General features: G+C 44.9%; 3 protein-coding genes across 3 annotated transcripts; 2 read left to right on the top strand and 1 right to left on the bottom strand.

Moving 5' to 3' along the window:
* Window positions 1-21,772: 21,772 nt before the first annotated feature.
* On the bottom strand, window positions 21,773-24,450 carry LOC131260163 (protein vreteno-like). Its single transcript, XM_058261840.1, has 3 exons — window positions 24,218-24,450; window positions 22,904-24,140; window positions 21,773-22,841 (listed from the first exon to the last, which is right to left on the bottom strand). The coding sequence occupies exons 1-3, from the start codon at window positions 24,448-24,450 to the stop codon at window positions 22,233-22,235; spliced, it is 2,079 nt and encodes a 692-aa protein (XP_058117823.1). The 3' UTR covers window positions 21,773-22,232.
* A 4,768-nt stretch (window positions 24,451-29,218) lies between these two features.
* On the top strand, window positions 29,219-31,087 carry LOC131272556 (uncharacterized). Its single transcript, XM_058274320.1, has 2 exons — window positions 29,219-29,546; window positions 29,629-31,087. Exons 1-2 carry the CDS (start codon window positions 29,371-29,373, stop codon window positions 30,770-30,772), a joined length of 1,320 nt encoding a protein of 439 aa, XP_058130303.1. The 5' UTR covers window positions 29,219-29,370; the 3' UTR covers window positions 30,773-31,087.
* Window positions 31,088-33,543: 2,456 nt separating this feature from the next.
* Window positions 33,544-36,044, top strand: LOC131260152 (probable cytochrome P450 313a4). Its single transcript, XM_058261829.1, has 3 exons — window positions 33,544-34,157; window positions 34,225-34,351; window positions 35,226-36,044. The coding sequence occupies exons 1-3, from the start codon at window positions 33,544-33,546 to the stop codon at window positions 36,042-36,044; spliced, it is 1,560 nt and encodes a 519-aa protein (XP_058117812.1).
* Window positions 36,045-72,089: the final 36,045 nt, after the last annotated feature.

The raw sequence follows: 72,089 nt of genomic DNA, 5'->3' as shown, positions 1-72,089 counted from the left end.
TCCAACACATTAAAGTCAATTAACCGTAAAGAATAGGATTTCACAGCTGTTCAGTCCGCATTTGTCTGAAGTCTCCCTAATTTCAATGAAATTTACTCAATTTCACTAAAAGTCAAGTCTTATTCGTGGAATGGAAGCACTTTAAATGTGGCAATGGTGTTATTATAATTTAACGTAGGAAGTTTAATTCGCTGGAATACCAACTGGCAAGTTTTTCTTCTATAGCGTCTTCGTCCATGCGTCCCCTAAGGCTTACTAGGTATTTGCTCTTTGGTTTAAATACCCAGCCGGTTAAAAGAAACAACATCTGATGCTGATGGTTTTTTCTTTCGAAATGATGTTTGCTCTACATCAATCCCATCATCACAAATATATAATATTTAAACATTATATAAGTTGTTTAAGGTTGACGTAAAATACTACCCTACTGCTAAAATTCGGTGAAACAAGTTTAGACCAGTCATAAAGCAAAGCTTCACAACGGAATAGCTTCAGTGAAGCTCCTTAAAGACTGGCCACATTCAATTAAAAGAGATGCAATATGTCCCACTGGGTGATAGCTTTAGTGTAAACATTATCAATCAATTCATGCAAGCTAAGTAAGAGCTACATTCCTTCAGCATCAATAGGAACAATCCAACAAATTAATGAATTGTATTATGACAGCATGAAGCGACCCAGTTGTCACTTTAACGGCAACCTGCATCCTTCCTTCCCGTGGTCTTCCCAAAAGACCACATCTCTAATGGAGAGCTTAAGATTTGAAAACAAGCTATTAACGCATCGAGTTGTACCGTCCGCCACACCCTTCCTTAAAGCCGTACCCAATTAAGCTCCGCGTGGCTCATTTGATCGCTGCAGGATATCTGATTCCTTCTGCTTGCATCGAACGCACCGCACCAAAACCGAACGAAACATCAAACCGCATCGCCGTGCAATTTCAATTACTTCCTCCCCCCAGCCACTCGCGGCCGCCCAGTAGACATCTGTTTTTCCTAACACCGGTGACGCCGGCATGTTAATCCTGACCGAATGTCTTTCAATTGATCCACCCTCCCCGAGAGGCGATCAGGCCGGTGGTAAGCATTAGCTGTCACTATCCTTCCGCTGGATCGGAAAAGGATCGCCGGGTCGCCGGGATTTTCCCGCACAGGTGTCACACAAGTGGGCCAGCCGAGCCGTAAGCCACACTGCTGGTGGTTCAAATGATAAATGACCACAATCACCACCAGCAGCAGCACGACACACACACACACACGCCGGGTCGGTCGAAAGTCTGTCTTCCGGTAAACCGCAATCGTGCACTTCTTATCGAAACTCGCGAACCGACTGCACGAGCCTGGTCGGCGTGAATGCCCATGTGTGTGTGTGTGTGTGAGTGCTCAAGGAGTGACTCCAACGCGGACGGCCACAACCGAACCGAGCCACAGCCGACAGCAAAGCCTTGAGCTGTCCGTCTGCCAATTGCACGGTTGCCGGGATCAAGTTGCCGCTAAACCACGTGGTAAGAATTGATGACACGCCGGGATCAGCGATAGGATTGCAATTTGCCACACGGCGCTCGTCGGCGTCCACCAGGCCTTTCCTCCGCTTCCTCCGGAAGGAGGTTCATATCGGTTTGCAAATCCTCGGCGCCGGCTGCAGCGAAACGACGCAATCGTCATCGAGATTGTGCAACATAAATTAATTTATTTCTTTAATGGACCATGGATTAAATTATGGCCTCTTTTGTGCGCCAAGCATACATCCGACCCTTCCCGAACCCCCTTTGATGCAAACGGCCGGCACAACAAGCATCTATATATTTATTAGCGTCCCGGACTAGGCCGGCTATAGTTTTGCAGTACGGTGTCATCGCTCTCCCGGGATACAGGTGTAAAAGTTTTGCTCCAGCTGGCGTACTCCATTCTCCACCCGGGGGGGTGGTGGTTCGCTGAATATCGGAAAATGCGGGGTAACAGCTGCCAAGGTGAAGCACTCATGACTAACGCGATTCGCACACAAAATGGTTAACAGGCGGCCATTTTCCAAAGCCGGCATCGACACACACACACACACACACAAGCCCACATACCACGTCCACTGGCCCACCTCAAAACCATATGGCACTCGCATCAACACCATTGTACCAATTATGGGAATATAAAATGATTTACATTTGTCAAGTGGCACAACGCAAACCACAACCGGAGTTTGCCTTATGCCGTTCCGGTTTCGCTCAATCAAGATAGACGGGGTTAGCGGCCAATGGTGGCTGAGAATAATGTTGAGGCATGTACGGCGACTGAGAGCTCCTGTGCAATAATCAATCGATAAAATGTCAACGAAATTGTATAAAATTGGGATTTCAATTGAAATGAGTGTTGTCATTTGTAATTTAAAATTAATTTTTAATTATTTTTGTATTTTTCAAAACCACTATCGCTATGTTTTAATAATTTTGCAAAATCTAAATGAAAAACACTTTTATTCAAAACATAAAAGAATGTTTTTGGCTTTAAGGGCATTAAGTGATGCATCTTATTGCATTGCAGGTGGTTTGGTCGGTTTACTTATACACACTTGGATACTTCTATCCTTTATCTCTAGAATATCTCTGTATTATAATCTTCAAGCATCAATGTTTGGAACAATCAGTTTTTCACTAAATGTCTAAAAAATCGATTTACGAATGCAGTGATATGCTATTTTATGTGTATTTGTGTTTGACTACAATGAACTATTAAAACGGTATATTCAATTAAACTTGAATGTACATCGATAGGACTCCGATTGGACGAACTCTTAAGAAATCAATGTATTTTATCAATGAATTTTATCAGGGAGTACAAAAGTTAACCATCATAATAAACTGGCATAATCATTCTTTAACTAAGTAAAAATTCGTAAATGCCTTCCCAACCAACATCGTTTGTCATAATTGCATAATATAGCTCATTCAACTGCGAACAACTCTCACACCTTTTTCTTCCCGTGGTCTGTAAATACTTCTCCTCCTTTTTCCTTCGGTCATAGGACACCCGAGAATTTCGGTGATAAAGCCGAACCGAAGCTATCGTCCAGAGTAAGTTGTAGGGCGCCAAGCGCGGATTGAGCTTGACACGGGAGCAGCTGAAAATGAGGCAATAAAAACGTCAAAAATACATTTATCATTCCCGTTCGGGCCGACCGTAAATTAATGGAAATTTTGAAATGAAATCGACGACGCACCTTCCGCTCCCCGCGAGCGAGTCCCGTTCGTTAAACGTGAGACTGTCCAGTTTTCCCCACTGCTGGAAAAAAAAATGGGCAAAAGAATATAATCTCACACGGACCAAAACGCGTTGACAAATGGCGTTCGCTTATTTGAGCGAAATAAAGTAAAAATGAAACATCATCAAGCTCAGTTTTGAATAAGAAAACGTCCAACAAAATGGGATTAATCAAATGGAGAATTGTGTCTCTCCAACTTTAACACGGCAGTTTCCAAGATCAACAGTATTTTTGGAAATATGTCGTAAAAATAAGGGGATGCATAATGAACCATGATACGCCTCAATACTCGTATCCAGCGGACATCCGATCGTCCAGAAAGCTGATTTTCAGCAAACGGAAAAGATGCTTTGATGATCAAATAATTTTACTATTATTTGTTGACCTCATTTGGATAGGTTTGTGTCGAAATTTTGAACGTAATTCTGCGGACACGATGCCTAGAGAACAGCCCTAACATTCCAGAAGCTATACTAATTTTAGACCCTACCCATTCCATCGCGTGCGGAGAAGGAAATTTCCAGCACGTACTTTAAATTTTTGACGCGAACTTTTAACTAATTTCCGACACCACGCTGCTCCCCAGAGGACCATGTAAGTATGCTGTCCCCTCCCGAGGTGCCGGACGGATGCTTACAATACATACACAAGAGCAGCATAGACTACCATCGTTATCAGCATCGGCAGCGCCTATCTTCCGGCCGGTCAGTTTTGGTGACTGTATCCGAACTCTTTCCAAGGCCGGCCCGGCCGAAGGAAAAGCAAAGCAGCGTAATGAGCCGCCATTGTGCTTTTAGTGGAAGGATCATAGGTAAGTGCCATCGCCATCGGTCGGTCCTTCTCGCGGGCGGTTCTCGGGCCGGTGAGGAAAAGTTTTAGGAAATATTTCCACGCTCCTGCCAGCGCGGAGGGCGAAACAGCCGAGGATCGGGGCGGATCGCCGAAACGGGGGAGACTAGCACAAATTCCGGACAGGATACTTAATAAGGCCGCTTCATTATCCGGGCACGCTTGCCTGCCGCTAGCCTCGGCCGGGCCGCGTGTGCAAGGGAACCGTCAATTATTTTACGTCGAGAGCCACTCGTACCATTCTCCACTTACCAGGATCGGTTGGCCGCGGTTGGGGAAAAGGGCGAGAACCAAAAGCAAAACCCATAGTCCGTTTAAGAAGAGGGTTACTTAAAAACCCTTATCGTGCCCACAAGGCCAATGGTTAGGAAGGGTTTTTTTTCGAAATAAATTGCTGTAATAAGACGTTCTTTATGTAAGGATTGTATCTGGCAAAAAATGCATAGATTAGTTAAGCTTCATGCAATTGTTTTCCAAATGAAGGTTAATTAGGAACAATCGACCGTGAATGGAAGTAGAAAAAAAAAGTTATAGAACAATAAACGTAATAAATATCATTAACTTTCTTACACAACGCAAACAATTAAGAGAATGCAATAATATCAAATTAAAAATAATGTTATTCACTAAGCAAAAATGTAGACGTCCTTTGCGAATTTGGATTTCCGAAATAAGTTAAGAATAGTGTATTCACATATACAGCAAATTTACAAGTAAAGGAAAAATTCAACAAAGATCAATAGGAAATTATATTTAATTTTACTTTATTCAATATTAATTTACTCACTAGTTGTGTATTTCGGTCACGCTGATATACCATGATGATAATATCAACTGGTACGATTCTGATTTCAATTTCTGATGTTGATTGCCTAGCCGAGTATTAACAGTTCACATAACGACGCAAATACTTGTAGGTCGAAATTAACGAATGGATGTATCCCAAGAAGTGTAGCCCCGACCGAAAAAACGGAGGCCGGGGCCTCATTTACTCTTTTACCGAAAATACTATTTATGCTCTAATTGGTGTCATTTAATCGAATCGATGCATTTTAAAAACAAATTATATCAAGTTGATTATTATCAACTTAAAAGTATTTTTTATTTATTTCATTTGTGTGGCCACGTCTTTATCGCTCCGCGTTTTCTCGACACTTATTTTCTAAACATCAGTTGGATGACCTGGCATAAAAAAAACATCACATGAAAAGCAAAAAGCCAATACATAAAGCCGCAAAAAATAATAGTAGAGTCACACGATAGCTGTTGTCATTTTGAGTGTCGAAAAATGTAGATTTTTTTTTATTATACAATACAATATCGGTACAAGATTTAACGCAGGCTTGAAATGTTTATGCTTTACGGAAACTCAAACCAAGCTATCCAAATACCCTCCAATAATCATAGAACAAATATTTTTTATAAGTTTAATAGTTCGGATGTAAGTTTCTAATACATTTTATTTTAAGGTTTAAGGTTTCACATTTAAGGTTGAATATACAAACTTTTTCACTTCTATTGGTACATTTCTGTAAAGCTTCTAATTCTATGCTTCCATTTATATGTTAAAATGAACCCTTTGCATACAACTTTCATATCGCATTGATTTTCACTTTGTACTCACTCCTAAAACGACATTTAAATCAAGAACAACTTAATATCTAAACATTGCATTGAATCAATCTCATGGATCAGATAAAGGAATTTGTCTTTTTTTGTTTTAGGTATGCTATTTTTGGGGAAATGCAAATTTTGGAGAGAGCCGAATATGTTAACGCCATAAAGTCGATAGAAAAAAATACACAAAAAGAAGCAACAAATCGTTCGTTAAAACTAGTTTTACCAACAGGCATTCTACTTCGATTAGCTAGCTGGCAAGGGTGGTGGGTTCCTTAACCGCTCAAGGTCAAGGCAGCATTAGTTGTGTGTTTGATTTCAACTTGTGCAGATCTGTTCTTGGTGCTAGTGAAGAGTGCGGACGTTGGAACAAAATGTCACGTTTTAAAATACCATCGTGGAGAAATTGTGAAATTCGAAGGACGGCTGTTTCTTTGAGCCATGTTTTATTTCTCGTCCTGTTACTATGTGAGTGTATTGATATTGTTCAAATTCATGACGGTATTGCTTCGCTCATTCATAACGGTGTCGAAGCCCAACCAGGGAAATGGCATGCCTTGATGCTCATCGGAACTGGTCTTTGTGGGGACTTTCGTTGACAACAACACAATCCTCCCTAGTGATCATATTTTTAAAATTTTCAGGAACACACAAATTTGTCATCTCATAGCTGTTTCAGGTGCTCATTGTGTTGTTAACGGTGATAGTGTTAGAAGTGAAAATGATTTACCTGTGTTCGGTGACCGTAAATAAAGAGATGCACAACACTAAGGGCCAACAAGAGTTTAATTTGGCGAAAATGATTGTCCATCCACAATATAACTACTCGACTTTCGCAAACGATATTGCAATTCTAAAGTTACAATCTGATTTAAACATAACAAACTTCGTACGACCAGTAACTATTAGGAATGCGGATATTGATGAAAGTCAAATTATTGGATCACAAGGAACCGTGATTGGATTTGGTTTGGAACGTATAGTCTAACGTAGGGAAACTACTAAAGCAGCAACTAAAATGTACTGTGCTGGTGGAAAAGACAATGTCAGTGCTTGCAACGGAGACAGCGAAGGTGGGATGTTTTTCAAGCGTGGACAAGTGTCATTCAGTCCAACAAGACCGATCGTGATGCCGTAGTTCACACGAGGAGCAAGTCACTGACAATACCGACGAAAATATCAGTCTTTGCGACAGTTCCAAACCGACGGTATCTACGGATACCAGTATTGCAAAGTACCAAGTACCAAGTATTGCAAATGGATTTTGCGCTACACTAGCACGACAAAGTGGCTGAAGGAACTAAAGCCATGCAAAGACGGTGCGATTGAAATAGACACTGAATGCAACGATGCGAACCGTCTTGACTCTGGAATGTCAAAAAAAAGTGAGGTTCAAGCGTTTTTCCGTAAAAGGTGATCAAGCGTTCAACGGTCATGAAGTCCTGGCCACAAATGGAATATACATTATTGATAAAGATGGTGTTGATGGTCGGTTTTATTGGACTGAAAGTATTACGAAATCGATTTCCAGTGCCAAGTACGATCAGATGGCAAGCGTATCTCGCGTAGGGACTGAATGCAGCAGCAGTTGCCGTGGACTGGATCTTTCGTCGTATATATTTGGGTTGCTGTAGACAAGGAAACTATTGAAGAGTGTGGTGACCACCAGCACCATCTGGGTGTCAACGGGAGCATCGTGGAAATCATCATAACCATCATTCAAGCGTGAGCGTAAATTGAGCGTAATTGCTTTATATTTGGCTGGAAAACCAGTTAGAGCTCTCCAGCATTTAAATGTTAATTAATCTTTTGTGTCTCGTACCATTGCTCGTTACCGTGATACTGGCAGCGTAGCCTGGCGTCAAGGAAGTGGACGAAAAAAAACAGCAACAAAACATCGCCAGATATGGTTCGAAAAGTGATGAAGTGGCTTGAACGAAATCCGCGTTGCAGTGGCCGATAAGTGGTTCGTGAGCTTAACATATCGCAATATGCCGTTCAGCAAATATTGAAAAATGAGCTTGGACTAGAGGCTTTAAAATTTGAAAAGTACAAGATCTTACCGATGCAAAAAAAAAAGTTAATCACAAAAGCCAAAGAGTTGCTACGCTTAGCCGAAAGTGGGGAATTACCGAATTTGGTTATCTCTGATGAGAAACCATTTGTTATCCAGCAGTTTGTGAACAAACAAAACGATCGTGTTTACTTGCCAGAGAGGTCAGCTGAAAATTTGCAACTTCGGTTGGCCACTAGAACTCAAAAGCCGACCATGGTGATGGTGTGGGCCGTTATAACCGGCGATGGTCGCTCACCGCTCGTATTCATCGACAGTCGGGTCAAAATAAATGCGCAAATCTATCGTGAAAATATTTTGGAGCGAACCACCCAAGAATGGTTACGAAATGAGGTTCCTCGCTTCATTTCTACCGCACAATGGCCACCAACCAAGATGCCAATCCCTTGGACTGTTGAGCCTGGGGTATTTTGGAAAGTAAGATTGGAACTAAAAAACACCAAAGTGTCGAACAGCTCAATGGCCCAAACTAACGCTTAAGATCTGCGACGCAATATCGCCAATAACCCAGCTGCTCAACGAGTTTCCACAACTAGCAATGGTAAGTGACCCCAGAACATCTCTCCCGTCTGAAGTGACGCACCACCAAACCAACCCAGAAAAATACGCCAGCTCGGGCCGACTACAAATCGCTGGTAGGAGTGTACCGATTGTCCAACAGCAGCTGGTCCAGCCCACTTCACATGAAGAGGAAAACGGACGTCACTTGGCTCCCTTGTGGAGACTACAGGGCACTAAACGCGAAAACCGTCCCAGACCTATATCCGTTGCCATACCCAATGCAGCTACGGGGAAAAAACATCTTCTCAAAGGCAGATCTCCACAAGGCGTACCATGTCGTTCGAACTCCGAAACGCTGCCCAAACCTTTCAACGGCTGATCCACGATGCGCTACGGGGGCTGGATTTCGTGTTCCCGTACATAGATGATCACTCACGGCGCACAAATTGACCATCAACGTGGTCAAGTGCGATTTCTCCAAACCGGAAATTTCCTTCCTGAGGCACCGCGTCACAACCTATGGGATCCAGCGACTCCCGGAAATAGTTGAGGCCATCCAAACGTCTCCGAGACCAAACACCGTCATGAACCTTAAGAAATTCCTGGCGATGATCAACTTCTACAGGCGTTTCATCCCGCACACCCTAGAGGAACAAGGCCCTCTCAAACTGGCCGAAGATCGGTCCCGCGATCCTGAACTCGCCGATATCATCAGCGTAAAATTCAGGACGGACCTGACTCTTCAGAAAGTAATAATTCTTGGCAGCATCATAGCACTCTACTGCGATTGCCCAACCGGTGTCATACGACCGTATGTGACAAAGACTTTCCGGCAACAACTGCTTCACGCTGTCCACGACATGTGCCACCCCGGCACAAGGACCACTGTGAAACTAATGAGAGAACAGGACATACACCGAAATACCATGGACTTCGTGCAAAGCTGCTTGACCTGCAAAACAGTAATAGTGCATCGGCATACACACAGCCCACTCATACGCTACCCGTCCCCGGAAGCCACGTTCGCGCACATTAACGTCGACATCGTTGGCCCACTGCCAGTAAGCAACGGGTCTCGCTACAGTATCACCGTTATCGACCACTTCACCCGTCACCAGCCATACAGATACCGTACTAGACCTTACTCAGGGGATGGATAGCCCACTTCGGAGTGCCGGCATTCATCACCACGGACCAGGGAGAGTCGACACTGTTCGTGGAGCTCACCCAGATACTCGGCATCAAACACCTCCGCAGAACGGCATACCACCCGCAAGCCAACGGGCTAATCGAACGGTGGCATCGAACGCTAAAGGCAGCCATCTGCTCCAAGGACGCCACCTACTGGACGGATCATCTTCCCATCATCCTGCTGGCATACACTACGAAAGGCATACAAAGCCAACATAAAGGCCTTGCAAGCGGAGCTTGTGTATGGCACCACACTCCGTATACCTGCAGAATTCTTCCACGGCAACCGACAAATTACACCAAGGGACACCACGGAATTCACCGTAGAACTGAGGAAGGCAATGGCAAACATCAGGCCACCAACAACTGCATGGCACACCAACAAAGCCACCTTCGTCCACGCAGACTTACGGACATGCTGTTAGACCAGTCCACAACGCGCAACAGTCGAATAGAACAGGAGCTGTCAGACTTGAGAGCTCACAATATGAATTGCTGGCAACACTGATGAAGTGTCAAATAAATCTCTCTTCTTGCCTAGAACGTCCAAGCGTAAGCACGTGTGTTTTTCATTGAGTTCAACAGGTTATGTGCCCAGCGCTTTTGCGAAAGTATGAATTCGTGGATATCTAAAAAAAAATGAATTTTGCCAAGATCAGCATGATGCGGCTAAACGGTAAAAACTACCGTGCGTGGGCGTTTAAGGTGCAGATGCTGCTGATGAGAGAAGGTACGTGGTGTTTTGTGGAGGGTAGTGCCCCTAACCCGGTGACTCCGGCTTGGACGGAAGGGGATTCAAAAGCACGTGCCACGATTGCGCTGTTGGTGGAGGATAGCCAACATAACCTCATCATCACCAAGGCTACAGCGAAAGAAACTTGGGATGCGCTAAAAGCGCGTCACTCAAAGGCAACCCTGACCGGTAAGGTTTCGCTGCTTAAAGAAATTTGCAGCACAAACTACCGGGAAGGTGAAAGCATGAAGGCGTTTCTGTACGCCATGGAGGAGCTGTATTCTCGGCTAGAAGATGCCGGTGAGAGGCTGTCGGAATACATGCAAGTGGCGATGATCCTGAGGAGCCTACCGAAAGCGTTTGACTCTCTAACAACTGCTCTGGAAAGCCGATCTGACACGGAGCTGACGATCGCTTTAGTTCGAGCAAAATTGATCGATGAAAGTGAAAAGCTGTACGGCAACAATGCTCAGGAAGAGCGTGTCCTAAAAAGCGAGGCCAGTCACATGGTATGTTTCTTTTGCCATTAGCACGGGCATAAGAAGCAACATTGTAAGGAATTCTTGGCTCGCAAGAATGGAGGAGGAATGCCGGAAAATCAGCGGAAACCAAACGGTAATCATCGAGTAAAGCTAGTTCGTGAAAAGATCGTTCACGTTTATGGTGCGTACGTGTGGAACAGCAAATATTGCCCAACCGAAAATATGGAAGCGGATTTGGTTACAAAACCACTGCAAGCCGTAAGACTGCAACAACTGAGGGAAACGATCGGCATCCGACCATTCCGCGTTGAGGAGGAGTGTTAGACCAGTCCACAACGCGCAACAGTCGAATAGAACAGGAACTGTCAGACTTGAGAGCTCACAATATGAATTGCTGGCAACACTGATGAAGTGTCAAATAAATCTCTCTTCTTGCCTAGAACGTCCAAGCGTAAGCACGTGTGTTTTTCATTGAGTTCAACAGGTTATGTGCCCAGCGCTTTTGCGAAAGTATGAATTCGTGGATATCTAAAAAAAAATGGATTTGACCAAGATTAGCATGATGCGGCTAAACGGTAAAAACTACCGTGCGTGGGCGTTTAAGGTGCAGATGCTGCTGATGAGAGAAGGTACGTGGTGTTTTGTGGAGGGTAGTGCCCCTAACCCGGTGACTCCGGCTTGGACGGAAGGGGATTCAAAAGCACGTGCCACGATTGCGCTGTTGGTGGAGGATAGCCAACATAACCTCATCATCACCAAGGCTACAGCGAAAGAAACTTGGGATGCGCTAAAAGCGCGTCACTCAAAGGCAACCCTGACCGGTAAGGTTTCGCTGCTTAAAGAAATTTGCAGCACAACTTACCGGGAAGGTGAAAGCATGGAGGAGTTTCTCTACGCCATGGAGGAGCTGTATTCTCGGCTAGAAGATGCCGGTGAGAGGCTATCGGAATACATGCAAGTGGCGATGATCCTGAGGAGCCTACATAAAGCGTTTGACTCTCTAACAACTGCTCTGGAATGCCGATCTGACACGGAGCTGACGATCGCTTTAGTTCGAGCAAAATTGATCGATGAAAGTGAAAAGCTGTACGGCAACATTGCTCAGGAAGAGCGTGTCCTAAAAGGCGAGGCCAGACACATGGTATGTTTCTTTTGCCATCAACCCGGGCATAAGAAGCAACATTGTAAAGAATTCTTGGCTCGCAAGAATGGAGGAGGAATGCCGAAAAATCAGCGGAAACCAAACGGTATTCATCGAGTAAAGCTAGTTCATGAAAATGATGCAAGATCGTTCACGTTTATGGTGCGTACGTGTGGAACAGCAAATATTGCCCAACCGAAAAAATGGAAGCGGATTTGCTTACAAAACCACTGCAAGCCGTAAGACTGCAACAACTGAGGGAAACGATCGGCATCCGACCATTCCGCGTTGAGGAGGAGTGTTAGACCAGTCCACAACGCGCAACAGTCGAATAGAACAGGAACTGTCAGACTTGAGAGCTCACAATATGACTTACTGGCAACACTGATGAAGTGTCAAATAAATCTCTCTTCTTGCCTAGAACGTCCAAGCGTAAGCACGTGTGTTTTTCATTGAGTTCAACACATGCACCCATGTTTTCGTCCGTAACGACACCGTGGGACCATCTATTACTCACCGTACGACCATACCAAGAACCCTACGCAGTCTTAGGGGGTAGCGAAAAAAGGACTTAGGTACAGATCAACGGGAAATCGGTAAATATCTTCATCGATAGCTTGAAGCCCTACTACACGCCGAACCAACCTGAACAATGTCAGCATCAGTGGCACCGTCGCTTAGGCCACAGAGATTATGCTGCTAATCAGCGTTCGATCCAGGAGGAGATGGCTACAGGAATCCAAATAGTCGATTTTGGTCAGCGTTTGATTTCTGAGTGTTGTATGAAAGGAAAGTCGGCTCGATTGCCGTTTCCACCTGTTATCAAACGAAAGTCGGCATCGATCACACAGACATTTGTGGACCCATGAAGAACACCACACCAAGTGGTAACAAATATTTTATGGTCATCATAAACGATTTCACGCGGTTCACAACAACTTATCTGCTGAAACAGAAATCAGAAGCTGAAGGACTTGTGCGGTGGGTGGAAAACATATTCGGTCGCAAGCCACAGGTAGTGAGATCCATTGGAGGGGGAGAATTCAACAATAATGAACTGCTAGACTTTTATAAGAAGCAAGGAATATCTTCATCGATAGCTTGAAGCCCTACTACACGCCGAACCAACCTGAGTCTATGACACAGCCAACACCGACACCACAGCCTACATCGACACCACCCGTACCATTTTCAACCCAGCGTAGACAGCTCGACCGGTGTTACTCGATCACAACGTCGGGTATTTAGCCCACTTCGGTGCCGGTAACACCAGTCTGGTGGCGACCACCACACAAGTGGCAATGGGAATAACGCGGGAACCATCATACCGAGGAACGGAACCACGGAGACGAGCGAGTTCAAAACTCGCTATCGTCCTTATAAGCCCGGTCGAGTAGGACATCTTTCTGCTTTTGTGGCTGACAGGGCTAGTGCACACGTTCGCGTACTTATCTCGCTTGCCGTCACATCGCGTATTGAATCGTGCAAACTAATGTGAAAACCCGGCATTTACGTGATCAATAAGCAAATTAGCTACTTTTCCCCGAAGCAGCTAAAAGTTGTTAGCTTGGACGATCCGGCCTTGCGGACAACGGTGATGATCGATATCGGTGGTTATAGTAGCATCGCTGTTGATCCGCTGCAAGGTAAACCGTACACAACGGTTGCAGAAATACCCAAGTCTAATATTTATATTGTGGTTTCATTTTCAGCTGCTCCTACCCAAGTGTTGGATATGGCTCAAATTTTAATCCATCCACAATATAACTACTCGATTTTCGCAAACGATATTGCAATTCTGAAGTTATCCACTGACATGAATATTACGAACTTACGTAATATTACGTTACCGACCTGGTACAACCTGCAACTATTTGGAATGCAACCAGTAGACAAAATCAACTTGTTGATATAAATGGAACCGTGATTGGATTCCGTTTGGACGAAGAGGGTGAGCCATCTGGTAAACTTCGAGATGCCAACTTTAATGTAATTGATACAAAAACATCGTAATATCGGGTAATGCAACGTACGCGAACAAGTCAGATGTACTGTGCGGATAGAAGTAAAGATAAACATGTTTGCATCGGAGATGTTGAAGGAGGCATGTACGTCAACATAAATGGAACATGGTACTTGCGAGGAATTGTGTCAATCAGCCCAATGAGACCCAATTTCCATTCATCTGCATGCGATAGTATAAAACCTAAAGTGTTTACAGATGTTACTAAATACAACAACTGGAGCCACAACAAAGTGGCTAAAAACACTAGAACCTTGCAAGGATGGTACGCTTGAAAAAGACACTGAATGCAACGCTGCGAGTCGTTTTGAGCATGAATTTCTACTGACTTTACAAGACGGCAAAATGGTTCGAGTACCGATGAATGGTGAACCATCCTTCAATATTAGTGATGTAAACTGTGGAAAAAAAAAACTCCTATAACACTTTAAGCGCTACGTCGGTCCCGTGGAGCCGTGTTTTTTCCCGGTGTTCGGACCGACAAAGCCCGTTAGGTAGGCCGGCGTTCCTACAAAGTGCTGGCAGAACGGAAATCAGTGCAATTTGCACATAGCGCATAACGTGATAAGGCTACATTGGGTGCACACAATGAACAATGTCAGCATCAGTGGCACCGTCGCTTAGGCCACAGAGATTATGCTGCTATTCAGCGTTTGATCCAGGAGGAGATGGCTAGAGGAATCAAAATAGTCGATTGTGGTCAGCGTTGGATTTCTGAGTGTTGAGTCATGAAGAACACCACACCAAGTGGTAACAAATATCTTATGGTCATCATAGACGATTTCACGCGGTTCACAACAACTTATCTGCTGAAACAGAAATCAGAAGCGTGCGGTGGGTCGAAAACATATTCGGTCGCAAGCCACACTACCTGTAGATCCGATGGACGGGGAGAATTCAACAATAATGAACTGCTAGACTTTTACAAGAAGCAAGGAATACAACCACAGTTCACTAACCCTTACTCTCCTCAGCAGAATAGCGTGACCGAACGCAAAAATCGGTCACTGAGAGAAATGGCCACATGGTTGCTGGTCGATGCGAGAATGGAGAAACGATTTTGGAGAGAGGCAATTTTGACAGCCTCTAGAAGTTTTGAAGCGCATCCAGAACTACGGTTTTACATTACGAGCGGAGAAATGTTCCTTTAAAGTATACCAATTAAATACTTGGGACACATTATAGTTAGCCATGGATTAAGTCCTGATCCGCAGAAAGTTGAAGCTATTCGCATGCTCCCTCAGCCGACAAATGTAACCGAAGTCAGGTCGTTTTTTTTTTTTTTTTGTCAGGTCGGAGCCATTAACTAATATGGTCAATTTGTGCCAAGAATGAGAGAGTTACGCTATCCGGTAGACGTGCAGGTAGAGTGCAGAAATGTTTTTGGGAGCTTCAAATCAATATTGGCATCCCATCTACTGCTAACCCATTACAATCCTCCGCAGGAGATCATCGTGTCTGCCGACGCCTCATCAGTCAGCCTCGGGGCAAAAATCAGTCATAAATATCCCGACGGCTCAATTCAAGTTGCCCAGCATGCATTAGCACGGATCGAATACATTAGCACGGATCAATTTGGGAACGCTGACATTTTTTCCAGCGTGATACACACACACGCAAAACCCGACGACGATTCAGTAATAGCATGTATTACACTAGCGGGAGAAGTGAAATCGTCAGTAACTAGCGCAATTGAACATGTTCCGGTCCACTTTAAGGATATTGTCAGAGAAAGTGCAGCCGATAAACTCTTGAAAAAAGTACTCCATTATGAACAGGATGGATGGCCAAATAATTCAACTTACGAAGGAGAACTGTCACGCTTTCATAGCCGAAAAGATTCATTAACAACAATCGACGGATGTCTTCTTTTTAGCGAGAGGGTGGTAATCCCTAAAGTACTGGAGAAGAAATGTTTAAAGCAAGTTCATCTCGGGAATCCAGGAATCAACAAAATGAAAGCAATGGCTAGAAGTTACTTCTATTGGCCATCGATGGATCGTGACATCATCGACTGGGTAAACTCGTGCCATTCATGCCAGATCGCAGCTAAATCCCCACCGATCATCAAGTCGGCTAAGTGTCCGGAAGCATCAGGTCCCTGGCGCCGCATTTATGTCGACTACGCAGGACCACTCAACGGGGAATGGTATCTGGTGATTATCGACTCGTTCTCCAAGTGGCCAGAGGTTATCCCAAGTGGCAGCACAACAGCCCCGGCGACGATAAGTATTCATCGAAACGTATTTGCCCGTTTTGGCAACCCGGAAACGCTTGTATCAGATAACGGCCCACAGTTTACTAGTTCGGAATTTGAATCTTTTTGTAGGCAAACTGGGATTGAGCACATCAGGACAGCGCCGTATCATCCAGCTCACCCAGATACTCGGCATCAAACGCCTCCGTACAACGGCATATCACCCGCAGGCCAACGGGCTAATCGAACGGTGGCATCGTAAGCTGAAGGCAGCCATCTGCTCCAAGGACGCCACCTACTAGACGGATCATCTTCCCATCATCCTGCTGGCATACACTACGAAAGGCATACAAAGCCAACATAAAGGCCTCGTAAGCGGAGCTTGTGTATAGCACCACACTCCGTATACCTGGAGAGTTCTTCCAAAGCAACCCATAAACTACACCAAGGGACACCACGGAATTCACCGTAGAACTGAGGAAGGCGATAGCAAACATCAGCCCACCAACAACTGCATGGCACACCAACAAAGCCACCTTCGTCCACGCACCTTCGCCTTCGTCCGTAACGACACCGTACGACCATACCAAGGACCCTACGCAGTCTTAAGGGGTAGCGAAAAAAGGTCTTAGGGACAGATCAACGGGAAATCGGTAAATATCTTCATCGATAGCTTGAAGCCCTACTACACGCCGAACCAACCTGAGTCTACGACACAGCCAACACCGACACCACAGCCTACATCGACACCACCCGTACCATTTTCAACCCAGCGTAGACAGCTCGACCGGTGTTACTCGATCACAACGTCGGGTATTTAGCCCACTTCGGTGCCGGTAACACCAGTCTGGTGGGGGAATACTGTGGCGACCACCACACAGGTGGCAACGGAAACAACGCGGGAACCATCATACCGAGGAACGGAACCACGGAGACGAGCGAGTTCAAAACTCGCTATCGTCCTTATAAGCCCGGTCGAGTAGGACATCTTTCTTCTTTTGTGGCTGACAGGACTAGTGCACACGTTCGCGTACATATCTCGCTTGCCGTCACAACGCGTATTGAATCGTGCAAACTAATGTGAAAACCCGGCATTTACGTGATCAATAAGCAAATTAGCTACTTTTCCCCGAAGCAGCTAAAAGTTGTTAGCTCGGACGATCCGGGCTTGCGGACAACGGTGATGATCGATATCGGTGGTTATAGTAGCATCGCTGTTGATCCGCTGCAAGGTAAACCGTACACAATGGTTGCAGAAATACCCAAGTCTAATATTTATATTGTGGTTTCATTTTCAGCTGCTCCTACCCAAGTGTTGGATATGGCTCAAATTTTAATCCATCCACAATATAACTACTCGAGTTTCGCAAACGATATTGCAATTCTGAAGTTATCCACTGACACGAACGAATATTACGAACTTACGTAATATTATGTTACCGACCAGATGTACTGTGCGGTTAGAAGTAAATATAAACATGTCTGCATCAGATGAGACGTTGAAGGAGGCATGTACTTCAGCGTAAATAGAACATGGCATGGGAATTGTGTCAATCAGCTCAATGAGACCCAATTTCAATTCACCTACATGCGATAGTTCAAAACCTGAAGTATTTACAGATGTTACTAAATACAATAATTTGATTCTGCGCTCCACAAACACAACAAAGTGGCTAAAAACACTAGAACCTTGCAAGGATAGTACGATTGAAATAGACACTGAATGCAACGCTGCGAGTCGTTTTGAGCATGAATTCTTGCTTACTTTACAAGACGGGTGGTGAACCATAGAGATATAATAGAGAGAACGCAAAATAGATCCTTCAATATTAGTGATGTAAATGACATCTACAACATGGATCTTGATTGTATTGAGGGCCGTCTCCACTGGGTCTGATGATAAAAATCAGTCGATTTTCAGCGCCAAATACGTTGGGACGAATAAGAAAGTTTTCCTCTCGGAAGATCTCGAATATCCATCGCATTTTGCAGTGGATTGGATCTCGCGCCGTCTTTATTGGTATGACGAAGATAGGGGCACCTGTAAGGTTGCCAGCTTTGAAAATCCGGACTTGCGGGCGACGTTGTCCTTTAACCCTTTAACTTTAACCGTTACGGCATCACCATTGACCCGCTGCAAAGAAAGCTGTACAGAAATTATTATAGCCAGATCAGGGTACATAATGGATCAAAAGCACGTCGATTATTTATACCAGTCCTAGTACAATGATAATAAGGCTTTTGTGGTCACTGGAGAACTGTGTATCACAATCACCTTTCGTGTGCAACAAGAGTAGAATGTCATATAAGAACAGGCCTACAGGGAAGAAGTGGAAGCCCAGGTGAGAAAACTTCTAGACGATGGCATTATTCGACCATCGAAGTCACCATGGAACTCTCCAGTGTGGATAGTACCAAAGAAAACCGATTCTTCGGGGGAAAATAAATTTAGACTTGCAATTGACTACCGTAACCTGAACAGGAAGACTATCCCAGATCGGTACCCCATGCCAGAGATCACAAATATCCTTGATCAAATAGGAGTAAACCGTTATTTTACGACACTCGATCTAGCATTTTCCATTAAAAACGTTAAATACTAGTTCGTCCGCATGCCTTTTGGGTTTAAGAACGCACCTGCCATCTTTCAAAGAGCCATGGACGACGTGCTGCGCGTACACATTGGTAAGATATGGTTTATATGGGCGACGTAATTGTCTTTGGGAAAACGCTAGCAGAAGCCGCACAGAACTTACAACGCGCAAATCTGAAAGTTCAACCAGATAAATCAGAGTTTTTCAAAAAATCGGTCGAGTTTCTTGGTTACATTATAACCGAACATGGGATAAAAGCCAACCCGGATAAAGTTGAGACTATAGAAAAATGGCACCAAAAACTATCAAGGAGCTGAGAAGATTTTTGGGGCTTATAGGTTATTTTCGTCGGTTCGTAAGGGACTTCGCGAAAATTGCCAAGCCCCAGACTCAACTCTTCGGGGGGGGAGAAGGACAGACAGTCCAACAAGAAGATCACATTGAAAGAAGAAGCAATTGACGCTTTCCAGAGTCTAAAATCAATCCTTACGCCCAGTGATATTCTGACATATCCGGACTTTAGTAAACCCTTTTTGATAACCACCAACGCCTCCAATAATGCCATAGGAGCCGTTCTCAGCCAGGGCGCAATCGGCAGCGACAAACCAATTCATTTTGCCTCCCGAACCTTGAGTAGAACCGAGGAAAATTATTCCGCTACAGAAAGGAGATGCTTGCCATCTATTGGGCATAAAGATTAAAGATTTTTAGAAAATTTACGGACAGAAATTTGTCGTCGTAACAGACCATCAACCCATCACCTTTTCTCTCTCAAAAACACCAACGCAAAATTAAAACGCTGGAAGTCATATTTGGAAGAACATGACTACCAAATAATCTACAAACCTGGCAAGGCCAATGTCGTGGCGGACGCACTGAGTAAGGTGCAAGTGCACTCGCTTACCCCGATTCATTCGGCAGAAGATGATGATGACAGTAATTACATCATCTCCACTGAGGCCCCATTTAACGCATTTAATCTTCAGATTGTCATAAAAAAGAGCAATAGTGCACCCGAAACGATAGTTACAAATCCGTTTCCCGGGTACAGAAGAATCGTCATTAAGAGGACGTAACCCAGCGAACAAATCCCGATTGCCTTAATGAAGGAATTCTTCGTGCCTAGTAAGGCTATCGGTCTAACGACGTAGGAAGAAATTTTGGGACAATTGCAAGAAGTCTATAAAAATTATTTCAGTCAGTCCAAATTAGTGAAAATATAATTTACTCAAACATTTTTTAAATGATGTCGTGGAAGAAAGTGAACAGAAAAAAAGAATAGAGAGAACGCACACTAGAGCACACAGGGGCATTGAGGAAAATAAACAACAGATTTTAAGAAAACATTATTTTCCCCAGATCACACCATCCCTTCGAAGTACATACAAATTCAAAAATAGCTAATCTACTCCAGTATAAGATAGAAACAATCACGATTAGCCTAGAACAACTAATACCGACAAAACACACTAGGTCCAAAAGATGGTAGTGCCTGAAAGTTGGTCGCGGGCTCACCCGACGCGGAAGATCTAAGAGCCATTTCGCCATCGCTAAACAATTTAGCAGATAACAATAACATTCAAATAGCGACCAACCTACAACTCCAATAGCCACAAATAATCTCTCAGGAAATATTCAAAACCTTGCAGAAGAGCTTAATGCTATTCAAATTCTATTTAAACTAAATACCATAAATGACGGAATAGAATCCAGTTTCGAATCACATTGAACACATCAAACTGACCAGGAAGTCTAAGAATATCTAAGAAACCCCGGCACTCTATATATGATAGTAAGCGAGTGTCCGAAAATTGGCAACTTAACAATCTGCGAGACATCAAAGCTGCAAGACGTCTCCAGGAACCAGTGCATTGGTAAAATTCTCAACAGAAAGCATGGAGAATCCTCCTACGAGAATACAGAAACCAACATGCCAATAGTGGAAATGGCAGAAGGTATCTCCTACTTAATGAAGCGAACGACACCATGAGGAACACATGCGGGGTAGCGGATCAATGGCTTAACGGTTCCTACCTAATCACCTACTAGAATTGCTCGTTCTCGCTCGGCTTGAGCATCTCAACGGAGGAAACAGGGCCACGCTATGGTCGCTGAGCACAACTATTCGGCATCTCGGTGTAAGTGGTACCTGCAGATTGCTAGCAAAATATTAGCGAACCAGTTAGGAAACCGTTGTGATAGGACCTGACAGGATCGATAAGCTTTGGGCCACTCACTGATAACTCACTGTTATCAGCTGATGAGAGTGTCTGCTATCCATCGGGGTTGATGCGCAGCATCCGACGATCGGACACTCCGGCTGGGGAGCGTGATCGTATCGGCGCGGTAAGAATGTTTTACCGTTAAGTATTAGATCAAAGACCGGAGTTTTAATGTGTACATGTTCGGCAAGAAACTACAGTTTGCTAAGAAGCAATTATGTGTTATAATCAAAAGTAGTATTCGCACGAAAAAACATAAAACATATATGCAGCAAATTTACAAGTAAAGGCTAAATTCAACGAAAACCAAAAGGATCTATACGACAGTGTGTGTCTGATAAGTATCGTGTTCTGTCGCTTTCTCGATCCAGGTGTCTCGTTTGACCACCACGTGGACAAAGACATTCCGGATCGTGTAGAGATGATCTGTGATCAAGGTGTTTTACTTGAAAACCGTCTCACTTTTAAGCCCCATATGAAAAATGTGTTCAGTATGGGCAACCAACTGCTAGGTTTAATTTTCGGTTGAACTAGGAATTTCGCGACTCACTTGCTATTAAATCGTCGCATTGCTCAATTGAATACGCTAGTGTTATATGGTGTCCTTCTGCCGCCATCTGGACTCAATGGATTGAAGCAACACGCTATGTTACGTTGCAAACCATTGAGAGATATAAATTTTTCGGCGTCATCAAGAAGACTTCGGTCCCGTCAAGCATTTTCGCACAAATTTCGGTCAAGACAGTCAAGTGCAACGACCGTCATATTTCGCTCTCTTTACTGCTTGCGCATATTGTTTAGTTTTATCATAAACTCATGTTCATGTAGACAAATAATGTCCGATGGATCTATTAACAAACAAACGGTACAGGACAAAGCACTTTCCATTGTACGAATGATTATCTGTTAAAAGTTTTATTTGAATGTAAACAAAGTAAAATATCCCCTTTAACTACCTTTCGATCCGACGATCTTTAAAATGAAGTTGTGACCGTCTTACGGCAGGTCTTTGAAAAATTCAGTTAGCATAACTCTTTTAAGATGCTGGATTGGTCGGTTTGTTCGATTCATTTCCCAAATTCTTCTCTCTGTTTTTGTTTTCTAAGTATAAATTCACGGATCGACGACTCTGTAATGAACAATTTTAGCAAAGTTTAACAAAACATCTACATCTACAAATTGGTAACCTATCTCGCCCCTATCCAGGGATCATTCCTAATTCAGAAGGAGGTTATATGATCGCATGTAAGTTTGCGAGCTACAAAAAATATGTTATGAGGAAAAATAAGAAGAAAAGAGTTTTCTACCGCTAACGTTCTTTGAACTTTTGATGCACATTAATGTTTTGTACCATTTTTAATTATTGATATGATCTTCAACCGGTTTGGTTTTCAATGAGTTAGTAAATGCGGAAAATCGGTGGAAGTTCAATACGTTGTAGGTTTCTTCAACACCGCTATTGATCGAATCGCCCCTCTTCATTTCCGAAACATCCACCATCAATGGTTCGTTTTCGGGCAGGTAGTTATCCAAAAAGTCCGAATCTATCGTTAAACCCCCCGTTTGGGCGTCGAGCAAACCTTCCACGACACCGTCATACGTACGAACTTCCGTCGTGAACTGGCTCGGTATCTTTCGGATGTTTTCTAAATCGACTATCACCATGCAACCGTAGTCGCACAGGAACAGTGACGGTTTGCGATCACCAGCTGTCTCCTGGCATACGGCCCGATACCAGCGTTCCATGCAACGCACCAGACACAGCTCCCCGAGGCGTGGGGTAAAATCGCGCTGGAATGTTGACACTTTCTTACCATAGCTCTGCAATTTACCTTGCAGCGTCTCCAGGTACGGCAGGTCATCCCAGTCGATCCAGGTAACGCGTCCGTCAAACTTTATGGTCATCCGATTCAGAATCATAATGCTCTTACCTTTGCCCATCGTTGGGATCTTATGAGCGATGTCCTAAGGAGGTAAACGCGATTAGATTTAACTTTAGCGATTCCACTCCCTCGCCACTTACTTACCTCGTACTTGATGAAAACTTCGTGCTCCTTATCCGTCAGTATTGGTGGGACAATGATCAAACGGTTGATGTATTCGTTCACACTTGTAAAATTCGCTGTGTGCAACTGAATATCAACCATGTTGCCTGCCTCCATCTTATACTTCATCTCGAGTTTTTTGCCTTTGAGTTGGTGTAAATATTGAATCGCCTTATCCACCTCGCCGAACTCCTCCGTAATATCGGCCAGACAAACCTTGTAGACGTACACCTTGCGGTACTTTAATTCCGGATCTTCGATGCACCTCAATGATTCGTTGCGCACGAGACTAATCGTGCCGTGTTCGATGAATACACATTTTGATTCCACCGGCCCAGGCTCGATCAGCAGCACTCGCCCGTACGTACCGTGCGGGGCACCCGGTGCATTATATATCTCACCGGCTACCACTTGCACTTCCGTGCCATTAGAGGTTTTATCGCACAGACTCTCCATCTCACAATCGGCAAACGTTGTAAAGTATTCAAACTCGACAGCAGGGTCCATCGATCGGACGAAGACAATGGCCTGCGTTAGGACGGCAGTTATGCAAACATTCGCCTTGGTTGGAAGCTGATCTCGTTTCAGAAAATGATCGCACTTTACCGGAACCACCGGCGGTTTTTGTCCTTTCGCAGGGCACACGTTGTTTACATGGTGCTGCTTGTGGCAGCGCTTCGAGCAGTATGGATTATCGCATTTGCTGCATGTAGCATTAGCAAAGTCTTCGCACACAATGCAGTCCAGACACGGGCCGACGGCGGCTTTCTGTGCTTCAGTGAGGTTAGAAAATGTAAACACCTTCTTCTCGGCATCATAAAGTCCAGGACCGGAGAGTGGTTTCTGCTTTTTCTCCTTTTCCTTTCGTTCGCTCGCACCGCTCAGTTTAGATTTTTTATCGCATTCCACCGGCAGCACCTTCTGTACGCTAAAGAACAACTCGGGATCAACCTTTCTCAGCAGTGGTCCGGTGACGGTAGAAAGGTAATCATTTTTCGTACCAAGTAAAGCACGTGGAGGAAATTTGATCGCTAGCGGTGGCATCAAACTGAAATTAAATCGTTTCAACACACTCGTCTGCTGCCAGTCTTCGTCATTATCCAACTGCACAGATACTTTGCCATCCTTTTCCGATGGTTTACGCTTGGGGAGAACAATTTCAGCACGAAATCCCCTATTCACATTACTGTTGATGTTTGTGATGGCACACAGCGCCTCACTGCAAGGATAAACGGATTTAACATTAGCAGCGTATGGGTTAGGCAGTGCAGCAGTAGTTAGTGCAGCAGTAGTTACCCCTCATTGGCAAATTCCACAAATCCAATGTTCGCTTCCACGTGCGGTTTCCGGGAGTTGACGACGTTTCCATACCGGCGGCACAAGTTCCGTAATCCATCCGCGCTAACCAACTTCACATTACGTATTACGATTGTACTCAATTCCGGTTGCTGTTTGTATTCATCAAATGGAACATCCAGCGAATCCAAATTCCCGAAGTCCTCCAAATCTGTATTATAATCCTTCTCCATGGTTGCACTGATTTTTCACAAGATCAAGTACCCGTTTTCTAGAGATCAACAGAAAGTTTTAGTTGCTGGTTAAATTCAACACAACTGATCACAATGACAGATGCGTTTGTCAGCTGCTTTTTACGTCAAAACCAAGATATCGAAAACAACAAAGCTGCTTAATACCCCTGTACACCCGTACGGTGCGCAATGCGATCTGTTTTTAGGTTCCGCCACAATACGGTAAATATGTAGGGTCAGTGAGGGACTTTTGGCCCACTAGAAAGAAGATCAATTATTACACTGATTTGAAATAATAATGCGCAATAAAGATTCAAACCGGATTGAACCGGATTCGACCGAATCCAACCAGATCAAACCAGATTCAACCCTGGTTGAAACGGATTCAAACGGATTCAAACGGTGAATCCGGATGGATTCAACCGGATTCAACCGGATCTGGTTTAAATCCAGTTCAATCCGGTCTGAATCTGGTTTAAATACGCTTGAATCCGGTTGAATCCGGTTTGAGTCCGGCAGAATCAGGTTTGAATCCGGTTGAATCCCACTAAACCTAGTTGAATCCGGTTGAATCCGGTTGAACCTAGTTGAATCCGGTTGAATCTGGTTGAATCCGGGTTGCTTCTATCTCGGGGTCCACACTACCGCGCGACGTCCCGTCACGAAACGCGACGTCGCCTGACAGGCGGCCGAACTCTACACAAAAAATGTCGCACAAATCGCGCTAGTGTAGAAACAGCGAAAAACGCGACGTCGCGCTAGCTCTTGTCAAATGTCAATTCGAAACGAAAACAAGCCGACAGCTGGACAAAACGTAAATAAACCGAAACACAAACGCGAACAAAACGAGCAATATTCTCCACGAAACATCGGATTTTTCGTTGTACTACTTATTTCTAGCCTTCACAAATGTAATTCAGTTATGAAACTCAGTTTTAATTGATATTTTTACCAAAGTGTTTTGGGGTGCCGAAACGTAAACAAACTGCACTCAATACGTAGGAGATGATGGAGAAATATATACCTCCCACGGTGGGGCAAAATATCGTCGATGATTGTTTTAGGTGGTTTTCTCAGTGAATTTCAATTGTAGAAGCGCCAAACTCACTCAGGGTGCATAAAATATGTAGCTAAACAAGTAACATGCATTGCTACGTCCAAATTCAACAACATTTTTGGGCCGAGTTTGCGCTCCAATGTGATACATATTTCTACATACTCCCCTACCTCCGTCGCGCTTGGCTTGCGCGATTGTTCTGCCGAAACTGGGCTACTTTTGAAACGGGACGTCGCGCTGCAGTGTGGACCCCGAGTGACAGGCGCTGAACTCCATGCAAAAAAAAAAAAATAGCGCGATTTGACTATATTTTATTGCGACATCGCGCAAGGTTTTTTTATATGGATTTCAGCTCCTGTCAGGCGGCGTCGCGCTGTAGTGTGGACCCCGAGTATGGAGTTCACCCGCCTGTCGGGCGAGGTCGCGTTTGGTGACGGGACGTCGCGCTGTAGTTTGGACCCCGAGTAATAAACGATACTGTAATATAAAATCAACTAATGCAGTTGGAATATCATGTGCTCCAGTTAAAAATAATGCTGCTGCTGTTATGATATCATATGAAAATCCCTGTATAATGGACGATTTTCTGACCCCTGGCACAGTGCATCGTAAAATCAACCTATTCCTTGTCTTCGAATCGTTCAAGGTGTCGGAAAGTGTGCAAATGTTTGTCTTTTATGTTGAAAAAGTTGATGCTTGTTAGTGATGCTTCGGTCAGTTCGACGCTCGGGATCAGAAAAGTTTCTCGACCCAGATCATCAGCCCGGCGAGCGGACAGCCGGACGGGGAAGGTACCGGTGTGAATGGAAAACAATTTAGCTTCAATTTGTTAGCACTTGAAATATGCATTTACCTTCCTTCGTTGCTGCAAACTCACATGCATGTATAAAATCACATCTGCTCATGGCTAATGCTCAAGCTACTAAAAGTCAGACTCATGCCTGCTTTTCTCCGCCGTTTGGAAAGTCATTGTTCGTAGTTTGTAGATTAATCACTTCTTTTCTCACAGCAAAACTTCGTCCTTGCTCTTTGCTGCGGTTATGATCTGGCCACTGATAGTAGAGCCGTACCCGATCTTCTGCCTTGTGCTCCAACTTTGAACAGCATTGGAAGTACAAACGAAAACTTCCGCCCTTGCCTAAGTGCTGTTGAGTAGCTTGTATTTTTATTTATCTTTCATGGCCCTTCTCGTGCTACTCTCATTAGATGGGAAGGATATTCTCCATCAGGGGAACCATGATGATGAGCTTGGAAAGATCTCAGCTAATCAAAGAGATAACAAACGACTGCACACCATCCAATTTCACCCGAACATTTTTTCTGGTCATTTTATGTTGTGCTTTATTAGTGTGATTTTTTAAAAGCACGGTGACTTTTTTCGACGAGTTACGTGGTGATACATGAACCGTTACTACTTTTCTGATAGTTTTACCGCTTCCCTAAAAAAATGTGGCTTTTTACAATTATCTATTAGCATTTACAATTTATCTGCGACTTTTTGCTGCACTTGTTTTATAATTTTTACCATAATTAATGCATAAGATACACATTTACGTCTATATACATACAGCTGATAGTAGAGATCATCACTATTTTTCAATACACTTAACTATGAAAGAACAATTGCAAATGTCCTAAGGAGAACCGTGCTGCACTTTTCTACCAAAGGTGTACATGTCTACAAAAAAAAACCCTGCCAAACGTATTTTTAGTAGGCTTTTTTAACATGTACACCTCATTTCCTACCAAAGCTGTTTTTTTGGTAGGCACTAGTGTTTCGAGAAGAACTAACTGTCAAACCTTTTTTTGTTAACTGTGAAGGTGCAAGTTTGGCCAACTAGCAGGCCAACTAGCTTTGTTATAACCAAGTGTTAGAATGAAACGTAGTGGCACAGTTATCGGTGGCGGTTGGACATCATCGGTTGTTACCGGGAGTCACATAGCATCAGAGGCGGGATAGCGGTGCATGGATCGACCGACTCGGGGTGGTTAACCGAGGCCAAGTTAACTCGCGCCAGACAGTAAGTAAGTGTGTAAGAACCAAAAGCAGAGAGTTCTTACTGATGATGATTTGCCCGCACTTTTCTCACTTTTCAATATCTCGACAAGGAAGAACATCAACGCGTTCTGAGTGTTTTCGCTAGTCATGACGGAGTGGTACTGCGCGTCATACAACGAAAGGGCACCAAATGTAATGTAATAGTAACGGTCTTTCTTAATTTTCAGTTCCAAAAAATCAAATTCTGATCGTTTTGCACGCTTTGGCAGAGAACAGACATCCGGTGCATGTGTATTCTTCAAACCATGCTTATAACCGAAGTTAACTTAACGAAAGAATGTCATTCAACGAAACGTAAACAAATGCTTCATGTAGTGATGGGAAAACTGAATCCCTTCCGGGATTCGAATCTTTCGATTCAAATCCATTCTGAGATCCGGATCTTCGAATCCGAATCCCAATCAGTCATATCATACATGCTCATCTAATGCCGATTTTTCATATGATGTGTTTAATTCAATGAATGATTTACATAAGAATATCAGTACAGTTGACATTATTCTTCTAATTGTATTCAAACAACACGAACAATCTAGTCCTTTTTGGGAATATGCAGACTAACTGATTTACCTGAGTTTCTTCCAAGAAAAGAACCATTTATTACCCCGGCAGCCAAATTGTACTATTTAGCCAGTTGTCAAAACGAACGGCCTATGCTTCCCGTGTGTGGATATGTGCACAAAACCGGGTGTGTGTGTGTCTGCTGAAGCTCAAAGAAGCTGCACGGAGTTTGCATTCTTGTCTAGCTGTTGGTGTTGTGATAAACAAAGTAAAATATAGTTGGAAACTTCTTCAGTACAAAGTTCTTACACCAAATATGTACGATGCGTGTTAAGGAAAGTATTGGTTTATTGGGAAGTGTACAATTGGAACGCAATACGTCGAGCATCGACGAAGATGTTTCATCGTCTCTGTACAAAATATCATCTTCAGCTTGTGGAAACTATAAGTACGTATTCATCATTTCAAACAATTTGTTTGTTAACCCAACCTTCTTTAAATCATATGTTTATTCATTCTTTTCCGCAGTGCTAATTAGAAATAACAACAAACGAACTAGCCCCGGATCTAAGCAGGAAGAGCGGGATGGGTGAGATATTTCCTCCCATCGCATACCCGAAGACTGATCTCGTACGAAGTTAAACTCGTCGAAGCATCATGATATGGTTGCAGATAAAAAATGAAACCCAAAAACACTAAAAGTATGTACAGGCAAAAACTTGTAATAAAATCATCGTGGTAAAAATAAACACCTGTGTTTATCTTTATGAGTTGTATAAACCTTGAAAATAAAATAAAATAAAGGAAAAGGCCTTTTGTAGAGCTCTTCGCGAATCCTTCGTATAGGTCTTCTCATCAGAAGCCCTAACAGTACAACTTGTAATTGTTCTAAGCGGTGCACTTTTAACGATTTTGCCCCGCCGGGGTATTCATTAACCGTGGTAACCTTGGTCAAATGGGATCCGAATCTTTAGCATCTGTCAGATGGGATTCGAATCTTTAGAACCCGTCAAATGGGATTCGAATCTTTGGAATCCGTCTAGGGATCGAATCTCCGAATCTTCCGAATCCCCATTCTGCCAACACTAGTTACGTGTTTTTATCAACAACCTGATGGCGATAAGTGCGTGTATTTAAACTTGTTGCTGAAACAACCGGGACCATTCCTTTCAAGTGAGGCTCAAAACCTCTCTAAGCAATATATACTACTACTACTCCTTTCAAGTGATTCCGACAGAGTGTTCCTCTCCAGCCACAGCCTTTTTTCCCAATCAAAGTTTTACTTCACATCCGACTCATTACGATGGAAGCGAAAATCAACTACATTAAAACGGAGGTGGTTCGCAAAGTATTGAGCAGCAACGACTGCTTTACGGGACTAGAAGTTGTGAGCAGTGATTTAAAAACTCCAAAACAGCTGGATGGGTTTATGTCCGCCATACACGAGCTAATTATTGTGGTGCGCAACAAAGCGAACGGGTAAGGAGAAATCACCGTGCAAATATATACCTTATCACTGCCCCGCTAAACACATTTTGCATTATCTTTACTTGATAAACAGCGAACAATCAACGATACCGCTGCTGGTTAAGGTGATGAAAGGAGAGGACTTGTTTAGAAAGCAGAATCTGGGCCATGTGTTGTTTCCGAATGAAATCAATATCTATGCGAATGTGCTGCCCAGCTTCGATCGCTTTCTAGCAGAAATGAAGACCCACCACAAGGCAACGGATTGGTGTCCCCGGGCTTACCTAAGTGCCGTGGGGCATTTCCCCGAGTATAGTCCAATCTTCGAGACGTTTCTAGTGATGGAAAACGTCTCTCCCCGAGGCTTCCGAACCGGTCCGAGGCTTGATTTGGACGAGGCCCACCTTACGCTGATGGCTGACATCATCGCCAAGTACCACGCGTGTTCGTACGCTATGCGCCTACAAAATGCTTCCGAGTTGGAGCAGTTGGTGGAAAAAATCATCCCTCTCAATTTTATCCAGGATGGAAAAATATTTTTCGAAAGCTACGACGTCGTGTTTCGGTTTGCAGCAGAACGCCTCTTTTTATACGTGGACAGTTGCCCCCAGGAGCTGGACAGTGATCTGTTTCGCCGAAATGTGGACATTTTGAGATCAAAATACGGTCCAAATCAGTCGGCATTAATGCAAAAGTTCCTCGAACGAGATCCAGTGTTTTCCGTGATTCTACACGGTGACTACAATCGCAACAACGTCCTGTTTCGGTACGAACAGGACAAACCGGTCGAGGTGCTTATGATTGATTTTCAGGAGAACCGTTACGGCTCGCCTGCCCTCGACTTGTCGTTCTTCATGTACATGAACATGACACCGGAATTGCGTGAGAAGTTTTGGGATGAACTACTGCATCGCTACCATCGGACGCTTCTTGATACGCTTTGTCAAATACTGCATTGCCCGGTGAACGATTCCCGCCTGGAGCCGTACAGCGAGGAAAATTTTCTCAAACATTTTGCCCGTTTTGCTTTGTACGGTGCCATGGTGGCACTGAACTTCCTCCCGATGATGATGAGCAACGAAGCGGAATGCGAAGAAATGAGTGGATTCTTCGAGCATGACATACACAGCGAAGGATTCCGCCGGTGCGCCCTAACGATCGGAGGGGATCGTGTGAATCGCCGCATTACGGCCGTGATGCGGCACGCTAGTGAGAAGGGTTACATGGATATCATGTAACAGGGATAGGAAATGACATTTTATTTTAGGACACATTAGGCCAAATATTATATTCCCGTAATAACGATACGTACCAATTAAACTACATGTGATCAGTTGTCCGTTTAAGACACTTTCGAGCTATTGAAAATTGTTAATATAATCCAATGTTTAGAATTGTATTTGAGTACCAAAAGAAAAATAAGTATGTTTACAAACTAATGCGATGCCTTTGGATAAGTTTTTTTATGTTAATCCCATATGCATATGCCATCAAATTTTGTTATTGGACAATGGGTGAAATAGGTATGTTCTCGAGCACAAAAATAAATTTTTCCATTTATATAAATTTTTCCTTTTCTGTGATTTTCATTTGGATATTTTTATATTTTATTATATTTGAACGGCCAATTGGACACTGTTGTACCAAAAAAACACATGTTCCATAATTTAATTTTCTTAACACGTTAACCGCCCAGCCTATTTTGTGACACTTTCCATTTACGCTACTCGGTCTGCATTTTCGTTGGATGTTAGTCACTGACACGATAAGCACCGGTGAATCGAAACGAAGTGGAAAGAAAGAAATGAAGAGAGTGAATGAAATGTGAAAATGAAGCTCACTGGCGGACTGACACTGGCGGACCGACGCTGGCGGACTGACATTGGCGAACCGACACTAGCGGACTGACACTGGTTAGTCTCTAGGGACCGACGTGGCGTGAACGGAAACTTCACCGTCAGTCCCCAGGTACTGACATGGCGGTTAACGTGTTAAGATCTACTCCTTTTTTTGTTTAGCGTCAGGAGAATCTTTAAACGAGCCGAGCGCCAGAGAGACTCCGAATGCCAGATTTTTACCGACTAAACCACCTTAACCGACGTCGTGGTCTCCGAGACAGCCGCTTCCTCCGGCGCCCTCAGAGGGTTGTCTCATTGGCAGTCTCTTCGTACGGACGGTGTGGCTACTCCGGTAATGGATCGATTGATAATGCTAGCACTATTACCATCGTTGGAACATCTTCTGTTGCTGCGATTTTTTGGGACGGCATAGGACCACGTGCTTCTTTCTCCAACACCATAAGTATCTGAAGACGGGCTCCTATTTGAAGGTGGGCTGGGCGACATGGCTGCTGCGACGGTTGCTCATGGTGCTACTACCATCAACGTTGAATCGCTTTCTGCTGCTACGGGTGAGGCTTACCGGATCAGCACGGTCGAGCCTCTCACGCTCTGCCCGTTCCCTGGCCTTTCTGTTCCTCCTTGTTGCATTCCGCCTGTCATTCTGCGTACGTGGAATGCTCTGCTGCTCTCTCGGCTGCCTCCAAGTCTGCCGCAGCTTGTCGCTGTCTTGCGAGATGGGCGTTCTCCTCGTTCCATTTCCGGTGTAGGTTTTTCGTTATCCTGCGCCCTACTTCAGTAATCCGGCTCCACACCTCTTGTCGCGGGTGGAGGTGCCACTAAAGGATGTGCTGGGAGAACTTCTCGCGTATGTACGCGAACCGGGGGCAGTCAAATACGGGGAGAAACGCATGCTGCGCAGATGCGCCTGGAAGAAACCGTACCCGGTTAATATTTGGCACAAGTGAAATCTAACCTCGCTGTGCTCGTTCTTGGCGTCAATGTCCCACTACGCCTGCCAATAGCGCAGGAGGCAATAGTTGCTTACGCATCTGTTTCGCGCAGAGTCCTCCTCGCATCCTCCTTACCGAGCATCCAGAAGGACACGATTCCCGCGATCACGAAAGCAGTTCACAAAGACTGCTCTCCCCCGCCTTCGGATAGCCTTGAGATCATCGGGACGTTTGCGGCCGCCGGTTGGCCGGTATCCACACCGATTTCGGTCGTACTGAGCATAAACTTTGAAACCGCACTGCAAAGTCCAGAAACATGGAACAGAAAACGATGGACCTTTACCACTTTCGCTAAAAGATAAGCCACTCGGGGAAGACAAAGGACACTTAAACAGCTGATTCATGCGAATCGGGCGAAGATACGCACAAAACAGATGAGGCAAAACCTACAATACCGGTGACGGGACAACGAACGCCTAAAGCGTCCGTTCCGATCGGTGGCTGGAGGCGATCTGGTTTTCAATTTTTATGACATCAAAAAAATCCGGTTCCAACTATTTCTTTTGTTTCTGTGTCATGTACACCTAGAGAAATTACAAATGTAACTGCCAAGCTATCCGTTGAAAAAACAATGTCTATTAAAACTACGGTCAATATTACTGGGACGTTTGGAGATTACCCTGTCACCTTTATGTTGTTATACTTTTTGTAGCTATCAGCTATCATGCAAATCATTTCGTAAATCACTTTTATCTTTTTTGTTTTGCTGTTATCATTGATCGGAGATCAATCCGATGCTAGAAATGACCTTCCACCAGTCCTATTGCTGACAACACGCCTTGACCTAACATTTGCGGCATCAAATTGCCCTTTCATAATTGGTATTACAATCTACATCGAACACTGGGATTTGATAAAAAAGAACATGGGAAACCGGCACCGACTCGTTACCAACCGATTGCAACGACGTTAAACAGGTTGTTGCCTCCCTTACATTGCACACGCATGCCGTGACCCAGGCACTCGCTGTTGCGCGGGGTATAAAAACGCGCGTCTCATTTGGCGCAATTTTCAGTCCACACCATTTTGCATTCTTGCTCGCATCCAGTGTTTCCGTGCGTTTCCGCGTTGCATGACTGCCTGGTGAAGTGTCCCTCCCGTGTTCCATTCGTTCTATACTGTTGCGTGCCGGTTTTGAAAGTGCCCTATGAAGACACCATGATAGTGCTAGTGTTCATAGTCGTGTTCGCACTGGCGTACTACGTCAACTTTCGGCGCTCCCGGCAACGGCTGTACGAGCTCGCGAAACAGATTCCGGGCCCGTTCGACTATCCACTGATCGGTAGCATCCTGATCACGATCGGCAAAGATCCACTGCAGCTCGTGTCGCACCTGATGGAGCTGATGCACCATCTGCCATCGCCGATGCGTGCCTGGCTCGGCCCGTACCTGCTGGTGGTCATCGACGAACCGACGATGGTGCAGGACGTGCTCAGCTCGCCGGACTGCGTCCAGAAGCCGTTCATGTACGATTTCTTCCGGCTCAGCAAAGGCCTGTTCGGTGCACCGGCCGACATGTGGCGCCGGCACCGGAAGCTCCTGAACACGTCCTTTTCGCCGGCCGTGCTCAAGAGCTTCGTGCCGATACTCAACGAAAAGGCGGCCGGGTTCGTGCACGAGCTGGCCGACGAGGCGTCAGCCGGGAGAAGCTTCGATGTGCACAAACCGCTCGCCCGCTACACGGTGGTCAGCATGGCGTCGACCACGATGGGCGTCGATCTGAGCGTTGAGAAGCGGGAAACACTCGAGGAGTACAGCAGCAACGCCATCGAGTAAATGGGCGACCGGTGGGAAGGGCCATGTACAGACCGATCCTAACGCACACTTTCCACTCGTCAGGTTGTTTACGGCGTGCTTCGAGCGGATCTACAAAGCCTGGTTGCATCCCGAGATGATCTTCCGGCGGACGGCCGCCTTCCGGGTGGAGCAAGAACGAATGCAAACTTTCAAGAAAATGTCCAAAAAGGTAAGTGAAGTACCTCCAGGGAAGTTGAAACGTACCGATGAACCTTGTGTCGTAAATTGTACGTCCAATAAGTGCCTTTTTGTGTAAGTATTATCCACAATAATTGTTTTTCGAAGTGCGTGTTGAAATTAATTTAGTTAGGCGAGCAGCAGCTTTGGATGGAACAGGCCAAAACCGCTCAGTAGTTTCAAAGACAATTGTTAAAAATTAGTTGCAGCTGTACATTTGGAACGATTCCAAAAAGATTCAAAAACAAATCGGACACCCAGACCGAAAGGCATCAACCAAGTTACTCCAGAAGATCGTCTCAAAACGATCGTCTTTTGACTTTTAAAGGACTTTTATGTTATGCAAAAAACATTTTTGAACCGATTCCCATAAGTTGTATTTTACCAAACTTGCCTTAAAATTAATAGGTGGTATGAGAGTCGAAGCGTAGCTTAAAGTAAAACATTGTATTAAAGAACCAAAACTTTCGGACCCACTGGTTCACCAACAGACAATATGTTGCTTCAGTCTAGACAAAAAAAGGCTCATTTGTCTCAAACGATCACCATTAAATGCGGTAAAGAAAAATGCTTAATCACTTGGAGCTAATTAACTGAACTTCATTTCAACTGAACACTTCATTTCAAGCTCGTTTTAATTGCAAAGAATTTCAAATTACAACTGAGGTTACGATGAAAAACATACTCGTCAGATAAACTTTTCGCAAAAGTATTAATTTCAAGAACAAACTATAACAATTCACTAAATGAACAAAGTCAAGTGTCCCTGATTAATCATTGGGAAACATCGATCAAAAAAAGTATGTGCCTTCCTGCTAAAATGCCGAAGGACTACGTGCGCCTTAACTTGTACCTTTGCGTTGCAGATCATCACCCTACGCCAGCACGTGCTGGCCCAGGAGAGCGGTCGCGATCGGCAGGATTCCGATCCGGAGGACAAACAGGATGCGTCTCCCAAGGGGAAAATCTTCATCGAACGCCTGGAGGAAATGGTCCGCGATCCCGCCCTCCACATCGACGACGACGGCTTCCAGCAGCACATCGATACGATTCTGTTCGGCGGCAACGACACGTCCGCGCAAACCCTCGCCAACACCCTACTCGCGCTCGGCATGTACCCGGAGCTGCAGGAAAGGGTGTACCAGGAGATCGTCGACGTGTGCCCGAGCGGCCCGATCGCGTACGCCGACCTGTCCCGGCTCACGTACACGGAGATGTTCGTAAAGGAAACGCTCCGCCTGCTGCCGATAACGGGTCTGATCGCGCGTTCCCCCACCAGGGAGATTCCCTCGAAGGGCATCACCATTCCGAGCGGGGCCATCGTCATGGTGCCGGTGCTGAAAATACACCGCGACAAGAAACTTTGGGGACCGGACGCGGAAACCTTCGACCCGGACAACTTCCTCCCGGAGCGGTGCCTCGAGCGACACCCGTACAGCTTCATCCCGTTCAGCCAGGGGCCACGGAACTGCATCGGGATGAAGTACGGCTGGTTGTCGATGAAAATCCTGCTCTGCCACGTGCTACGGCGGTATCGCGTCAGTACCGACATAAAGCTGCGCGACATTAAACTGTCCCTGTCGTTGGTGATGAAGCTGAACACTAAACATTTGATACGGCTTGAACGGCGGAAGGAAGTCCCTTTGGATCAAAGTATTGTGTTTGAGGGGAAACCAGTGGGATAATAAAAAGAAAGGCCTTTAAAGAAAGCAACGAATCGTCCATTACTTTCCCTATCGTCCATACTCCACACAATTCCCACTCGACGATAGTAGGATCGTGCCAAAGGCCATAATTTATACGTTCGTACAAACAAGGCACGGGGGAATAAAAGGTGGATATTTCGGAAAAAAACGAAGTGTTTGTATGTTAATGGAAACAAGCTTAAATTATAGTGAAATAGTTAACTAATAAAAGATCTTAGTATTTAATACATTGTTCAATGTACTAACTGTGCTGTTGGATGCCAAAGTTGTAAAAGTGAAAAAAGTATCATTTTTTAAATTTTGACGCAATTTTGAAATACGTACGATTTAGTCAATTTAAAACAAATTCAATATTGTTTTTCTATTTCGGCCTGTTAGAAACATGTTTTAAGAACATTAGTATAATTTTCTCATTTGAACAGCTACATGCAACATTTATAGTACACTAAACCTTGTTCGTGCTTCAATTACTTCTAGATTTCCAATGGAAAAATGGATTTTTTTTCATATTTTTTAACCATTTTTGGTTAAAACCAATGATAAGTAATTAATCAAAACTTGAAAATGTCCGCTTGTAACGAACTGGTTTACAGCCAAGCGCGAAAGACTTCTCGATTCCTTAAGCGTCCTTACGAGTTTCGCTTCAATGCGATCAGTTCCGGGCCACCCTAAGCCGGAAATGGAGGAAACTTTGTTACATAATTCTAAACCTTTTCGGACTCGACCATAATGATCGTCTTGAAAGGAAATTCCTAAAAAATGGGATTTTATTTCGATTTTCTTCGTTTTATATGCAAATTTTGCTTATATCTGCTTAGGAGCGTGGGCGTGCAGGAAGATCTCGCTCCGGAATCGTGATCGATACTTTAGTGTAACGTCCTTGCTAGTGCATGACCTAAGTTCGTTCCAACGGACTTTTTAAGCATATTTCAAGCGCGTTTATGGCCAACGGACCTTTTCTGGTATATTTCAAGCATTTAATTGGTAATCTTTTGGCTCTCTGTTGTTCCCTTTTCGTGCTCAATCTTTATCTTCGGACGCTTTTCGTTGCTAGGGAAAAATTTTGTAGATTACTTTTCTCTCGAAATAAATCTGCATTCAATCTCGAACGACACCTATCGTCCGTCCGTATCACCGCTGGATTGTTTTACCTCATCTCACTGTGCAGGGTCAGCACTACCAGGCCTAGCCCATTCCGCTGACACACGGCAATCAACCCCGGAGTTTCCCACCGTACGGCGTGAGAACATTTCCGCGTTCGATTCAAGAAGGTGTTAATTATAGCGTACGCGCCATTTGTGAGCCACCGGCGAAAACATTAAAACCTGTGCCGCACTTGACACTGCTCATCGGCACATCGGGCGCTGCGATTTCTCTGTACATTTCAATTATTTTGTTATGTAAAACGCTCGTGCTAACGGCGTTGTGGTATTGCCATCAGTAAAATGTATGAGTAAATATCTGGCGGCGGCCTGGGGTCAGTGTGGTATAGTTTTATGGCATGCCAGACACACCAATCGCTAGTGCAATCTTGTGAAAGCCATGCCATGGGTAACGAAATCCCACTTCCTCACCGTTTGCACGTCGCGCCCTGTCGGACACGCGAGACTAATTAAGTACTCCAGGGTGAGGTTGTTTGGAAACGGTAGCTATTAAACCTGGCACAGCATGTTTCCTCCAGAGGGGATCACTCACAGTTCAATCCATTGACCCACGGCGGTAGGTAATGGGGAATGGTGCATCCATCCATCAATCAGTCTAGATATTGTCTCTTATAATTGCACCTGTAAATAGAGGTGGTGGACACTTCAAAAAAACATTCAATTTTTATATTTCCAGTCCCTGACACAGTTACAATAACTTTTCTCGGCTTATCCAACTTGGTAACTGTTGGTGCGTTCGGACGTGTAGAGCGTTATCGGTTCTTTTTCGGAAAACACATTTATTGTCTAGTTAGTAACAAAGGATTTAACATATGTTTCAAACACAAAAATAACCTACCAATATTGTGTTGAAAAATCACATATTTATTGAAAATTCTCAGTACAGTTAAAGTATAAAAAAGAAAACACACTATCAAGCAATGTTATCTAGAATAATGTATCTGCATCGGCCCGTAGCAACGTCGATGATCGTAGGCATAGCTGCGTAACGGTTTCCAAAGATAAGATCAATTTAGCTCATTGTGTTTGCAACAATCCTCCCGATTAACGGTATTAGAGACCCATTAGTGGTTGAAAGTGAATCTTGGGGCAGTGTTCACGTGCTGTATTTACTCGAAGGCGAAATGAAAAAAGAAACCTATTCGAACTAAATTGCTGCATATTACATAAGGGGGGAAAAAATAATAATGATCACACAAATGCCAATGGAATGTAAAACACGTTAAAGCTTGTTTTCTCACACTTCATTGTGCGATCTTTTCAGCAGACCGCTTTCAAGTTAATAACGTATTTTTTTCGGATCAACGCTTGCGTATCAATCAACTCCTTGAGTTTTGTATTTTTTATTCATTTTATTTTTCATTTTTTCTGCACGTAAGGGCTAAACAAAACTTAAAATTAAGTTACAAAAAACAAAGACTTAATAAACTAAACCCTAACTCAGGCTATAAACAAGGGGCATGCGGGGACCGAAAAATGATGCTGTTGAACAAGAAACAGAAAGAATTTTCTTCCACATAGATTTAACTTTTGCTATCCAGTGCTTATAACATGAAGGGCGCTAACAAGGAATCTGCCGGAAAGATAAAATGCATAATTTATTTTGTTTACCTTCGCCAGCGACGTGAATCAAATGTTGCGTGGCGTCATGTACAAAAGATTTATCGGTTTGGAGCTACGGCGAAAAAAAAGTTCGAGTTAAAATTAGCATCTGCCATATAGATTCTAGTACATCCCAAAATAATCTTTCTTCACAGGACGAAGCTATCGGACACATGAGTCAAGAAAATAGCAAACTGTGGCTTTCTTGCTTCAAAAAACTCAATGACTAGTACCTTTTCCAGCAGGAAGCCATAAACTCGGCAGCTTTGTTAGGCACTTCAGTTGGGATCCAAATTCGGGAAGAAGCTTACATTGAAGAAAACTTAATTGAGTAGTTTAACAGCGAATGTGTTAAGATGGAATATGTGAAAAATAATGGATGAGGATGAAAGCATGAACAACCTAATCCTAGAGGCCAACGGACCTGATAGAGTAGCACCAAGTAAAACCGGGCCCCCAAGAAAATGTATTGGATGTTAAAGCAGAAGGAAGTTGACTCCCATGGACAAGTGCCAGCTGGGCGCAGGGGGACAACAATAGATCAACCTTACGACAGCATTTACTAGAGAGTTATTGCTATAGGGGATCCAACAATCCATTGCAATCTACCATATGCAAGCGTTCTTTTAGCAAGCAAGATCCAAATTAGGGTTCGTAAAATACGTGCAAAAATACCACGTACCTCGGAATCTCGCCAAGCATGGCTGTGATAAGTGGTCAGGGCGTTGTATAACAGCAAAATGACTCAGCAAATCACAATCTTTTTAAACGCAAAAGGTAATGGCGGGATACCGATGCATCTTTAAACCGCAAAGTAACCATTACTAAACGTACCTTTTTTTCACTTATCTCTCACGCGCCCATCAAACCGTACAAATGTGACCTATGTCCGAGCGGTTTCGGGTTAAAAGACAGGCTCGAGAAACAGAAAGACACACACAAAGGAGAACCACCTTTTCCTGTCCTGTGTGTGGGGACAGTTCTCGGTCTCAAGAATCCTTGGAATCCCGAAAAAGGTGTTATACAGAGACAGAACACTAAATTAAGTTAAGCTAGCTAAACATAGCGGAAACTATGACTCATCTATTGAGTTCATGTGAAAACAATCTTTAATGTGTGCAAATCTGCGCTCATTACAATAAACACTTTTCGATTTTATAGAGTTAATGTGATCAAAAAGATAACACACGGTTGCAAACGTCAAAATTACAAAAATTTCCAATAATTATAGAAACAGCGCAGTACCGTTGTTTTACGTCTATGACAACAACTCGGCGGTTTTCTCTAATAATAATAATAATAAATGATGGAATGTAGAAGAAAGTCTTCTGATGCAGTGTTCTGTCTGTTTATCGAGTTGTTTGTGCAATCAAATGTTAACGATTTAAAAAAGAAAACCACCCGAAAAACGCAATCAATGCAGAAAATTAATAAGCGGTAGTTTTACAATCATCCTTGTTGGAGATTTGAATGAGAATTTAACTACACAATTATAAACTGAAACCGAATGGTTTTGACAAGCTAACATTTGACACTGAAATAAATCTCTCTCTTTCAATTGGAACGCCATACCAAAAGCACGTGTAATTTTGCTGCCTAAAACTTCTTCCACAAATATCACCTTAAAAGGTTATGGGCCCAGGCTGAAAATATCGATTAAAGCTAGTAAAAGTTTTGAAAATAAGTACGAACGAGAATAATATCGTAAGTACGAGTGTTCCAGCTGCATCTGTAAGCGGAGTCTCCAGCGTCACCCGTTTTCTCGGTATCGAGCGTCTCACTGGCAGGGACAATTGACCTACATGGAAGTTTGCGACGCAAACCCTTTTAGAGCTTGAAGATCTGTGGTGTGCTGTTAAACCAGCGGTGGCTGCGGACGGGACGCAACAACAGGTGGATACAGCGAAAGATCGTTGTTACGAACGTCCACTTTAAAAGTACTCGAACTGCTCGAGCCGTTCGGACCATACAAAATAGTTACCATAAAAGCTAGCTAGGTTCGAACCCAGGAGCGGAATTGACAACGGAGTACCCGGAAGGAGTGGAAATAAGCAAGCCAGTAGCAAGTCAGAAGCGGACGTAAAAGGACAAAAGTTTTATCGGTACGATCAAGGAATAAAATCAGTTGAGTGAATAAAATAACCTATGCTCGAGATCAAAACCTGTCCAAATCTAATTATTTCGAAGAGTGCAAGAACATTAAAAACCTTATTTGGGAACATTATAAAACTTTTTTCGCACTATCGTGTATCTTGGACTTGCTACTCATAGTAAAAGTTAAAAGTAAAAAAAAAAACGTGCCTTTGGTGAAATTGAGGACTGAACATGCCAAGAGTAACGCGAACACCGAAACCCACATCGAAACCCGAGCATGCGGAGAACCCGACAAATCCAGAAGCTTCAGGAAGCAGTATGATCGTGGGTGCAGACACGGTTTCGGCGAAGCACGTGCGTACGCCGATTATCGATTCTCCTGGAGCGTCAGTGTGCACCATGGATAAAGGAGAAAAGCCAACAAGTGAGCCATTGTGTGGTATAGTAGCCATAGAAAGTTCGGGAAACATAACTACAGCGGCAACCACAGAAGAGGTTATGGCGAAGCACGTGCGTGAGCCGAAAGTTCCTGGTACGTCAGTGTGTGCCACGGAACAAAAAGATATGTTGATAGGTGAGCGATCTGGAAATATTGTTCTCGCAAAGGCCAACAAGTCGGAGCGGGCCATGTCTGCGCTTTCCTCCCATAGTTCGCAAGCGTCATCAGTGCGTGTCCGTGAGCTGGAGCAATCGTTGAGGAAATTGGAAGAAGAAAAAAACATCGAGCAGGCATATATTGCAAAAAAGTATGCGTTATTGTCCCTAGCAGCAGAACAAGACCAGGATGCCTGCTCCCTCTACAGCCGATCCAGTAAGACTAGTAGCCGCCAAACTAGTGCAGAGGCACCAATTAAGCAAAGCCATGCTCCGTCGGGGTCGCATACGATCGCCGAATCAAAAAAACACTCCGGGCTGAATAAGGAGAAAGTAGCAGCACGTAAGGCAATTTCCCGAGAACTTCCAAAATTCGATGGGAACGCTGAAAATTGGCCGCTATTCATTGCAACCTACAACCGCACCACTGAAATGTGTGGCTTTACCGAGGAGGAGAATTTGATACGGTTGCAAAACGGCCTCATCGGGAAAGCGCTGGAAGCTGTGCGCAGTCTGTTGATGTACCCAAGCAACAATGCCCGGATAATAAATACATTGAGGGTGTTATACGGACAACCCGAGCGTATAATCCATCAACTGACTTTGAAGATAGGCGCTCTTCCCACCCCCAAAGAAGACAGACTGGAAACACTAGTGGATTTTGCGGTGGCAGTGCAAAATTACTGTGCAACTGTGGAGGCGTGCGACATTCCTGACTACCTATACAATGTTACACTACTGCACCAGTCAGTCGGAAAGCTTCCCCCCACAGTAAAGCTCCAGTGGGCACAACATAAAGCCACTTTACCCGAAGCTAACCTCTCGTCTTTTAGTGACTGGTTGTTCACTTTAGCCGAAGCGGTTAGTGGCGTTATAATACCGTCGACAACGGAGATGGATCAGAAGAAGCCGAGCGTGCCCCAGATGTCTGACAGACGAGGCAGGCGAGTAAACTCGCACACTGTAGACATACCCAGACGACGGACTACCGAAACAGGACAATGTTGTGTCGTTTGCAATAAGAACTGCAAGTTATTAACCGAATGCAAAACTTTTCAGCAAATGACACGTCAGGAGCGTTGGGAGGTGGTGAACCGGAACGCGCTTTGTAGGAGTTGCCTGCAGCAATACAAAGGCCCACCCGAAGCGTGCTGCAGTTTTCAACTGTGTGGAAAACACGGATGCGTGCGGAAACATCATCAGCTGCTGCACAACGAGCATCAAGGAACCAACCCGTCGTTGCAACAGCCTCGCATCGATCCAAATCTAAACGTGTCCCACAACACCCACCTATCGGTATCCGGGTCGGTGTTGTTGAAATACGTACCAATAACGGTTATAGGTGCGGGGAAGCAGATCGATACGTTTGCACTCCTGGACGAAGGATCGGAATTAACGCTCATCGATCAAGCGTTAGTCGACGAGATGGAACTGAATGGAAAGCTCAACCCGCTCAGCGTCAAGTGGTCTGATGGCACGATCAGGACGGAACCAAAGTCGCAAATGGTAAACATTCAGATTGTTGCTGCAGGGCGAAAGTTCACTTTGAAGAAGGCTAGAACAGTAGCTCATCTCAAGCTCACACCTCAGACCGCAAATATGACTCATCTGGCTGATCGATACCAACATCTGAAAGGCTTGCCGTTAGTGTCTTACGAGAATGCTACACCGCGGATACTCATTGGTGCGAGTCATCCCCAAATAGCAGCAGCACGGAAAATAAAAGAAGGACGCTACGGGGAGCCACTAGCAGCAAAAACGAGCCTAGGCTGGACAGTATACGGTCCAGTAGGAGGTAACACGGGTGAATCATCGAGTCCACTATCGTTATACATTCATCGCTATGAGGACAACGTAGACGCAGATATGCACCGTGCCCTGTTGGAGTATTTCTCGCTAGACAATATGGGCGTGACAAAACCTGCAAAACCGCTGATGGCCGCCGATGATGAGCGCGCGATGAACATTCTTCAAACCCGCACCAGTTTCAACGGAACGCGTTATGAGACAGGGCTACTCTGGCGTTTTGATAACGTTAACTTGCCACCAAACAAAGATATGGCGCTGCGCAGACATCAAAACCTAGAGAGACGTATGGAAAAGGACCCAGAGCTTGCTCGTGTGCTCAAGCAAACCATAGCGGATTATTGTCGGAAGAACTACATACGTGAACTTTCCACAATCGAACAAGCAGACGTCAAGTGGTACCTTCCCATTTTTCCCGTCGTTATCCCTAACAAACCTGGGAAAGTCAGAATAGTGTGGGATGCAGCTGCCAAAACTTACCAAGGGCTATCCCTGAATTCTATGTCACTGAAAGAACATGGAGAAAATCTGAAAGATAACTCAGCTAGACTACCTAAAACGAGCGCATTGTACAAACTTCTTCCGTGGATCGATCGGAATGGCGTCATGCGTATGAGAACCAGAATCACAGCGTGTAGCTATGCCACCGAAGAAGCTAAAAACCCGATTATCCTACCCAGCAAACATCACGTCACAGATTTGCTCGTAGCGTACTTCCATCAGAGCTACCATCATCAGAACATCGAGACGGTCATCAACGAAATTCGTCAAAAATATCAAATCAGTCACTTGCGTTCACGTCTTTCTACGATCCGGAGCAAATGTCAACAATGTAAAAATGAGAGAGCAGTGCCAAAGCCACCGATGATGAGCGAGTTACCACCCGGTCGACTAGCTGCATTTTCCCCGCCATTTACGCACACCGGCGTCGATTATTTTGGACCAATCGAGGTAGTTGTAGGCCGAAGCAACCAAAAGCGTTGGATAATGCTAGCAACGTGTCTCACTATACGGGCGATCCACATGGAAAAGGTGAATTCATTGACAACCAGTTCCTGCATCATGGCGATTAGAAATTTCATCACCAGACGAGGGCGTCCCCGCAAGTTCTACAGCGACCGAGGAACCAATTTTATAGGAGCGCAACGTGAACTGATTAGACTCGCAGAACACATCGACCTGAATGGACTAGCCACCGAATTCATCGACTCAGAGACGGACTGGGTATTTAATCCTCCACTTACGCCTCACATGGGCGGGTCATGGGAGCGACTAGTAAGAACCGTGAAGACGAATTTATCGGCAGTTTGTTCCTTCAAAAGCCTCACGGACGAGGTACTTACAAATCTATTAAACGAAGTTGAGAATGTGGTAAACTCTCGACCCCTGACACACGTACCAGTAGACGAAGATTCTTCACCAGCGCTGACACCCAACCATTTCTTGGTCGGATCATCTAATGGAGTAAAACCCTTGGTAACGTTAGATGACTGTGGCCTGACTATGAAGCAGAATTGGAGCACATCGCAGATCATGGCAAACCAATTTTAGAAGCGATGGGTAACGGATTATTTACCAGAGATCACGCGGCGATCAAAGTGGTTCGAGAAGCCAAAACCTATCGCAGTGGATGATTTGGTTGTCATCGTCGACGGTACTCTGCCACGTAACTGCTGGCTCAAAGGACGTGTGGTGAAGATCAAGACCGGCAAGGATGGACAGGTGCGCGTTGCTACGGTGCGGGCAAGTTCCGGCGCCTTATGCGAGCGCCCGGCTACTAAGCTTGCAGTATTGGACGTTCTCCCGAATACAGAGTAAGACAATTAGGATTGTCGTACTGGGGGGGAGTGTTACGAACGTCCACTTTAAAAGTACTCGAACTGCTCGAGCCGTTCGGACCATACAAAATAGTTACCATAATAGCTAGCTAGGTTCGAACCCAGGAGCGGAATTGACAACGGAGTACCCGGAAGGAGTGGAAATAAGCAAGCCAGTAGCAAGTCAGAAGCGGACGTAAAAGGACAAAAGTTTTATCGGTACGATCAAGGAATAAAATCAGTTGTGTGAATAAAATAACCTATGCTCGAGATCAAAACCTGTCCAAATCTAATTATTTCGAAGAGTGCAAGAACATTAAAAACCTTATTTGGGAACAATCGTCGTGCGCGGGTGAAGATTATTCTACTGCTTGACCCGTCTTATTATTCTACCCGCTTGACAGACGCCGAAACGGCAAAACAGGTATGGTGTAAATTGGAAGCAGCATTTGAAGACCAAGGGTTAACTCGGCGAGTTGGACTGTTGCATAAATTAGTCAAGACCGATGTAATAGAGTGCTCCTCCATGGAAGACTATGTCAATCGTATCATCTCTACAGCGCATCAGCTTAACGGTATAGGTTTTCCGATTCCGGATCTGGTTATTGGTACATTGTTGTTGGCTGGGCTACCAGAAGAGTATAGACCAATGATAATGGCACTCGAAAACTCTGGCACACCTATTACCGGTGATGCGCGAAACAAAGCTTTTGCAAGAAGTTCCGTTTTCGTCGACAAATTCAGCGCTTGCCGTGAGTAACAACTATAAAAATAGTAGCTGGAATAGACAAAAAGAAAACCATCCGAAACCAGACACGAGTAATAACCAGAACAATTGCAAGCCAAACAAAGAACCCAAATGTCGAAAATGTCATAAGTTTGGTCACATTGCTAGGGATTGTCGTTCAAAACCGTTATCAAATCAATCATTATGCACGGTTTTAACCACGGTTGCATCAAATAGTAAACATGAATGGTTTATAGATTCCGGCGCCAGTGTACACATGACGTGCAATGAAAAACTCTTGAAAAATAAAAAGGCTCATTCCGGCACGGTAGTAGCGGCTGATGGTGTTCACATGAACATCACTGCTATTGGTACAGCTACAGTTAGACCAACATGCATCAACGAAGAGTTACCAGTGCAGAATTTTCACTTTAATCCTGGACTATCCATTAACCTTCTATCTGTCAATCAAATGGTTGACAAGGTACAAAACAACGTTTACAGCTGATGGTTGCAAAATTTTTGGTAAAACTGGTGAAGTTATTGCTACTGGAAGGTGATGAAGGTGATTTCAAACTCGAACAACGGCATGAGAACACTCAAAGTGGATTTGCTTGTTCGTCGAAAGTACCCATAGAAATGTGGCACCAGCGTCTAGGGCATTTAAATTTGATCAGCGTAAAAAAGCTGGCGAACGGTTTAGCAACAGGCGTAACCATTGATGGAAGTGAAGCAAATGATTGCGCGATTTGTCCAATGGGAAAACATTGTCGGCTACCATTTCAAAAGGAAGGTTCGAGAGCTCTTTAAATGCTTGATGTCATCCACACAGACATCTGTGGACCCATGGAAGTAGCATCTAACGGCGGACAACGTTACTTCATGGTGTTTGTAGACGATTATTCTCGCAAAATGTGGACGTATTATTTAAAAACAAAAGCCGAACAGGAAGTATTGCGCAATTTTAAGGAATTTCATGCCTTAGTAGAGCGGCAATGGAAGACTTATGGAATTTTCCATCAGACAACAAACCCGTACACTCCCGAGCAAAATGGGATGGCCGAGCGCGCAAACCGTTCGCTTGTTGAGCGTGCGCGATGTCTACTTTACGATGCAGAACTGGAAAAGCGTTTTTGGGCAGAAGCACGGCAGTGTACCTGTTATACCGCTCTCCTGCACAAGGTCGTGATGGAACACCAGAAGAAATATGGACACAAAAAAAGCCGGACATGTCACATTTGAGAATCTTTGGTACAAAGGCTATGGTTCAAATTCCGAAACAAAAAAGAAGGAAACTGGACCCAAAGTCGAAAGAGTGCATCTTTGTAGGATATGATAATCATACAAAAGGGTACAGGTTGCACTTGAACATCAGTGATATGGTTTTACCAACAGCACACATCAGTACAAATGTTGAACCAGATTCCGATGATGAACCATTTTATGAAACCGAGCCAAATGAAAATTTGATTCACGATACCTTTGAGATAGCATCAAATCCAGCTCTGAGATGAAGCGACAGAGAGTGTAAAATCCCAACAAAATATGCAGATTATGAAATATCGTTACCAAATGCGACTAAAGAAAGTGTTTCAATAGTACCAAATGAAGAATCCCATATTTGCGCTGCTACAATGATAGAAGCAAATAATGATCCTGTAAGCTATGAAGATGCCTTATCGCGAGAAGACTCTGATGAATGGAAAAGAGCAATGACTGAAGATAAGGCGTTAATGGAAAACAGCACTTGGTCTCTAGTGCATTTGTCTGAAGGGCGAAAGGCAATCAAATGTAAATGGGTATTTATAACTAAAACGGATGCTAACGGAAACAAAGTTAGATACAAAGCTCGATTGGTCGTAAAAGGATACTCGCAGCGAAAGGGGGTCGATTATGACGAAACGTACGCACCAGTAATTCGTCACAATTCCCTGCGATATCTTTTTGATCTCGCTGCACAACAAAATTTGTTCATCGACCACATGGACGCAACAACAGCCTTTTTACAAGGCGAACTTGAAGAAGAAATCTTCATGGAGCAACCTCCTTGTTTCTCAAACGGAAGACAAGAACTTGTTTGTCGATTCAACAAGGCTCTTTCCAGCCGTGTATGGAATATCAAGTAGGGTGCAACTTTGAAACGCTTTGGGTTGACTTCCTCGAAATACGATCCATGCTTGTACTTCAGCCAAATGGAAGGAAAAAGGGTTTTCGTTGGAGTATATGTTGAAGACGTAATCGTTGTGTCTAACGACGAAACGCTAAAAGACGGACTAAAGGCGAAGCTGAACGAAGCATTCCGCATGAAGGATTTGGGGCCGATTACCAGCAGTCTTGGAATTCGTATAACACGAGGAAAAGACTACGTTACGTTGGATCAACAGGCTTATATTGAATCTATGTTGGACAAATTCAATATGAAAAACGCAAAACCAGTATCAACACCATCTAACCCGAGCATTCATTACACAAAAGAAATGTCACCTCAAACCCCAGATAACATTGAACACATGAAGCATGTACCGTATCAAGAAGAAATAAGAAGCAAGCAATTGGCTCACTGTACTCGCCCCGACATCATGTATGCAGTGAATCAATTGAGTCGTTTCAACAATAATCCTGGCGTCAAGCACTGGGAAGGTGTAAAACATTTGTTCCGCTATCTTCGCGGCACAACTGATATGAAGCTGAGATACCAGAAGCGAGACAACGCGGATCTTGTGGGATACTCAGATGCTAACTGGGCATCTGATGTAGACGACCGGAAATCTACAAGCGGATACATCTTCATGCTGCAAGGCGAAGCAGTATCCTGGTGCTGCAAACGACAACAAACAGTAGCCCTGTCTACCTGCGAAGCAGATGGCTTAACCAAATCTCTGGAGCGTTGTAAGCTGGAGCGTAACCGATCTTTGAAGGGCATTCACACTTCAGCTTAAGGAGGTGTGTTGGAGATTTGAATGAGAATTTAACTACACAATTATAAACTGAAACCGCATGCATTTTGACAAGCTTGCATTTGACACTGAAATTAATCTCTCTCTTTCAATTGGAACGCCATACTGCCTAAAACTTCTTCCACAAGTATCACCTTAATAATTTCGATATCACTTTAGTTTTAAATTAGTGCAAGCTAGCGAGAATGGGGGTCAATGACCCTGGAGGGGGTATACTCCTCAGTAATTATTTTGGAGCATTGAGTGACACGATCGAGCCTAACCAAAAAAAAACAGAAATGTAGCGCCAAAGAAAGCAACCAGCATCACGGCTGAAGACAAATTTTTGGTCCTGGAATCGGTTACCGACGGACGAGACTTAAGCCGGGTCAACCCCTTCCTCCTGAACAAGGTCCTCGAGAACGCAATGAGAGTCAAACCGGAGCATGTCACTAGGCTCAAGGATGGCAAGCTTTGGATTAGAACGAAAAACGAGAAGCTAGCAAACAAAGCTAAGACAATCAAAAAGATCCCCGAGCCATGTGGAATAGCCGTAAAGGTGATTGACCACCATGATGTCGGAGGGAGAAATCCTCGCCGGCTTGAAGGAACAAAAGGTTCCGAGGTTGTCATTATGAAAAGGAAAGTAAGCGATGAAATCGTCAACACTAGAACGGCGATTATTATCATCCAGACAACGGTAATCCCCGCTCCATAGATTTCGGCTTGTACCCCGTCCTCGTGGACGTCTATATCCCGAAACCAATGCGGTGCTCCACATGCTTAAAACTTGGGCACACCAAGAAATGGTGTAGAGGCGACCGCGTGTGTGCAAACTGTAGCATGCCGGAACACGAAGGTGAGTGTCCTTTTATTGAATGCATGTCATGCTCAGGCAACCACCACACTCTCAACAACGATTGTCCAACTTACCTCGACGAGGTACTTACGCTGAAGCAAGAAAAATTCGCAGGATGCAGTGCCCCCTTGTCCCAAGGATTTTCACGACTACAGACCAAAGCTTCGCCCAAACAACAAAGGGCACAATATACGAACCAAACACGAAAAGGAACACAAAAAACTATAAAGATGAAATGATCAGCCTGCCTTAGCAAGTGACCCAACCAAAAAGAATTGACATTCAGGCAGACAAAATTCAAACAAACACCGATACTACCGAACGCTGCAATGAGGGGAGCTCCTCATCAACCAACGAGAAAAGACAACCACAAAGGGCATGGACGTGTCGGAAGACACAGCAACGCAACTAGAGGAACTGATCATACAAAACAAGGACGGAGTAAAAATGGCTCTGAGATCCTTATCTGCTGCCGAGCGGGTAAATTTTTTTGAGTGTTTATGAAATTTAAATTGTAAAAACTACTAAATTACGGAAACCAAGCTTTTCGGTTCGCTTTGCACCATTCCCATGTAAGAGATGGATGGGAAAGAGAGGAAAATAAAATCCTACAATGTAACGTTCAGAGTCTGCGAAACAACGTAGGCTGTTACTGTTCATCTCCACATAGCGAACTCTCCCCCGACGAACTGACGAACTCAGTGTTGGAATCATGGCGAAGAACCCTGCATCGTTTGGATTGCACGAATTAAATAAACACGTTAGTGGCCGTTAGCCTTCCGGCCCTTAAAGCTCAGAAGTGGGATTACCCATCCAAGTGTTCTCGAACATTCATAAACCCTTCAGTGCGCGTGTGCGTGTATGTGCCAATCTTGCCTTGCTCCTACCAAGTGGGGAAAGAAGCCCTCCTTCGTGCGCTTGCTGAGGCAGGCATCGACGTGATTGACACAGTGACCATCTCGCAAATCCGGCAGTTATATACTTCTTTGGTGGTTGCCGGCCCCGGCCCCGAGTCATCGTTGAAAATCATCGCCTCGGAGCCCGTCGGTGACGATAACCCTAACCTCACTATCGACACGAGGTCGCAGCAAAATGGCGCTGACGCCATCTTATCACATGATGTGGACACACGTGTTCTTTCTACTTCGTTGGAAGGCGATGCCGGTGCCAGCCTAACCAGTCGCCCTGTTGAGGATCATTGCGAAGACGTACCGCCCTCCGGCCGCCCTGCTGTTCCGCAATCGGTCGTCGACGCTGACCACGACCGTCTCCCTTCCGTTTGCCCTCCCGGCCCTTCCGATATGGATGCCCGCATTGACGCGCTGCACCAGCAGCTTCAGTGTGCGGAACTTCAACCGAAAATTCTTCAGTTGGAGACGCAATCTACGCTCTCCCTCTCGATAAAGGACTTCACGTCGCTCATCGAACCTTTGGACGCTGACCATGATCGTCCACCTTCCGTTTGCCCCCGCGGCCCCTCCGATTTGCGTGAGAAGCTGAAGTGCTTCGAAGCCAGCCGCCGCTTCCAGGCTATCAAGCCCCTTCTGCTGAGGTCCGAGCCTCCCCGGTTCGTCATCAGGAAACACCCCGTTCCCAGCCGTTTGAAACCGATTCACGTGAAAACACATTGATGTAAATTAGGAGATACAGGCAGCTCTGTAAGTTTTATTAGCGATGCTATAGTACCAGCCGTTCTGTTAGAACTGTTAAAGTATGCAACCAATATACTGTAGTTGTAAATGTTTCTAACAGATGTCGTTGCACATGCGGCTGTCAAACTATGCGTTTTAGCAGTTTGCGTTTTTGTACTTTCCTGTCAATGAATAAAGATTCCTTCTCTTCCTTCTTGACCGTCACCGAAGACGGACGCGTTTACTTTTCTTCTCTTGTTACCGCGATATCACAAATCACCTGCGCTAATTAACAGGTTATGGGCCCAGCAATGGACGATAAAACTAAAATTGTTCCGTTCGATGGCAGTGGCTTCCATAATTGGAAGTTTCGGATGGAGACCGTGCTGGATATGTACGATCTCCTACACTGTATTGAGCGGGAAGTGTCCGACATCGACGAACTGCGTACAAGGCAGAACGATTCTGCGGGAGTGCGTGCCGATAAAGAGCGGTTGATCGCGGAGCGGAGAACAAAAGAAAAAAAGTGTAACATCACATTAGACTTTGTCAAAAAGCGGCTTTTGGATGTCGACATGAAGCGAAAAAGTGTTGGTGCAGTGGTGGAGGCATGTAATGACGTGGCGATGGCGAGTAAGCACAAGAAGAAGAGCATAAAGTGTTTTCAATGCGGAAAACTTGGCCACCGCAAGGCCGAGTGTCGTGAAAGATTTCAGCCGAAAGTAAAATTTCCAAACCACGCAAGTAAGCGGAAAAACAGAGATAGCCAGCAAGCCAATTTTGGCGCGGAAGAAGAAACCGAAGAAACCAAGGAAGTGGCTTTCCTGTCAATTGAAGGAAACGAGTTCATTCGTGTCGGTTGGTTTCTGGATTCCGGTGCAACGCAGCACATGTTGTGTGACTCGAAATATTTTTCATCGATGCGAAAACTCGATCCACCGATCGAAATCGTAGTGGCCAACGGGCAGAAAGTTGTTGCAGAATATTGTGGCGATGTTACAATGTACTCTGTGGTTGGCAAGACGGTGATAAAATGTGGAGCTAAAAATGTACTGTATCTACCGAGATTAAGTTACAATTTGTTCTCAGTGAAGAGAATTGCGAAGTCTAGTTTGCAGGTTTGTTTTGATGGTGAGAGAGCTGAAATTCGGAAAAATGACACAGTGGTGGCGGTGGGACAGTTGAAGAAAAAGCTGTACGAGCTGAACATCTACTGCAAGAAGAGCGACGTGCAGTCAGCTCTAGCAACCGGAAAGATATCAAGAAATGCAGTGTTGTGGCATAGAAGATATGGTCATGTGGGTTGTGACAGTTTACAAAAATTAGTGCGATCGGAGATGGTAAATGGACTGACATTGTCGAATTTTGATGCGGATATGGTAGTGTGCGAACCATGTCTGCATGGAAAATTTGATAGAATTTCGTTTTCATCCGGGAACAAAAGGCGTTCTTCGCGGCCTTTACAATTGGTGCATCCAATCACACCGATGACGTGGAATGGAAAACGTTTCTTCGTGTCATTCATCGATGATTTTTCTCATCTTGTGATGGTTTATCTAATAGAATCAAAAGACGAAGTGTTCGATCGTCTTCGTGAGTATGAAGCGCAAGTTACGGCACATTTTGGTTCGCGAATTGCAACGATTCGGACGGACAATGGCGGTGAATATGTGAACGACAAAGTGCGTAATTTTTGTCGCGAAAAAGGGATCGTAATGGATCTGGCGATTCCATACACGCCTCAACAAAATGGTGTCGCGGAACAATTTAATCGCACGCTGATGGAACGGGTTAGATCCCTTATAGCGGAAAGTGGATTTGGAAAAGAAATGTGGTGTAGACGCGTAGTTTAGAATGTAAGCATACCTTGTCTATACTCACCTTGTAAAAGAAGTTGACAGAAATGTCAGAAATAAACGTCACTTCGAGTGGATCCGTCATAGACGTCGGACATACCGTGTGCCTTGTGAAACTGAAGTCTTCCGTGTGCCGTGTGCAAAGTAGAAATAAACTCCAGTTTTTACATCTCAGAAGTGGGATTTACCACAAAAACGCCCTCAAAGATGCCAACAAAAGAAGAAATGGTATGTGCGTTGGAACATGCACAAGTCGAGGTTCCCCCTACCGCCACCATTAGCCAAATTAAGCGGCTTTACGAACATGCCGTGTTAAAAAGTGAGGTTAAAACGCCGGATCAAACACGCGTTCCTGATGACGTGAGCCCATCGAGCGAAGGAAGTACTGTCCCCGCATCGGAAGAAGATCTAGCGGTACTGCGACACAAATTAGAGTCTCTCGAGTTACGGCAGAAAATCGCCAACCTAGAGACCAAACTTGGTGCATTTTCGTTGCCGTCGTCGTCGCATTCACCTCCGCTTCCATTGCCGCAACCACCACCACCGTCGTCGTCGCATTCACCTCCGCTTCCATTGTCGCAACCACAACCGCAACCAGCCTCATCGCCGCCTTCGTCCAGAGCACCCAACCTGGAGGAATTTGTTGGTTCCTTCAGTGGTGATGACGGTGAGGACGTTGAACGATGGGTGAGAGACCTAGAGAATACGTTCTTGCTACACCAATTAGACGACATAGGGAAACTATTCTGTATGCGTCGACTGCTAACCGGCACAGCCGCTCTACTCGCCAAATCTACTAATGCTGCATGCTACAACGACCTAAAGGCCGAATTAGTAGAAACCGTTAAGGTCACCATCTACATTGAGGAGATCTATAGGAAGTTGCGAGCTCGGCGACTGAAGAGAAGCGAGACTACCACGCGCTATCTGCTGGATATGCTCCACATCGCCGGCAACTCAGTCGCAGAGGAGGAACTCGTGATCATAATATTAGACGGAATTGGAGATCCAATTAACACCGCTGCAATGCGCTTTGCAGCAAAATCGGTCGTACAGATGAAAGCCCTCCTGAAGGATTACGAAAAACTACGCCCCGACGTTACTCGTGCACCCGTAACGTCAACCATCTCTGCCCGACCGACCTCATCCCGAACAAAGGAACGCAGCGCCAACAATGATTCCCTGCGCTGCTATAACTGTAGGGAGTTTGGGCATCACCAACCAGCCTGCCCATTCCCGCTACGCCCAACCGGAGGCTGCTTCAACTGCCATCAGACGGGTCACCACTATAAGCAATGCCGAAACAAAGCCGTCGTGACATGGGCTGCAACCGATCGTCACTTCAAAGAACCAGATGGATGGATTGTCAACGAAAGGCAAGACGTAAGTGTGAACTTTTTGATCGATGGACGGCCCAGTGACCCGCCGGTTTTTATGTGCGCCCTCTTCGATACAGGAAGCCCAGTCAGCTTTATAGCCGCAGATATGGTTCCAAAAAAATTCTTAGCGCCACCGACTCCATCCGGATTCCGGGGCCTCGGAAACACATTATTAACTTCACTCGGGCAAATTAAATGTAGAATCAGATTTTGTAACGATACTGAAGAACATACGTTCACTATCCTGCCCAAGGAAAGTATCGCTTGGCCTATCGTTGCCGGTCGTGACTTATTAACAAAATTTAACATATATCTGAGTAAGGCTCCTCGTCCAGTTAACACCACTGCTGAAAGTAATACGTTATTAAGCGACCAAGGTATACAGGAAGAAGCCTTTAGCGAAATTTGTGCGATTAATGCTTATGACGATGAATTGGAGTTGTGCTTAGGAGGAAGTCTTTCAGGAACTGAGCATAGCGCTGTCTTATCAGCAATTAATAACAATTATCTAGAGTTCCCACTCGAGGACATCGACCCGCCGAACCACCAAAAGAAGATTCGTCTTCGACTCACGACGCCCCCTTGTTCACAAAGCCCCGGCGGTTATCTTACGGGGAGCGAAACCAAGTACGCGAAATTGTTAATGACCTTCTGGCAAAAGGCATAATACGACCAAGCCATTCACCTTATGCGTCGGCTCTTGTTCTAGTTAGGAAGAAAAACGGGGAAATTAGAATGTGTGTAGACTATAGGCCACTGAATAAGATCTCAATTAGGGACAACTATCCACTGCCGCTTATCGAAACGTGCCTTGAACATCTGAGCAACAAACGATTTTTCACATTACTCGACCTGAAAAGTGGATTCCATCAAGTCCAAATGCATGAAGATTCAGTTCCATATACATCTTTCGTAACACCCGATGGCCAATATGAATACATCAAGATGCCCTTTGGGCTCAAGAATGCCCCTTCCGAGTTCCAACGATTTATGAATGCCATATTGTGAGAATTTATTGAGGCTGAAAAGTTGGTAGTATATTTGGACGATATAATTATAGCAACCGCCGACTTTGACGCGCACCTGGAAATTTTAAGCGCTGTTTTAAAGAAACTACGTCAAAGCGGACTCGAACTTCGCCTTGACAAATGTAGATTTGCCTATCAAGAATTAGACTACCTTGGGTATAAAGCAAATTCTTCCGGTATCCGTCCAAACGATAAACACGTAAAAGCCATACAAAATTATCCGATTCCTAAAAGCACAAAACAGCTGCGAAGATGCTTAGGTCTCTTCTCATATTTTCGACGGTTCGTTCCCTCGTTCTCGTGCATAGCGAAGCCACTTACAGATCTTCTTAAGAACGATAGTCCCTTTATTTTTGACGCTGCTTGTGAGGAGGCATTGGAGACATTGCGTGAAAAGCTCACTCAGTCCCCGGTCCTATGCCTTTTCGATCCAAAACGCAAGACGATCTTGCATTGTGATGCAAGTTCCACCGGATTTGGTGCGGTCCTATTGCAAAGGCAAGATGATGGGAAACTGCACCCTATAGCTTATTTTTCCAAAACCACATCTAAAGATGAAGCTAAGTTGCATAGTTATGAACTTGAAACCTTGGCAGTCATATATGCTTTAAAGCGGTTCCATGTTTATGTACATGGCATTCCGATAAAAATAGTTACGGACTGCAACTCATTAGTCGCAACACTTAAGAACAGTAATACTTCGGCCAAAATTGCGCGTTGCTCGTTGTTTTTGGAGAATTACGACTATGAGATACAATATCGGCCGGGTGCCGCCATGGCCCATGTTGATGCCCTGAGTCGGACGGAGGCTGTGGCAGCCATAAGCGAAGTTGATATAGACTTTCAACTGCACGTAGCCCAAATGCGTGACCCTGTTGTTGAAGCCTTAAAGAACAAACTAGAGTCGGAGGAGGTTAGTGATTACAAACTACAGGATAATCTGGTATATAGAAGGGTTACTCCTGACCGGCTTCAACTATATGTCCCACGCGAGATGGTAAATAATGTTGTCCGACATACACACGAAAAAATAGGACATTTGGCAGTCGACAAAACCTTTGATAAAATCAGGGAGCACTATTGGTTCCCTAACATGCGGCAGACCATCGAGGACTACATTAAAAACTGTCTCAATTTCGGTGCCCCCGTTCCGTCGGGATACAAAGGATTAGGAGATGCTATATTGTCGACCCGCGGACAGGTCGAATGCCAGGTAGAATTGCGCAATAACATCGCGTTACATAAGTTTATTATTCTTCCCGGTACCGATATGCCGTGGCCGATCATTATTGGACGTGATTTGCTCCGAAAGTTTAACATCTGTCTCACGTATCAACCTAACCTTTCTTTTCCATTAGTGCCTTCTGAAAAATTTTCACGGCATGACCAACTTTCTATTGTTTCCATTGCGGACCCTTTTGAACATATTTGCGCGTTAGAATTATTTAATGACCCAGATAAATTAGATACTGGAGACGAACTTTCTGCTGAGGAACTTCTAGCTATTAATAATGCGTTCGATCAGTGTTACACTAATTTTCCTTCGGCGAACATCAGTCAGGCACCTCATGTAATGAAACTAAACCTCATTCATGGAGAAAAGTGGAGAAGTGCGCATGTGTGTCGATTATCGGCCCTTGAATAAGATCACCATCAGGGACAACTTCCCTCTCCCGTTAATCGAGACTTGCCTAGAACATCTTAGCAACAAGTGTATCTTCACCCTTCTAGATTTGAAAAGTGGGTTTCACCAAGTTAGGATGCATGATGATTCAATTAAGTACACTTCATTTGTGACTCCCGATGGCCAGTACGAATACGTGAAAATGCTCGATGATATTATTATCGCTTCCTCCGATTTTTCATCTCATTTGGAGACTCTGCGCGCGGTGCTGGAGAGGATGAAGCAGTTTGGTTTGGAGCTCCGTATTAGTAAGTGCAAATTCGCTCACACTCGCCTTGACTATCTTGGGTATGAGGCCAGTGCTTCCGGTATAAGACCAAGCAATAGGCATATCGAATCCATCAAAAACTACCCTATGCCTAAGAACACCAAACAACTTAGGAGATGTTTGGGCCTGTTTTCATACTTCCGTCGCTTTGTTCCTTCCTTTTCTTGCATTGCAAAGCCACTCACTAATCTTTTGTGCCAGGATACTCCTTTTGTTTTTGGTTCGGATTGCGTGGAAGCTTTCCAAACCCTTCGTCAGAAGCTGATTGAATCTCCTATGTTGGCCCTTTTCGACCCGAAAGCTGAAACGGAGCTGCATTCTGATGCCAGTTCTTTCGGCTTTGGTGCTGTGCTGATGCAAAAGCAGAAGGACAACAAACTCCATCCTGTTGCATACTTTTCGAAGACTACCTCTAAGGACGAGTCGAAATTGCACAGCTATGAACTGGAGACATTGTCCGTCATTTATGCTTTGAAGAGATTTCACACCTATGTTCATGGTCTCCCTCTGACAATAGTTACTGATTGTAATTCTCTTGTTTCTACGCTTAAAAACCGCAACACCTCCGCGAAGATTGCGCGCTGGGGTCTGTTTCTTGAGGAATACGACTATACTATTCAGCATCGTTCTGGTGCCTCTATGGGACACGTGGACGCATTGAGTCGGACCGTTGCCATTGGAGCCATCAGCGAGTTGGATGTCGATTTTCAGCTCCAAATAGCCCAGTCTCGTGATCCTGTGATTATGGACCTTAAGTCTCAGCTAGCATCCGGTGAGGAGGACGATTATCTTTTGCAGGATGGGCTTGTGTTCCGTCAGTCGCCTTCCCGGGAGCTTCAGTTTTAAGTCCCTTCGGAAATGGAGTCTAATGTCATCAGGCTCGTGCATGAGAAGATAGGACATCTGGCAGTAGACAAGACCTGTAGCAAGATCAGTAACCATTATTGGTTTCCTTCTATGAAAAAAAGGTGGAAACGTTTATCAGGAATTGTTTAAAGTGCATCATCTATTCTGCCCCTGCCAGGACCAATAACAGAAATCTGCACAGCATTCCTAAGGCTCCTTTACCCTTCGACACTTTGCACATCGATCATTTTGGCCCCTTGCTGCTTACTAAATCGAAAAAGAAATACATTTTAGTGGTTGTTGATGCTTTCACCAAGTTCGTGAAGCTTTATGCTACTCGTTCCACTGGAGCTAGGGAAGTATGTCTGGCCCTTCGGCAATACTTTTCGTATGATAGCCGGCCCCGGCGGATTATTAGCGATCGTGGCACCTGTTTTACCTCTCGGGAATTCAAGAAGTTTTTAGAGTCTTATGACATTGATCAGGTCCTTAATGCAACTGCCTCACCCCAGGCTAATGGACAGGTCGAGAGAGTGAATCGTGTTCTCCGACCCATCTTAAGCAAACTTTGCAACTCTTCTGAGTTCGATGATTGGAACGCTCATCTTTCCTCCGCTGAACATGCACTTAACAACGTGTCGCACGCTAGTACGGGGTTTCCTCCATCTGTTCTCCTCTTCGGCATCGAGCAAGAAGATATCCCTTATACGGATGAATTGACCGAATATTTAGATTCTCATTATCGGGCTAACGAACGGGACTTGGCGCGTATACGGAACGAGGCCTCGGACAACATCATTAGGTCACAACTCGTAAACGAGGAGTATTTTCCGAAGCATCATAAGTCTGCCCCCACGTATCAGGTTGGTGATTACGTAGCCATACGAAATGTAGATAGTTCCCTTCCCAATAAGAAATTTGTCAGAGTCAACTGTATCTGACCACACTGAGGATTCTATCGATGAGGATTTAAGCGATTGAATTATATTTCAAATTGAGGGCAATTTGAGGGTCAGGATAGCCGAGCTGTAAACTCTCATAATTTGTATACACCTCTAGTATCGTCACCTTATGTAAACCATACCTTAGTTCTAAGCACCTTGAAAAATGACATGTGTCAAATAAGCCACGAGGCGGATGTCTTCAGCAACCGACCTCCGACCAGTACGGTCAAACTTACGCTTCAGTCCGTGTTCCTTTTGTGTAGCCGTGACTCTTTGTCTTAACCTTTATTTCTTTGAGTTCGTTAATAATTTGTCTCGGTCTACATCGTGTTGGATCCCACACAATTTGTCAATCTCTCTAAAAAATACTCGTGCCGATTGGTCGGAAGAAATGCTCGAAAAATACGATTGCGGTGCTTCAAAACTCGTCTTTAATATCGTGGATTTATGCGAATGAGCTAAACTGCAATCGACTGTATGGGTGTTTCAAGATGAGCCGAATCCAACCAAAGTTGTTCCCGCACGAAGCGCTTTCAAGCAAATGGTCGATTGTTTTTTCGGAAAAACTGGATATATCGCAACCAAACCTCTAGAACAACGCAGAACAGTCTATTCTGAGCGGTACAAAACAATTTGTTTGCCAGTTGTCTTCCAAAAAATCAGGAAATTCAACCGCCGTCGACGGATCACCCGTCACCACGACAATGCGAGCTCTCACACACCGGCTCAAACCACTGCGTTTTTGAGTACTCAAAACATCGATTTGATGAGTCATCCGCCATATAGTCCTGGATCCAGCACCAAATGACTTCTTTTAATTCCTAAGAAATAAACTGAGAGGTCAACGTTTTTCAACACCTGAAGAAGCGAAGATCTCTCAAAAAAGACTCGTGTCGATTGAAACATTTTTTTAAGAACACAAATAGCGTTCGTATGTCAAAACGTTCTGAGAACGGATAACCTCAAAAACGTCAAACTTTACGATAAAATTGTTAATTGACAAATTGCATCACCAGTTTTTCCAAATCCCGAAACTTAAAAGGCAACATTCGTACACTGGAAATGATCTACTCGGATGTATGCGGACCAATTACACCAGTGGGTCCAAATGGTGAACGTTATTACCCCAACTGACTGCGATATGCAACATTGCCCCGTTTCCACAGATTCCTACCCCCGCAAGTCCAGAACTGTCAGCTTTCTCTTGCACTCCTTGTCTTCCTACTCGTTCTAATGATGAACCGGTGTGCTAGGGGAGAAGTCACATCTGCCCTTTCACATCTTCCCGTTCAGTCTGACACGTTGCAATAGCGGAACCGATCGTGTAGCATTCCCACACTGCACAGCGACCCGCAAATGTGTTCGTGCACTTTATGTCGGTCAATCATGTACAGAATCAAAAGGACGTTTGTATGAATGCCATCACGCACCAACTGCCAATAGCGACGCAGTCTTTAAAACATCCAGCGCCAGAACAGTCGTGTTGAAAAGTGTAAAGTGTTTTTCCAAAGTTCATGGTGCCCAATGGGAAACTTAAAGGAGAAAAAGTGCATCCATCAACAAGTCCGCGACGGCGTCAGCTCATGGACGATCTGGTCCGTAAAACGAATGAGAAGTTTGATCGTTTGGAAGGATCTTGGAATCGGCAAGTAAACAGTGTGATAGAGCAACATCACGACCGTTAAAACAGCGATTCGTTAATTCATTTCCTTTGTTTGTTTTGTTCAACAGAAATAACACCGGAGGAAGAAGCCGCCCTTAGTGTTCCGGGAGAGCAGAGTGTAGAAGTAGAGTCCGAATTTAATGAAGAATAGAAATTTCCGCGTCGACGGATTGGGCAGAACACAACACTGTTTTCTCATTTGATATCCGAAACGCATAAACGCATAAATGTGGGCATGTCAACATGGTGAAATAACACGCACACCTTCATAACCCCCTGTTTGGCACTAACACCACCACATAATAACCGGTTGGATGTTGCTCCCCCACCCCTTTTTTGGTGCAACACTTTGTCTTGTTATCCGCCCCGAAAATTAACTAACAACACGGTAACAATATGATAACAAGACAAAACCTGCCAGTTGGGACGTGACGTTTATTGACGACTGGAGTCATTTTGTCATGGTTTACCCCATGAAACGTAAGAATGAGGTGTTTGAACTTTTTGTAAAATATGAAGCGTTAGTGACAGCAAAATTCTCTACAAGAATATCGCGTTTTAGGTGCGACAATGGAGGAGAATTTTAAAATCGTCATTTTGAAGCTTTTTGTCGTCGGAAAGGAATTCAAATAGAGTACACAATACCATACACCCCACAGCAAAATGGTACTAGTGAAAGAATGAATCGCACACTTGTTGAGCGAGCTAGGGCAATGTTGGAATGTGCAAAGATCGACAAATATTTTTGGGTACAAGCGGTCGAAACAGCAGGATATGTGGTTAATCGTTGTCCAACAAGAGCGAATGACGATGACAAAAGTCCAGTTGAGATATGGGAAAGTACCAAACCTGATTTGTCTTAGATGCGTGTTTTTGGCTGTACGGCTTTCGTCCATATACCGAAAGAGAATCGCAAAAAGTTAGATGCTAAGGCATGGAAAGGCGTATTTGTCGGATACGCACCGGCTGGCTACAGAATATGGAATCCTGAAGAGAGGTCCATCGTTGTAGCGCGAGATGTTGATTTTCTGGAAATGGAAACTCTGAAGAACGTCGAAAGGAGTGTGTGTTCCAGAAGCTACGATAATGCTGATGTAGTTGTTTTAAATCAAGAGGAAGCAGAGCAAATAAATGAAGGTAATGATCATAACATAGAGGTTATTGTTGGAGATTTGAATGAGAATTTAACTACACAATTATAAACTGAAACCGCATGGTTTTGACAAGCTTGCATTTGACACTGAAATAAATCTCTCTCTTTCAATTGGAACGCCATACCAAAATCACGTGTAATTTTGCTGCCTAAAACATCTTCCACAAATATCACCTTAATAGGTTAAGGGCCCAGGCTGAAAATATCGATTAAAGCTAGTAAAAGTTTTGAAAATGAGTACAAATGAGAATAATATCGTAAGTACGAGTGTTCCAGCTGCTACAGCGAAAGATCGTCGTGCGCGGGTGAAGATTATTCTACTGCTTGACCCGTTACTCTATGTGTATGTTACAGACTCCGAAACGGCAAAACAGGTATGGTGTAAATTGGAAGCAGCATTTGAAGACCAAGGGTTAAGTCGGCGAGTTGGACTGTTGCATAAATTAGTCAAGACCGATCTAATAGAGTGCTCCTCCATGGAAGACTATGTCAATCGTATCATCTCTACAGCGCATCAGCTTAACGGTATAGGTTTTCCGATTCCCGATCAGGTTATTGGTACATTGTTGTTGGCTGGGCTACCAGAAGATTATAGACCAATGATAATGGCACTCGAAAACTCTGGCACACCTATTACCGGTGATGCGCGAAACAAAGCTTTTGCAAGAAGTTCCGTTTCCGTCGACAAATTCAGCGCTTGCCGTGGGTAACAACTATAAAAAGAGTAGCTGGAATAGACAAACAGAAAACCATCCGAAACCAGGCACGAGTAATAACCAGAACAACCCAACCCACCCGTTGTGGTCTGATGGTCACCTCCGTGCGCTTAAGTCTGATTTTAAGCGTGCGCTTTGTGCGTATCATGTCTCCCGATCCCAGCACCATCTGCGTGTATTCAAGTACGCTGCGTCCTCGGTCGTTCTGGCGGTTCGTCAACCAGCGCAGAGGCCACTCCCGTATCCCCTCCACTATGTCCTCGGGCAACCGCTCGGCCTCCTCTCCTCAAGCGATCAGTAACTTGTTTGCTGAACATTTTGCTGGGCTTTTTGTCGACCCAGCACATTCTACGGCGTCCCTCTCGTCAGGAGTGGCGAATGTACCACGTGACGCAGTCCATGTCGACTCCGTGTGTATTGATGTTCGCTCGGTGATCGCTGCGCTTAACCAGCTGAAATGCTCCTACTCCCCCGGTCCCGACGGCATTCCCTCCTCGGTACTGATCCAGGCCAAGGAAGCGTTCGCCCCCGTCCTTGCTCGGCTCTTCACTCGGTCGATCAGGGATGGGAGTTTTCCCGCCATGTGGGAGTCCGCTTGGCTGGTCCCGGTGCATAAGAGTGGATGCCGTACGTCCACCTCTAACTACCGAGGCATTTCTCTCCTTTGTGCTGTCTCTAAAGTCCTCGAGTCTATTATCCACTGTGCTATCCTTCCTTATCCCATCCACCCAGCATGGTTTCATGCCTAGACGCTCCACCGTTGCTAATCTTATGTCTTTATTGCAAATCCTGTACCCGTGTCTTGTTTCTGGGGGGGCAAGTCGATGTCATCTTTACCGACTTTAAGGCGGCATTTGACTGCTTGCCCCACCAGTTACTGTTGGCCAAACTCGAGCGGATGGGTTTCGGGGGGCCACTTCTGCGCTGGCTCCAGTCCTTTCTATTGGATCGGACGTACAGGATCAGGGTTGATGGGGTCCCGTCCGACAGGCTACGGGTCCGACCTCCTCTGCACATTCCCATACGCCGGTCGCTGTTTGCCCTTGGCTGCGCGCACCCTTGGCTGCGCGCACTGTCGGACTTCAACGCCGTTGGTCACCTGTTCGATCACAACATGTCCTTTGTCAGTTTCCGTTCTCGTCTCTTATCCACTGTCTCCTAATCCCTTTCTTCGGCCCCTGTCCCTTTTTTACTCCCTTTGCCTATGTTTGTCCATTCGTTTAAATTCTAAGCATCTCGGACTTTGTGTAGCCTACATGGCAAACAATTTGACAATAAAATAATAATAATAATAATAATAAAGCTCGGGCGACGATGATCTTATTGATCGAGGACAATCAATTGTCTATTATAAAAGGTTGCACAAACACCCGGGATGTGTCCCAGGCATTAGCAAGCCACCACGAGACGGCAACGAGATCAGTGCGCGTATCGCTAGTGAAAAAGTTATGTTCGACCAACTTAACAGAAAGCGGGGACGTCCAAATCCATTTGGATTTGTTCCAAAGTCTATTTGAGAAGCTCGACGCAGCAGACACCAACCTTGATACTGAAACAAAAGTCTGCATGCTTCTAAGAAGTCTACCATCCCAGTATGACGGCCTAGTAAGTACCCGGCATCCAGACAATTGACGAAGTAAAGCAGCGCGAAATGTATGAGAGCAACCGACTCAGAGAGAGAAGCCTAGAATGCAAGTTACCGTACGCCAACGTAAACATCACGACCGGCAACCCATACTCTGCGGTGGAGCAATACGATGCGAAACGCAACATCAGCATCGCTCCCACGATGACCACCACTACGCGTGCGGCAGCCCGTAAGCCACCGGCAACATGAGATGCGCGCATAAAACGCAGCATCAGCATCGTTCCCACGGGAGGGACATAGGGACGCAAGATCAAGACCAAGAGCATAATAAAGTTAGTCTGAATAAGACCGTCAACCAGGACGGGAGTTTTTTAAAAATCTCGCCCCAGCGTTGAAAACATAACTTGCAGCAAAACTGAGACAGGGAGGTACAATCGTAACCAGAAGCCACAAAGGAAGGGTATTTTTGCAATTATTGCAAAAAGACTGGTCACATCAAGCGTGATTGTTTCAAGTTTAGGCACGAAAGCAGCGACAAAGCACACAGGCAGAAGACAGCGGAAGCTCGTCAAACAAAGGAGCAGTGTTTCACCACGTGCTTGAGTGCCAAGACCGAATCCAAGAACTCATGGTGTGTGGATAGTGGTAGCTCAAGCCATATGACCAACGATCGCAAGTTCTTCAGCAAGCTCGACGAGAGTGTGCGTGTGAAAATATGGCTAGCAAATGGATCAACAATAACATCAATGGGCCTCGGAGAAGGTTTTTTGGAATGCTATGATATTAATGGAAATGTATGCAGTATTCCGGTTAAGGAGGTGTTAAACATACGTAGACGATATGCTAGTGGCTAGCACGAATGAGTATGGAATCTTGGAAACCGAGAAGAAGCTGCAGAAACGTATCGAAATAACATCACTTGGCAATGTTGATCATTTTCTGGGTATAAAAGTAACAAAAGGGGAAGATGGCTTCTACTCGTTAGACCAGCAAAACTTTGTGAAGAAGGTCGCGAATCGGTTTGGACTCGAACAGGCAAAAGGATGAAGTATTCCAATGGATACTGGTTATTATCGTATTCGCGAAGGTAGCAACAAGCTGCAAGCTAACAGTCTATACCATAGTATGGTAGGAGCCTTGCTATATATATAGCAGTAAACACTAGGCCAGATATAGCCGTGAGTGTATGTATTCTCAGTAGACAGATCAACAACCCAACGGAAGCTGACATGACCGAGTTGAAGCGTGTGGTTCGATATTTAATGAAGACTAGTTACTACAAACTGATGCTGATGTCAAATCGTAATGAACCGTTAAAGCTATGGGGATTTAGTGACGCGGATTGGGGTAGTGATACTTCCGACCGGAAATCTAATTCAGGTTTCTTATTCCAGCTAGGTAAAGCTACAGTTTGTTGGGCAAGTCGGAAACAATCGTGTGTATCGCTTTCCAACATGGAAGCAGAGTATGTGGCGCTGTCGGAAGCATGCAGAGAAGTCACCTGGTTGAAACGTCTTTTGGAAGATCTCAACGAAAGACAAGACGGCTCAACGGTGATATTCGAAGATAACATGGGATGCATAAAGTTTATAGAGATAGAAAGGCTTTCGCGGCGGTCTAAACATATCGATACACGTATATACTTCACAAAAGATCTGTGTGACAAAGGTCACGTTAAATTACAATACCGTGCCACAGAGGATATGATTGCAGATATTCTAACGAAACTGTTAGGAAATATTAAGCAAAAGCAGTTTGCCGCAGCGATGGGATTAAAGAATTAGATTAAATTGTTTTGCAATATATCGAGGAGGAGTGTTGAAATTATCAATATATTTGCCTTTCTGGCAACACTGCTGTCATCTGCGAATTTGACGTGAATAAAGAAATAGTCAGTTCTCCCTGAAATCTCACAGCGTGCAGTCAATTCACAATCCAACACGGCTTTCGTCCATATACCGAAAGAGAATTGCAAAAAGTTAGATGCTAAGGCATGGAAAGGCGTATTTGTCGGATACACACCGGCTGGCTACAGAATATGGAATCCTGAAGAGAGGTCCATCGTTGTAGCGCGAGATGTTGATTTTCTGGAAATGGAAACTCTGAAGAAAGTCGAAAGGAGTGAGTGTTCCAGAAGCTACGATAATGCTGATGTAGTTGTTTTAAATCAAGAGGAAGCAGAGCAAATAAATGAAGATAATGATCATAACATAGAGTTTACGAACAATCAGGAGAGCATAGGAAGCGAAGGAAAATACAACACTGGTGAAGAGGAAATAATTGAAGAAAATTCTAATACCAGGCCTGTTCGAGAACGAAATGCTCCTGTGTGGCATAAAGATTACCAAGCTAATGCCAGTTTTGCTCTTAACGCTTTGTCCTATGTTGACAACATACCTGGATCAATATCTAAACTAAAGGAACGGGACGATTGGATATTGTGGCAACGGGCATTACAAGAAGAAATGGATTCTTTGGATAAGAATAATACCTGTACTTTAGTAAAGCCGCCGGAAGGACGCAATATCATCTCATGCAAATGGGTTTTTAAGATGAAATCTGATGATAATGGTCAGCAACCACGATATAAGGCAAGGTTGGTTGCTAGAAGGTTTAGTCAAAAGCAAGGATTCGACTATTCCGAAACGTATTCACCGATGGCCCGTGTTGACACTATTCGAACAGTGCTGGCTTTGGCGAATTGCAAGAACATGATCATTGGTCAGATGGACGTTAAAACGGCGGTCTCGAATGCAGCGTGCAGTAACAAGAAGAAACAAAAGGTATGTTACTATTGTAAGAAGGAGGGTCACTTTAAGCGTGATTGCAAGAAATGGGCAGCTGATCAGAAGAAAGACAGTACAGCAAGAGTGGCGGTACCAAAAGAACGTGTGTTTGTTCACGGGAAACACTATTGAAAGTGGACTATGGTACTTGGACTCGGGTGCAACGTCCCATATGACAAATGACTCATCTATATTAGAGAACATGGTTGGGTCAAGTGAATCAAACATTTGGCTCGCGGACGGGAAACGTACGAGAGCGGTTGGCATCGGTACGGGTCGGTTATTTTCTGAGGATGAAGAAGGAAACCGAAAGAACGTAACGTTGAATAACGTGTACTATGTTCCGTCGCTAACTGGTAATCTGCTGTCGGTCAGCAAGATCACTGATCTGGGCTTAGAAGTGCTGTTTGACAAAGCTGGCTGTAAGGTGCTTAAAAACGGGACAGCTATATTGATTGGAGAACGGAAAGGCGGCCTTTACCACCAGAAGCAGGCTTCAGAGCAAGCACTGTTTACGGAACCTAGTCATAGAGGTTCATGCGTGCATCGAGCTACACGGAACACGGTTCGAGAAATTTCCACAGCAACACCAATGACGTCATCAGAAGCCACCAATAGAAGAAAGCCACCAGGTTATGAGAAACCGCAAACCAAGAAACAAAAACCGTTCCACCGAACACCACTTGCCAAGCAGCAATTAAATTCTACCCGTCATACTTTTTCACCGGAAAATCGACAATACACGGCTCCAAAACGGAACAGAGAAACAATGCAGCTACGCCCTGCAATGGTTGTGGTGGATCACATCCAAGAAGTGTTTGTCGTTTTCGAAATACTTTATGCAACACGTGTCATAAGAAGGGACACCTCTCAAAAGTCTGCCGCTAAGGTAGTGCAACACAAGAACGATCTAGAAGCAACCAGGTCCCTACTTAGCACATCGATTCGACACAGCCAATAAACTCAGTTCGAAACACAGCTTTCGCTACCAAACTGATGATCGATGTGAACACAGACGGTAAGCGTACCGAAATGGAATTGGACACAGGAGCACCCTGCGTATCTGAGAAAACAGACTCGCTCTTCGGTCGTGAGTGGATCGCACATTTCGCGGACCAGTTAGACCTAGGTAAAATGATAGCTCCAAACGCAGCGGTGAATACCATAAGTTCCAAGCTCACATCAGACCGTGAAACTGAACTGAACTCGTTGCTCAACAGTTATGATAATGTTTTTAGCGAAGTACCCGGTAAACTGACGGGTCCACCCGCTTCAGTACATCTCAAACCCGATGCCACACCCATTTTCGCGAAAGCACGAGATGTTCCATATGCATTACGCGAATACTTATCGCCGCGGAAATCGAAAAGAAAATCAAATCTGGTTTCTATGAAAAGGTGGAGTACTCCGAGTGGGCTTCGCCGACGCAAGTAGTGGCTAAGAAAAATGGAAGCATTCGAATCACCAGAAATTACAAACCTTCTGTGAATCCGAGAATGATCATCGACGAACATCCGATCCCCAGAGTGGATACCATTTTTTACCAGATGAAAGAAGCTACAATTTTCTGCCACCTGGACATCACCGATGCGTATACTCACTTGCCTATAGACGAAGAGTTTCGAAAATACTCACACTCGTGTATGGTGCCGCCAATATCCCGGCAATCTGGCAGAGGCGTATGGAGACCGTGCTACAAGGCTTAACCAACGTTGGTAGTTTTAATGATGATATAATAGTTTTCGCGACAGATTTTGAGGCACTCTTAGCAGCCCTCTCTTCCACATTAAGCCGACTACAGCCAAGCGGACTAAGGCTCCATCGCTCCAAATGCGTTTTCGCGGTACCATCTCTGGAATGTCTGGGACACCGCATAGACAAAGAAGGCTTGCACAAAAGCTCAAAGTACGTTGAGGCAGTTCGAGACGCACCGCGTGCTGCTTTGCAGCTTTCATCCCAAATCTGTCTGCTCGAACCAAAGTGCTGCGTGACATGTTACAAGCAAGCAAATTTCTATGGTCAGCTCAAGCGGACGAGGCACACCGCGACGTGAAACAAACGTTGATTTCACCGCAGGTGCTAATGCAATATGACCCAACCTTACCGCTCATTTTGGCAACAGATGCCAGCAAAACGGGTTTAGGCGCAGTTCTTTCTCACCGTTTAAGTAATGGAATTGAGCGTCCAATTGCCTATGCCAGCTGCAGTCTTTCGGGTACAGAAAAGCGTTACCCCATCATTGACAAAGAAGCACTCGCAAATGTGTGGGCCGTCGAGAAATTCTTTTACTACTTGTACGCACGCAAGTTCACGCTGATCACCAACCACAAACCGCTGACACAAATCCTTAACCCAGAGAAATCACTGCCCACTCTGTGCATAAGCCGTATGGCAAACTACGCAGATTACTTGTCCCATTTCAATTTCACCATCGAGTATAAGACAACGAGCCAAAGCACAAACGCCGACTACTGTTCCCGTATCCCGTCCACATCAAAACTATCAGATGTAAACAGCCTCTCTCTTTGCGAAGGAGGGAGCTCGGAGGCAGACTATTTTGAAAACTTTGTTCTACACCAGGTTCAACAGCTGCCAATAAGAGCTGAACATATCGCGCAGGAGACTCGGCAACATTCCCCCCTTGGGAAAATAATTCAAGAGCTGGAACTAGGACGAAGCCTCGAACATGCAGGGTATAAAGCCCCGGAGACGAAGTACACCACCGTCGCCAACTGCTTGTTATTTGAGCTCCGTGTAGTAATTCCAACCATCTTGCGCCCAGCGATCCTGAACGATCTGCACGTTGCGCACATCGGAATGGTGAAAATGAAATCTTTGGCACGCTCCTATGTATATTGGCCTGGTATAGACATGGGTATTGAAAGAACAGTCAAGTCATGTGTTGAATGCGCACGGCAAGCGACAGCCCCACCGAAGTTCAGTAGTCACTACTGGGAATATCCAAATAATCCATGGGAAAGGATACACATCGACTACGCAGGACCCATCGCAGGATCGATGTTATTATTAGTCGTTGATGCGTACAGTAAGTGGGTAGAAGTCAAAGTAACGCGGTCAACAACAGCCGCCGCAACCATCGATCTCCTAGACGGACTGTTCAGTACCTACGGGTCATCAGTAACCGTAGTTACGAATAACGGACCACAATTCATATCCGCCGAATTTTCTACAAAGAAGCGGTGTAAAAACCCACAAGTTGACAGCGTCGTATCATCCCTCTACAAACGGACAAGCAGAACGCTTCGTCCAAACGGTGAAGCGGGCATTAAGAGCAATGGGTACAACACACAGTAACCTACAAACTCATCTAAACCTGTTCCTGCAGCAGTTTCGTAAATTACCCCACATCGAAACAGGAGAATCGCCAGCGAAACTGTTCCTGGGCCGAAATATCTGAACACGGCACACACACCAGACTCACCGAGAAGCATAGAGCGGAATTCAAACCAAGGTATCGCACATTCCACCCTGGACAGCAAATCTACTGCTTATCAGGGAACCCGAGGATGGATAAGTGGATTCCTGCTACAGTGTATTCCCGTTTAGGCGACATACACTACGATGTACTCTACCAGGGAAAACATCTGAAACGTCACGTAGACCAGATCAGATCCTTTCTTGGTAACCATCAGTCCACCAACGCATCGAACGAAGCGGAGGCCACCCATGCCGACGGAGGAGGTCAACGGAGACACTACTACGATGACACCCAACGGGTGTTGGGATATCAATTCAATGATTAGTACACCTTAGGTATAATTATCTTGGTTTGTCAAATGTATAAATACGAAGAGTCCGGAATAAACCGATCAGTGCTGAGGCCCCCCGGTTCGAGAGTCGGTGTCAAACCTTTGACCGAACAAGACGTGTTTCATCGTGATTCGCAAGTGCAAGTGTAAACCAATAAAGAACCGTGTGAAAGTGGTCGTAAGAGATGGGTAAACGGAAGAAAGGGGAGACGAGTAACAGCCCTCCCGATCCTGTCGTTGACAAAATACGCGTCATCGAGCTGGAGGAGGCTGAAAATTCTAACATGGAAGGCGATACACCCGACGACCTGGCGGGTGAATTCGTGGAAGTGTCGTACAAGGGTGGCACCCGCCGTCACACACCTACCAATGCCGCACCCGAGGTTGTGAGCATACCCGAAGGAGTGAGTACGAACAGCTCATCCAAACCGAGATCTCGTTTTCCACCGGTTGTGGTTAAGCTCCCTACCTTCGCCCAGCTTCGGGCCGATCTGAAGCCGACAGCGGGAATCGAGTTCCAATGCACCGCTATGGGAACCAAAATCTGGACGAAATCAAATGAAAATTTTGATTCGGTACTCAAATATCTGCATGCACAAAACGCAGAATTCTATACGCACGACAACCCGCATGATCGTCCATTCAAAGCGGTCCTCCGCGGTCTACCGCTTATGGACCATGCGGAAATTTTAGCGGAGCTGCGAGATACTTACGGACTGTGTCCCACTGACATCTTCCGTATCAAACGGAAGCATGAAGGAGCTGACGCAGCGCACGGATCATGTCTGTACCTGATCCACTTCAAAAATGGATCTTGTTCCATGGCGGCCCTTAAATCACTCCGAGTGATTAACTACGTCCGCGTGCGCTGGGAGGCTTATCGAAATCGGGGACGGCGTCGTCTCACGCAGTGTCTCAGATGCCAAGGCTTCGGTCACGGAGCCCGTCATTGCAACATGAGGCAAAAATGTGCCTCCTGTTCGCAGGAGCACACCATGGCTGACTGCCCAAATCAGACCAGCCCAAAATGCGCCAACTGTGGAGGAGAGCATATGGCCAACGATGCGGAGTGTCCGCAGCGAGTCATCTACACTCGAATTCGGCAGAAGGCCCT

The sequence above is a fragment of the Anopheles coustani genome, chromosome 3 (genome assembly GCF_943734705.1).
Source record: "Anopheles coustani chromosome 3, idAnoCousDA_361_x.2, whole genome shotgun sequence".
NCBI lineage: Eukaryota > Metazoa > Arthropoda > Insecta > Diptera > Culicidae > Anopheles > Anopheles coustani.
Note: the sequence above shows the minus strand (reverse complement) of the source record. Positions and strands in the feature narration are given on the sequence as shown.

Excerpts from the sequence above, each read along its gene's own strand:
- LOC131272556 (XM_058274320.1), top strand. The coding sequence starts at position 29,371 with ATGGAAGCGAAAATCAACTACATTAAAACGGAGGTGGTTCGCAAAGTA. Across the intron at positions 29,547-29,628 it reads GTGCGCAACAAAGCGAACGG|CGAACAATCAACGATACCGC; the intron begins GTAAGGAGAAAT and ends CTTGATAAACAG.
- LOC131260152 (XM_058261829.1), top strand. The coding sequence starts at position 33,544 with ATGATAGTGCTAGTGTTCATAGTCGTGTTCGCACTGGCGTACTACGTC. Across the intron at positions 34,158-34,224 it reads TACAGCAGCAACGCCATCGA|GTTGTTTACGGCGTGCTTCG; the intron begins GTAAATGGGCGA and ends TCCACTCGTCAG. Across the intron at positions 34,352-35,225 it reads TCAAGAAAATGTCCAAAAAG|ATCATCACCCTACGCCAGCA; the intron begins GTAAGTGAAGTA and ends TTTGCGTTGCAG.
- LOC131260163 (XM_058261840.1), bottom strand. The coding sequence starts at position 24,450 with ATGGAGAAGGATTATAATACAGATTTGGAGGACTTCGGGAATTTGGAT. Across the intron at positions 24,141-24,217 it reads GTGGAATTTGCCAATGAGGG|TGAGGCGCTGTGTGCCATCA; the intron begins GTAACTACTGCT and ends TTATCCTTGCAG. Across the intron at positions 22,842-22,903 it reads AAGTTTTCATCAAGTACGAG|GACATCGCTCATAAGATCCC; the intron begins GTAAGTAAGTGG and ends TTACCTCCTTAG.